Source organism: Synchytrium microbalum (assembly GCF_006535985.1).
Source record: "Synchytrium microbalum strain JEL517 chromosome Unknown SmJEL517_scf0038, whole genome shotgun sequence".
NCBI lineage: Eukaryota > Fungi > Chytridiomycota > Chytridiomycetes > Synchytriales > Synchytriaceae > Synchytrium > Synchytrium microbalum.
The window spans coordinates 1-67,385 of NW_022158387.1; the positions used below are offsets into that span (position 1 = coordinate 1).

Here is a 67,385-nt window from a genome sequence, read left to right on the forward strand (position 1 = left end):
GTAGTTTTAATAATCGGAACCTCTACGAAAACTGAACATTTGGGAATGTACTACCACACACATTCCACATTTCCAATCCAGAGTCAACCCAAAAGCAAGCAGCTATGACGGTAATGACATCAAATGCGGTCACCACTACCAAATTAGGTGGCAAGGACGGTCCCGTCGTGAACAGGTATGTCTGTTTCCTCATTGAGATTTCCTGGTTTTGACGCAAACCATGGACAAAGCGTTTACCAACACGCATCTCACCTTTAATCAGACTAGGATTCGGAGCTATGGGCATGTACGTTACTGGATCGTTGGCTTTTGCTGTCACAATTCCTTGATGCACGGTTATACTGTTGCAACATTTGAACGGGGCAAGCTGACTGAATGTCTCTGGTTGCTCGTGCAGGTCTGACTTCTACGGTTCCTTCGATGACAAGGAGAATCTCGACGTCCTCCATCGAGTAGTGGAAACGGGCTGTACCTTCATCGATACTGGTACGTGTTGAGATTCTTGTGTGCCATTTGTTGCCACGTCGCTTACCGCATACAACTTATCAGCTCAATGATCTCTTCATTTCCTCCTATAGCTGACATGTACGGTATGTGAAGAAGCACCCTGAGGCCACCATATAAACCCAGTTGTTTTGAAACTCGCTGGTTGTTAATAGGTGCGGGAGAGAACGAGAAGCTCTTGGCCAAGCTCCTCAAAGAACCTGGAATGCGTCAAAAGATTTTCCTCTGCACCAAATTCGCCATCGTTCGCAATGACGATGGTACTCGTTCCATTTCTGGCAAGCCGGAATACGTCAAGTCTGCATGTGCTGCTAGTTTACAGCGTCTTGGTGTTGACTATATTGAGTGAGTAAACCTTGCTGTAGTGTTGCTACTGCTTCGTTTTTTTCGCTTAACTCCATCCGCTCGTATAGCCTTTACTACCAACATCGTGTCGATCAAGAAACGTATGTCATCTCAGCAACCGTTTCTAAACTTAAACAACACGTCGCTAAGTTTCATCGAATCTAGACCGATCGAAGACACCATGAAAGCACTAAAGTCCCTCGTCGAAGAGGGTAAGATCAAATACATTGGATTATCTGAATGCTCAGGAAACACTCTCCGAAAAGCATATGCCATTCACCCTGTTGCAGGTATGTAAAAGTAGTATCTAGTGGCAATTGGTTGTCATGCTGATACTGAGTAACGATTTTTGTCCTTTAGCTGTCCAAGTCGAGTACTCGCCATGGACACTCGATATCGAAACAAACGGGCTCTTGGACGCATGCCGAGAACTCGGAGTTAGTATTGTTGCCTACAGTCCACTTGGGCGTGGATTCTTGACTGGAAGATTCAAAACTCTTGTAAGTGCTTGCCAAGTCTGTTTTTTTTTCTCGTTCGTATGTTTAGTATAGACTCACGTCAACTCTTGTACAGGACGATTTCGAACCAACCGATTTCCGTCGGTACTCTCCAGATTCCAAGGCGAGAACTTCCAAAAGGTCTGTTTCACGCACTCAACTCCCTCCTACACAAAACACTGACACATTTCCAAATCCAGAACTTGGAAATCGTTAAAAAAATCGAAGAGCTAGCTGAAAAGAAGAAATGTACTCCATCAGCACTTGTTTTGGCATGGGTTCTCGCTCAAGGAGAAGACTTTATCGTTATTCCCGGTACCAAGCGCATGAAGTACCTCGAAGAGAACGTCAAGGCTTTGGATGTTAGTATTACGAGTGAAGATGACAAGGCTGTGAGTATCGTTAGATGTAATGGCGGAAATGTGAAACCTTTGTTTTGTATCTTCTAATGTTGCTTCTCCCCCGAAATTATTGTAGATTCGAGATATCATTGACAGTATCGGGGTTGCAGGATTGAGATACCCAGAAGGTGAGTTAACGCCATGACAAACACTTTGAGGTATTGGCAACTCACACTCACCTCATAACAGCAATGATGGGAACGGTTAACGTATGAGACCTTTTCTCTATACCTTTTTTTGCTCAAATAAAGCCTTCCTCAACGCCACTCTATGCAAAAGCAAATAAAAATCCCACATTTGACATTGTATTTACAGTGAAAAACTCAAATACTTTTTGTTGTTAACTACAACTAACTACTTAATTACTACAAATCCTGCGACTCCCACTCATGCCCCATATTCTTGACATACGGTGGCGTCACATTCCCACCACTACTGATTGCACTGACTTCACTAGGCGGTGAAGGAGAATCCAGATTCAATACAAGTGGTGGTAATGTACTTGGTATCTCTTTAGGCTGCAACATCTCCTCTAGTCCTTCCGGTGCGACATCCAGCGGTTCAGTCGATGACGACGACGATGTAATGATAGGTGATGATGATATCGGTGAGGCATCAGCAGACGTCGCATTCTTATTATTACTAATATTATTGGTTGGGACAGCACGTGGCCGCGACAAGGAAAACCAGCTTCCAGATGATACAGCTCGAGGTGTATCCTGGCTCGTGGGACTACTGCTGCCATCAGAAGAAACAGCACCACCTACTACTGGAGCGGCTCTAGAAGACATCCATCCACTTGCTTCTCCAGGCCCTCTCTTCCCCCTATTTAAAGAGTCTGTCGACGCCTGTGGCGGAGGTTGTTTAGAGAATCCAAACATGTCTGAAAAGGACGATTTCTTCGATAATCGTTCCTTTTCTCGTCTGGCACGTTCTTCTTCCTTCTTTTTAGCTATATCCGTTCTGGCTTTTAGAGCTTCTTCTCGCTTACGGGCTTTCTCTTCTTCTTCTCGTTGTCGTTCATCCTTTTCTTCCTCATCTTCCTCTTCAAATTTGTTGCCTGTGACATGGAACCCGACATGCCTCAACACGTCTGGTAGTTTGACACGATATTCTAGATGGGATGCCACTATATCGTCTAATGGGACGGATTCGACATTGTGGAGATGCGTTGGTGCTGGTCCTAGACCTGCAACGTCCTTCCACGCTGCGGTGGAAGCGCGATACAAGACTCCGAGGACCCAATCCTTTTGCAAATATCCGTTTACTATACGTCCAGAGACGACACTGGCAGCTGCATCCCATTCCTTTGTTGTGGCCATCAAAGGAGCCTTATGCGAGATGGGTAGATAAAATGTGAGCAAGAGACCACAAACAAAAACAGATCGTAGATGCTTACCCCAAATATATAGGCTTCTTCAACAAGTCCATGGGCACCACGTTCTGCCAATTCTAGCAAGCACTCAAATATCAGACGTGCACCAAGTGAGAATCCGACCAAAGTAACTGGTCGATTCTCTTGTACTTGAAGAATCAGAGTGTCGGCCAAGACCTGAGAAAGTAATTCTTTAGAAACAAAAAAGGCACTTGCGATACGTCGAATGACAATAACCTTTCCAGCCTTCGACGCTTTGGACATTGCAATGCCCCATGGACTACGAATACAAATGATGTTAAAAAAAACCAGAACGTAACGGCGAACCATACAGTGGCTTACTTGTCCATGAGATACGTCAATTTCAGCAGCCACAAAGGACCAGTCAAACCCGCCATCAACACTGGCAGCAAAGTAGCCTGCAGAGTCTGCTGGAGAATGAAACCAGCAGTCTCTGACACAAACAGCGACAATGCACTATGTAAAGCCAACAACTCTTTTGACTCCCATATTAAAGCATACTGATCACCATGAATACCCTGCTCTATAGACAAGAATGGCAAAGCATGATCATCCTTGCCTCGAGCAATCCAACCAGAAATGGTAATAAGCACATTCGTTTGCTTTGGTCGATTATCTTGTTTGGCATGCGAAAAGGTTATTTGCGGCTGCTGTTCGACATCTAGAGTGGATTCTGCTACTGTAGTGGTATCCCAGTTGTCATCGTCTACTTCGGCTCCAGATGGTAGAGATTCGACTGATCCAGATTGTGGTATTGGTGAGTTTACAGCAGTGGCACCAGTCTCGATAGATTTTCCATCATTTGATGCTGTTGATGCATTTGGATTTATAATGTTGGAGGAAGAGGCATTGTTGGTTGTAGTGGGTGACGTGGCGTCAGCAGGTTTACGTTTCTGTCTCTTTTGACGTCGTTTCTCTCGTTCTGATTCATACATTGTACAAGAGTCATCGTAGTTTTGGAATTCGAACTCAGCTACACCTCTGGTTCTCTGCAAATACGAAAAAACGTTAGTTGCAATCTATCGCATGAGTTTTATCAACTTACTTTGAGCATTTTCATTCCTGCCATGCCACCTCCAGTCAATACACCCGAAGTTGCAATGAGTGCTATACCAGTTGTGCTGGCAAGAAATCCACCAACAGCTGTACCTCCCGCTACACCAACACCAGAGAGTGCCAGCCCAATACCAGCACCAATCAATGGAGCAGCCAGACCAGCCGTAAGACCAATAATAGTGGAGCCAGCCACCGTAGCGAGTCCCATAAGCATCCACCTTCTACCCTGCCCTCTATTATTATGTTCATTTTTAATCGATGAAGACTCGACGACATCACTCATACCCTCTGACAGCCTTAACTCTTCAGATATAGCAAACTCTAGTTTACCAACAGTGGTATCATCAATATTTAAATACTTGGCAACGGTTTTCAGGAGATGGCGAGATCGCGAGTCGTAGATTCCATCTGAGATGCTGATTACATACAGATGCGATAGGATGGTGAATCTGATATCTACAGGATGTTCTATATCCGAAGACGAGTCTGTGCCATCAGCGAGGTTGGGTGGAGCTATACCTTCATCAAGCGCAGCCTGCTCAAGAGCCTGTTTTTGGAGTGCGTTTCGCTCGGCAGTTTCAGCAGCAGTTTCTGCATCGAGCAGTAACGGCGATGCGATATCAGTTGGTAGACGTTCATCTTCATCACGGTCATATATAGTCCTCATTAATTTCTCTTCTTCAGGCGGCATGCCCAGGTAGAGAAACAACCTCGTTACAAGTCGTTCACTCCATTGATCGTAGCTTGCAGCAGCTCTCTGTAGCGGCTTTCGGACAGTAGTTTCAGCTTCATACAGACTATTCTTGGTATTCTTTATCGTGAAGAGTGTCAACATTACATAGGCGAGCCTCTGGTCATCTGTAAATATGGAATGCAGGGCAGACAATTTTGATGATTTCGATATACCAGCAGGTCTGTACGATGGTTGATTTGAAGACGATGAAGACGATAGTGCTGGGCCATGCTCGGAAAGGACTGATCCTTGAGCCTCCTCGATGTGTTGATCTTGTTCCTCGTGCTTGTGTGTGTCGTTATCTACATCAGCAGCAGAATGGCCATTATCCGTATCTTCCAGTGGTTTGGGAGCTTCCATGTGGCTGCCTCTCAACCTAAAACATTGCTTCAATCCACTTTGATCTGATTCGTTTGGGGTTTTGTCTCCGGACTTTAAAACTAAAAGGAAACGTGAATGTTTTTGACTTCGTGACAAGATAACCCCTATCGTCGAGATCGTAGCACAATACGAATCATTCTGAAATTCAAGTTGACGCGCTTTCCTGTTTCCACGTCCCGAAAGAACATCCTTCATAAAACACTCAACCTACAACAACTGTCGATTCTTTACCAAATTTCATGTAATATTATAATTGGGAGCATTATTATGCTACTATTTACAAGCTCCAATAAAAACGTGCCCTCGAAGTCTCCTATTTCTTTGAAGCGATAGCGTTCTTGATAGTGGACTGCCACTTTGAGTACTTGAGTCTCGTTTGTGCTATTTCTAGTTCCATACTAGATTGCAATGCTACAAGCATGTCTTCCAGTTCGGGTAGCGTCTTGGTTGCCGGATTGATTTCATCGGGGTTGAAGGCAGGAGCTACAACCTTACGAGGATCTGGAGGTGGTGGCCTAGTCGGTTTCATGGTCGTCGAATATGAATCAGGAGCAGCTGGTTCGGATGCTGCCTTTTGCGCTGCCATGTATTGCATGAATGCTGGTTGATACGCGTCCTTTGGTTCTTTCGAATCTAACATCAAGAATTTGACATGTCAGTTTCACCGTCTTGTAGACAGGCCTTGCCTTCAACAACGGTCAAACCTTTGGAGGAGGAAGGATTCTTGATGATAGTTCCGTCAAGCACCATAGTCTTGTTCTGAACCATTGTTCCACTGGCCAACATGGTACCCATAGACAGCATGGTACCGTTCTGTATCATGGTACCCATCTCAAGCATAGTTCCCGATTGATTTGATGCCTTTTTCGGTGCGGCCATCTTGATTGTTCCATCAAACTCGCCCAACTTGGCCGTCTGCACCGTTTGCTACAAGAATTTGGGATGTCAGACAATCTAGAGTAGGAAACGACCAGGAGAGCCAAAACCAAAACAAAACGTTTCTTTACATATATAGACTCGTCGTCTCTCCCTTCCTCTTCCACTTCATTAAGGGCGCCATTGGCGATTAGCTCTATTGTCGTAGCAACCATCTCACTCAATACCGACAGTCCAGGGGCTGCTTTTATGAATGGATCTTCTAGCAGGGCGTCTGCAGTTGGTCGATCCGCGGGGTTTTTGGTGAGACATCTCGACACAAACGATCTGAATTTCGGAGAGTATTTAGCAGCGTCTAATTGCGGTGGTGGTTTTGTAGGTATCATGAATATCGCCTATGAAAGTTGAACAGATGTTTTTTAGCATTGTTCTTTGGCCCAGCTGTAATCGTTCAAGACACGGTACCCTCATAGGATGAATGTCGTGGTAGGGCGGTCTTCCCTCTGCCATTTCTATACAAGTGATGCCTAATGACCACACGTCCGCGTTCACACCGTATCCAATCTCCTGAATGACTTCAGGTGCCATCCAAAACGGTGTTCCGATTACAGTTTTGCGTTTAGTCATTTCATTCGTGAGCTGCCCCGCGACTCCAAAGTCGGCCAACTTTGCTTCCCCTTGTGTGTTTAATAGTATGTTTCTAGGCATGCAGACGCATTAGTACAGAGTTGCAAGTGATTAACTCAAAACCGAATTCAAAACTCACCCCGCTTTAATGTCTCGATGTATCTTACGCCGGGCGTGAAGATATGCCAGGCCTCTCAAGGCATGCAAGCATATAGTCGCGATTTGATCCTCGTTCAATGTCTTTTTACATAGACGCATGATATCAGACACGCTCCCGGCCGCCATGCACTCCATCACGATCTATAGAAGACAGAATTGAAGATCAGAATACATGTTAGTTAAAGGTAATAAGGTTAAACTCTCTGAGATTTGTCTTGGACCACGTCGAGTGCCAATACATACCCATAAATGTGCTCCTCTCAGAAACGAGCCATAAAATTGGACAATGTAGGGCGAATCGCAGCCCGTCATTATGGATATTTCCTTGATAGAATCATCCAAGTCGTTCTCGATGGGGATCAATTTTATCGCGACTAATGCTCCCGTTCTCTTGTGAATTGCCTTGTGCACAGATCCATATGATCTATAAGGACAAAAACAGTCAGGCTAGCTTCATAATCACATCTAGATGGCTATTGATACGATTGTCCAGAGTCTAGGAGTCTAAACTCCCATGGATTCGCCAAAGTGTACACAACCAGATCAACGTTTACCCCTCTCCAAGTTTGCCTAGTATGGTAAAGAGGTCTATTGGATCCTTATTGAGTTCATCTTCAGTCAGGACCAGCCTCGTCGTCATTTTCTATATGCCAAACGAGTGGGTTTGTTCTGTGCGCGAAATGCGCGAAAGACGAGTGGAAAGGACGTGTTTATGATGTTGAACGTTAGTCAAACCCCGCTTATTCGCGCAATGCATGCAAATACACAGCAGTTCTCTACGGCACGTGACTCTCTCTGTTTGTTCAGATTTTACTTGTTGAATTCGTTACGTTCGTTCGTTACTACAAGACATAATTGTGAGGCGATCGCCGTAGGAAACCAACAAAATTGAAGTATGCTGATACCGAAGTCTTGAACTGGTTCTGGTGGTTCGTATCGGTCAGTCGCCTGGTAGGTAGGTTCCAATCATTGCACGACTGCGCTGGATTAAATTAAAACTAACTTACTCTTAATTTTGGCCAGAAGCTAGGATTCCTGTCATGGAAGACCGGAGCAGGAAGCGTGGATGGCTCTCACCTTTTGCATCATCAGATGAGCTCCGGCGCGACCCAGCAAAGGCCATTTCGACGAATACTGCGCCTCCCAACAACGTAACAAACATCACAAACGTGGCCAGCCCAACTGGAAACAGTCCACCATCACCGAAAACACCATCTCTATTGTTTGCTGGCATCTCTAGTCTCTCTGACGATCAACCGGGCCTACCCAGCAATAGTAGTCCACCCTCGAAACTAATACCACAATCTTATGCTCAAGGAAACCGACCTCTGAGCGATCCGTCTCCCATGGCCTCACCCTCCGGTAGTCACGAACACATATCAATATCACGGCAGTCCTCTGGCCTTCAAACTCCCACAAATGGTAAAAGTGCCAGTCCAAAAACAGCAACACCTACGCACGAGTTGTTGAGTCGCAGTGCTGCTGCCAGTCAAGTCAGTCTACCACATAGCCCTCTCATAAGCGATGAAATGATGATTATTGATCCAAGATGGGCTGGACCAAAGAGTGGGGAAATCACACCATCTGAAAAGACCAGCTCACCGGGTCGTAGCTCAATAGTGGACCTATTTAGATGGAAAACACCTCCGAGCAGTGTCCCACATTCCAGACGAGCGTCTCGTACCGAATCTAGATCTAGAAGAGGATCCTTGTTTAATCCAAGAGGCTCGATATTCTCACTAGCTTCGAGAGCATCACGAGAGAGTCTGAATACGCCGACTCGCACTACACCAACTCTCCTTACCGCAAAATCGGAGGAAGGCCTGATTCGACATAACTCTCAGCTATTTGGAAGTGGTAAAAAACTCAAAAAGGGCAAATCCATCACAAACGTGTATCCAACCAATATGCAACGACGAGCACTGAAGAAAACGAGTACCATGACATCTCTCACAAAGCTATCAGGGAACGACTTTGACTTTATTCTACCACCAGAACAGCAAGCCAACGCACCTAGACCATCCTTAACGAGAGGACCATCGATGGCTTTGAGAGATATGGTTGGAGCCTTCTTCTCGACGTCAACACCTAATGTATACGCATCCCGACATAATGCAGATGATGCTCAACCAACAAGCTTTGCATTTGACGAAACATCCGTTGAACATGCTCGAGCAGCTTCAAGTGATCAGGCCAGACCTCATAATAATAGTAGCAAAGGTCGGCCTTCATCAACTATCGAAGAGAAACAGCGTCCAAGGACATTTTATGCTCTTGAACATGTATCCAGCTCGCTTCGTAACATGGTTGGATTGAGTGTACATACCGACGTAAAGCAGAACCTGTCTCCTCCTCGACCACAATCACACGGCAAGAAGAGCGGAGACACCTCACCAACGTCACCACTATCACCCTTATCCGAAAAATCGTATACGTCGGTTGTGCCCTCACTCATACCAAACAATAGAGTATCGTCACACTTTGAATCCAGTACCATAGCACCTTCACTACCCAGTGCTGGAGTAACAGAGACTCCAAGTGCCGCATCAGCTTCTACAGAACACACAAGGTCGTGGTGGCTAGTGACAAGTACTCATAGAACAGAACGAGTCAGTATGAGCGCCGACACTGTATCATCGCCCCAGACTCCAAGTATGACGCCACGTACTGGACACTCTGCCGTATCCGTATCATCAATCAAACGCAATACCATGGACATACCGCCTACTAGTCGTGAAGAATATGCAAAGATACTAGGACGAGATTCAAAGGATTACAAGGGTGGTTTGACTCCAGATGGATTTGATGAACCCAACAAGCTCAAACAGTCATGGCTTGGACGAGTTGGAGCTGTATGGAGACGTAGCGCTACTTCAATCGACGACTTACAAGGAGTTGCAGATTCGTCAGTGAGTATCACACACTTTTGACTCGGATTTGTTTTTTGCTTCCTGACCAACGTTTGAAACTTGTATTCATGTATTTCTAGGATCTTGCCAACAGCCCAGATGCATTAACAATCATGGTCTGCGGACCCAATGATGTCTCCCATGTTGTCAATGTTAGCGCTACAGACAATGCTCAAGCCATACGAACACGGATATTTAGAGCCTTTGAAAAAGTTATACCTCTTGAAGAGCGTGGTACCTTTTATCTTGCAAAGAACACAAAAGATGTCTGGCTCAGTCATAGCAGTGAGTGTTTTGTGGTCATCCAAATAATTTGAAAGAAGAAGTAGTAACTCTTGTTTTGGTTGTTCTTAGGATCATTTTCCGAAGGAAACGGACAGCCCGTCTTATTAGATAACGACATGCTACTTCAATATGTTAAAGAGCCACCAAACGCACAGAGCCCATTCCCGTCATTAGCATTGATACGAGCCAAAATACCGATACAGACAAGAGCACCACCACGAGTAGCTCAATCGACGTCACCGACCACTGCCGCACCATCTGTAGGTCTGATAGAAAGAGCTCGTCGTAGATTCCATGACTTTTTTGTCGGTGAACGTCCTCCAATGGAGTTACTAGCAGATCAACTGCTGGAATACTTTCCAAATATTGAGGTTGCTCTGAACGATAATGAGGAAGAAGAGCAAAGGCAAGACAATGGACAAGAACCTGATGGCCGCTCTGGTGACGCAACATCAGATCATGCAGTATCACCCACAAATGATATAACAGATAGCTCAAACGCGGTGGTGGATGTATATAGACAAGCCACGTCATCACTACCACGATCAATGGATCGCCTGATATTCTCTGCTACGCCACCTCGAACTGCCATGACGGCACTATTATCAGAGTCACCACCACGTAGTGTAATATCAACATCATCTGCAGCCCAGGAAGCGCTCGATCTCGCCAATGGCAAGGCTCATAGATATTCATTCACAGGACCATCGCCAGCAGTGTCAGTACGATCGGCTCCATCTGAAGGCCATCCATCTCCATTATCGCCCAATGAACCTGCAGGATTCGATGATACCAATCCGTATGTATATGCCGCTAGAAATGATAAGGAGACTGCTCACAGATCAGACGATGGCGGATCAGTCAGAACTCATGATTCATTCACTCGAGGTGGTACTCTGACGGCAAAAGTAGCCTCCACTCGAGCTCTCTCAAATGTCGGGAATGCCAGTCAAAATATACCAGAGGGTACAGAAGTCGACGCCGTATCATATATCCGCAATTTGGTCAAGCAGTCAACTGAGGTGCAAGCTATACATCGAGAAGCTACCCGTCGTAAATCGCAAGCCATGTTGCTATCACGACGGAACAGTCAAATGCCAAGGTCGGAGAGTCTCATCAATCATTTCTCTGTTGCAACTGCACCCAGAAAGATTGAACATGTTGAGCCCGAGACTCTAATATATGCGCAATCTGCTCCTGGCAATTCATTCTTGTCACGGACGGCCAGTTTGCCATACAGACCCGACACTGAATCTCCACGTATTGATATCCGCCGCACTCAAAAGCCAGAAACGGCACCGAGAACTTACAACCACCGATACAGTACAATTAGTATTGCTTCAGATGACAATATCGAGTACAGGAAGAAGAGTGTTGGAGCTTCAGACCCAGCCTTATTTGGCTCCACGCCTCGATCCTACCGCAACCGATTTGCGATAACTGATGCTGCCTCAGAAGAAGACGACATTGCTTCACTCGGAGGCAGATCCGTTTCAGATAATCAAATAATATCTACATCATCTTCTGTTGGGCAAATTGCTCGATCAACCAGTACCAGCATCATCGGCTCATCATCCCCTCTACCGGCCTCCATCGCCCAAGCTATCGAAGACGCCGCCATCGCAAACGGCTTGACAGAAACCAAGGGAGCCAAGGCGCCCTTCAAATGGGTTAAAGGAAAACTCATTGGGGAAGGATCATACGGAAGAGTATATCACGGTCTCAAACTCTCACTCCAACGCTCCAACGGCCAACCAAACGCCACCGAATTCATTGCTATAAAACAAGTCGATTTGGCACCACCAAAGGGACGAGAAACCAATGCTAATCGTGTCGCATTCCGCAAAAAGATGGTGGAAGCCCTACAACGTGAAATGGAGTTTTTGAAAATCTTGGATCATGGCAATATTGTTCGATATTATGGATTTGAATTGACTGAAAACACTATGAATGTGTTTTTGGAATATGTTGATGGTGGTACCATCTCATCCATTATATCGAGACTTGGTGTGCTACCTATTGAAATGATTCAGAGCTTTACGTGTCAAGTGTTGTTGGGATTAGAGTACCTTCATAACTTGTAAGTGTACTTGTGGTTGTTTGACTGAAGTCAAATTCAATTATCAAAACGCGACACCGACTAACTATTTTGCTTTCCAATTAGGGATATCATACATCGAGACATCAAAGGCGCAAACGGTATGAACTTCCTGATGAGAGATCTGTGCTAAGCTCGGACCTCACGCTAACTTGCTTCTTAATTATCTAGTTTTGGTCGACAGTAAAGGAGTTGTCAAGATATCCGACTTTGGTATCTCCAAACGGACAGGATACAGTGAAGCATATCGTCGAGCATCACGAATGTCTGTTCAAGGAAGTGTGTTTTGGATGGCACCTGAGGTTGTCCGAAGCCAAGGGTATTCTGCCAAGATTGATATATGGTAATGGTCTTGTGAAAAAGGGTTTCATTCCAAAGAGACTTTAGTGGCTAAATTTTTTTGTTACAAAATGAATAGGAGCACTGGCTGTGTTGTCGTTGAAATGATATCCGGTCATCGGCCATGGAGGGACTATGAAGAAGCTGCAGCCTTTTGGCAGATTGGACAATACCGTACACCACCGTCACCAGATACCGTTCAATCTGATGTTCGTGCCTTTTTGGATTTGGCTTTTACTATGTATGTATTGCTTGAACAGGCGTTGTGTACATCTGGTTGCAAACTGCAGTCGTGCATCACACCAATACTGACAACTTTTTCTTGCAGTGATCCCGAAAAAAGGCCAAAAGCAGCTGAATTGCTGCAACACCCATTTTTGGATGTCGATCCATATGATGTTGATTTCGAAGGGTTGTACCATCAAGCTGAATTGAGGAGACGCGAAGAAGGCTCCAACAACTCTGAGCTTTCTTCCCTGGCCAGTATGGACTCTGACCAATCTGTACGACAAAACAACTCACTACCACGAGCACTCCGAAAGAGTTCGATCGAAACCGAGTCTTTGGACGAATCCTCAACTAGGAAGGTGACTCTCGAGAGGAACAAACGTGACTCCATCCCCGCACTTTAAAATGGATGCCCGCAATGTAACATATAATAATTTATAATTTACTGGGGTTCACATTAATATATGGAAGTTGTGTTCGGCAAAAAAATCGTCTTGCGTCCCTTTTCTCCCCGTGCAGACAGTCTCTCCGAACGAGCCTCAACGAACGAGAACCTTGTTTGTCCAAAAGTCACAGCCAGATAACAGCGCATTTTTCTGTTTTTCCTCTCTTGCAAAAACTTGTCACGCCAAAATTTCGACGCACAAGTCCGTGAGTGACTGGTAAGAAACAACGAGAGAAGATTGATGCACACAATATTCTAACATATATCCGATCTAACTAACGACCGTCTTACTAGGATCCGGTTTATTTGATTTTATTCGTGTCTGTCAGCACCCCCTAAATAATTGGGCGCGAGACGAATTACCAGCATGTCTCTACTACAAAAGCTAAGGAGCTCGACTAAATCTGGCTTCAGCTCATCGAATTCAGTGTCGCCAACCGCTGCAGCCAAACCAACAACAGCAGAAGCAGTGCCGTCGTCAAAAGATTCCAAAAATGCTGAATCAAGCAATTGGTCGGTCGACACGCCAAACAGCAAGAACCATGCCGCATCAGTAGCGTCCTCACACGGCCACGCAGATCCGAATTCGTCGTCCAAAGACACGAGAATCTCAAGAACGGATGCACCCGCCAGTCCCACGAAAAACAATGATTCCCTATCTTCATCATCACACAAGCCAGCCACCGCGCCACTACAAGATGCCACCAATACAGTCGTATCCCCCACCGCATCATCACCCACTAGAATCGTACGAGCACACAAATATGCATTGCCGGAATTCCATGTAGATCGAACGTTGGGAACTGGATCATTTGGGCGTGTGCATATGGTCAAGTTGAAGAATACCGGGAAATATTACGCAATGAAAGTATTGAGGAAATCTGAAGTCGTGCGTATGAAACAAGTCGAGCATACTGTCAATGAAAAGGCTATTTTGGAACAGCTGGATTTCCCATTCTTGGTCAGCTTGCTCGGTACCTTCCAGGATAGTCATAATGTGTATTTCGTTATGGAGTATGTGCAGGGTGGTGAGCTCTTCTCGTACTTGCGCCGCTGTGGTGTAAGTGATTTTGGTCAATTTATCTGCAACACATGATTTCGGATTTCTATCGGATAGTTTTTGCCTGTTTCTAATTCTTATGTTTGTAGCGCTTCCCTAACAACGTGGCTCGATTCTATGCCGCTGAAGTCATATGTGCATTTGAGTACCTTCATGCCAAGGATATCATTTACCGTGATTTGAAGCCAGAGGTACCATATTGAGATCTACAAGCCTTTATTTCATATGCCCGATTTTTTGCATATGCCAACCCTTAATTAATTCACCGTAGAACTTGTTAATTGACTCTCAAGGACACATCAAGATCACCGATTTCGGATTTGCCAAAAACGTACCAGATGTCACTTGGACGCTTTGTGGAACTCCAGACTATCTCGCTCCAGAGATCATCCAATCTAAAGGTTACGGACGAGCGGTCGACTGGTGGGCATTAGGTGTATTGATTTACGAGGTAAATATTCGCCGCCAGTATCCTTCTTCCGTTTTTTTTTTGGCCAACCATTGACATTTCTCCACCCTCCAGATGCTAGCCGGCCACCCACCCTTCTACGACGAAGACCACTTCAAGCTCTACGAAAAGATTCTGGCCTGCAAGCCCCGGTTCCCCACCCACTTTGACCCTAACGCCAAAGACCTGGTCAAGAGGCTGCTCACCACAGACTTGACGAAACGTTTTGGTAATTTGAGAGGTGGGTCTGGTGATATCAAGCGCCACAAGTGGTTTTTGGGATTAGAATGGCAGAAACTGGTCAAGCTGCAGATTCCTGCTCCGTACATCCCGCCATTGAAGAGTGATGGCGATACGTCCAACTTTGAGGCGTACCCTGAAGATCATGAGCAGTATGGGTTGCCTGGTCCAGACCCACATCGAGACAAGTTCAAAGTGAGTGCTTGGTTGGGTACATTAAACAAAGTATCGGGATCCTTTTTTTTGGCTGTGCTAATTACAATCATTTTACTTTAGGATTTCTAAAGTCTTTGATTCAAAATGGGAAGCAGACGTGCAAATCTACATACATTACACGTCAACCTATCTATTTTTACCTTGAATTCTGAACTGTACACACAAGCCAAAAGTAAATCTCTTCATTTTGAAATCATATTTTATTTTGAAATGAGAACCTGACAAGCTAAATAATACAAATGACTTTGCCAACTCAAAATAATTCTGCGTGTAACTACCTTTTCAAATATTTTGAAGCGTTTTGACTGCTTTTGCTCCAGGAATCACCAACAGAGTTCTCGTCAAGCTCGACGTCAAATATTCGATGAGTTCAGTGTCTGCAGAAAAAAATAATCAATGTGTTAGATACAAGAATGATGCTCAAGAGAACTCAGTACCTACACAGGATTCCTCGTTGGACGACACTCAACTGCATCGCCCCGTCTTGATCAATCCCAGGTACATTCATGATAACTAAAGCCGTTTCGTGCTTCGAAGATCGAGCGTCTATCTCCATTTTCAATGAGGCAGCTGCTACACCGCGAAGAAACAAGTCTCGTCTGTGTTGAGAGTTTGAAAGATGGCGTTGCACATGAGGAGACCAAGTTTTGGCAAAGCTAAATAGACAGAAGCGGCACCTTGGTCAGCTGCTGTGTTTTCCGGCTCAGTATAAACACGATACGTCACGTGTAGTATGATGGAGAATGAGATTGCTTTGGAGATAGCAAGTACACCTCTTCATCATCAGTACCATCAGCTTCTGCCGTTGAATGTCGTTTCGAATCAATTGTCTATGATTAAAATTTTCAGTGTAATTGTCAGATATACACTTGCTGTCGAATGTCTTACGATGGGAAGTTGATGTGCATGATACGGCAACTGAATCGCAACAACCTCGACACTCTCCACTGGTATTCTCAACAAGGTCAAGTTCAATCTGATGGTAGCTTCCAACGTATTATGGTTTTCAGTGGTATGTGCTGCGACGAAGATTCGTATACAGCATGCGGCCCATACTCGATGTTGTTGGAGTATGTAGGCAATCAGTAACGGTAGAGTTTGACTGCTTTGTGTGTCATTCGTCCACCAGACATCGATAGTGCCGTGAAGTCGTTGTCGATTTGATGGGAAGAAGCCAATTCCTACAAAGTGGGAAAGCAGTTTAGATTCGGTGAACAAAAACAAACCAATCGTAGAAGCCAGTCATACCTTTGACAATCATAAAAGTATTCCCTCTGCGAAGTGTCAAATCCATTAGATACTGGAAGCCTTCGTGAAGATTCTCGTCGCCTGTATGATGATGGTGATGGCCATGATGGTGGTGGTTGTGATGTTGTGGCCAGATAGCGACGACAGTGTTGGGCTGTAATTCTCCTAGTCTAAGAGAAAAAAACCCCTAGTTTAAAGCCCTGTCATTTGTATCAAATCAATAAAAATGTACTCTACCCAAGACCATCCATTGTAAGATTCTGAATATCCTGCAAACTCTCTCCAAAAAGACTCTTTGAAAACCCCCTTAACCGTTCATCACGCATAGCACGTTGAAGCTGCACCCGGCGCTGCAACAAGACCGAATCAATACGATCTTGTCGAGCCCTCCACGCTACAGGATCAGACACGAGTGGTGTTGGCAGTTGCGTATCGATATCTTTCGGAGTCGTGGAAGCAATCATGAATGCTAGCCCACTTCGAGACTTTAGTTGAGCCACGAGACTCAATAGTCTCTGGTGGCCGACACTGAATCCGAGATGCGAGTGATCTACGAAACACAAGATTTTGGGTCTCCAGAGTTTGCCTGTGCCTTGCTCTAGGACTGAAGGTAGATTGCATTCTTCGGGTGCGGTTGGAGGCTGGTGGCTAGTCAATCTGAATACGTTCTCGTGGTATTCTTCGGTTTCTCCAGATAAGAGATGACCTGCAAACAAAATAAAAACAAAGAGTGAGTGAATGTTGCTAGATACCACCAGTTACGGTTCACTCCTTACAACGTACCCAGAGACAGATGGAAGAGAAGGGATCGTAATCCCTCTCCAAAGGTGACACGTTCACTTGACACAAAGATCACATATCCTGAGACAACGGAAATCACTAGAGCCTAAGACGAGGAATGATAACATATGAGTAGCGTTTTTTGTCGTTAGATTTTGAAATTGGTAATTTACCAAAAGACTTCCTAACAAGCTAATATATATCATGACGCCAAAGCACGCAAATAGACCAATAAGAGACACAATCCAATGATGCAATTCGAAGAGTGGTCTCCTGAAACTCCCAAGATGATGGCTTGTTAGAAAGCTCTACCACAAAACCTCCATTGCATGAATTGCTGACATTTACCAGTTGGGAGCTTTGAAAACCGACAGCAGAAATGCTGCAAAGTTGGTAACTCCGTAGCACAACAAGAACGACGTTGTAACTATCACAGCCAATTCCTCCAATTTCGAGATAAACAAAAACGGTAATGCCAAGCACATCGTTATAAGTATCGACTTGTTCAGGCCGAGCACAGCCAATCCAGGTAGCACATCCATTAGTGAAAGTGTCTGCAATACCGATGAACTAATCACCAAACATTGCAGCGCACTTCCAATACCAACTAGTAGGACACCAGCAATAGCAGCGTGTCGTACTGGATATGCTACTTCGGCGAGTATCATGGTTTTGGTGAGTAGAGCCTCGCGTTTAATGGTGGCGGCAATGAGTAATAGCATGGCTGAATATAGGGACGTGGAGATTGCGATTGCGGTGAATCCACCTTGTGGAATGGATACGAATGGGTTCTTCAATTGTGAGGCGTGGTTTACTCCTGCGCAAAAGAGGTGAGAAGCATGTAACAGCATCCCGAATGCAACGAGTTGCTTACCAGTATAAATGCCAACAAAGCACGGAAACAGCAAACTCAACATCTCACGCGCATCAAAGTGTCTGGACGGCCAGAAATTAGACGCCAGAGTCTTGAACGACAGTCCCGTGACCATCTCACCCATGTTTCTCACAAAAGGCGAAACAACCAATCCAGTCAAGACAGAAAGAAACGATATTATCAACACCGCCATGAAAAACAACGATACTGGATGTACCACTCTATCACCACACATCACGACGCATGAGATTGCAATCATGCATAGCATGGCGAGCAGCACTTGAGTCCAGTATAGAGATGGTAGCGGCCTGAAAGCCGTAGCTTCAAACAGCCCTTCTACACTACCGACGATTTCGATAGACGTGAAGGATGCTACTGCGACATAGTAGAGGAGCACGATGCCGGCTCCGATCGGTTTACCAAGACTTCGTGTAAGGACGCTGAGAATACCAGCTCTTGGGACTCCCTATTGTGACATAAATTTTCAGTATGCTGAAACTCGTTGATAAAGTGCAAGACTTACATTGGTCGCAATAGCAGACACACTTGACATTGTAAAACTTACGACTATCGCACACAAGACAACGAGCAGCAAGGAATACAAGACTCCTGCTAGAGCTGTAATCAATCCAAAACGAATAAATATAAGCACACTCCACATGAACTCCAACTACAATGCCTTGGTTAGTATCGCTGCCCAAAATACATACAAAACATGTAATCTTACATTTGGAACAATCACACCACGAAACGTCCCCAGTCCCTCGTCGCGAGCGAGCCCCGACAGCACAATCCCACCTCTGTCCTCTACAATCTCAGACAGCGTCCTCTGCATCGGTACTCCATACTCTGTAGCAGCAGACAGCGATATCTGCGCTTGATTCGATGGCAGTTTCACAGCTTCACGATACAAGTCGTCAATATATGTCTTGTGAGGAGAGGACGATGAAGGTGGTGTTGCATCTGATGGAGGCGATATGATGATGTTGATGCCGTAGGCGGATGAGGGTGGTTGGGATATGGGTCGAGGTAGGGAGGGACTTCCAGATTCGAAATGTGTGTGTGCTGTTGTGTCGTGTTGGTCTCTTGAGCGTAGTAGAGATGGTGAGGGAGACGGATTTGGTTTTGGAAGACTCATTATGTTTTAATTAAGATCTATGTCAAATATAGTGGGTATTGCGTTTGTTCCGAGAGTTAGTTAAAAGTCAAATGCATTAAACATGTCAAAGTAAAAATCGAGCGATCGGTCTAACAAAACCGTCGTTTAAAGACTCATCATATACGTCAATGGACAGTTACATGGAACATACAGATAATTTATGCTTTTGCAGCCTTGGAACTCTTGAAGAGGTATGGTGCGACTGACACTGACTTGATTCTTGAAGCTTTGAGCGACGTGCGAACGCACAACCTTCGAAGTGCGCAACGGATACCTTTACATACGTGATGTATATATATTCTTTATACTTTTAATTTTACACGTGAATATTCGGCCTTATAGCAGCAATGACACATTTTGCCCACTTTGAAGATCAAAAGCCCGATCACGGAGCTGTTGCAGGCAAAGTGAGCACATTGCATCAACATCCCAATATCAACAACATCTAATGACTCTAATGAGCTTAAAACGTTGAAACTACATAGGCCCACTACTAGTTGCCAAGAATGAGCAAGTTCCAGTTCCATCTCAAGAGTTCAGACACCCGCTGGCGGATAAAAAGGATTTTCTGAGGAAGATCTTTTAGATTTTGGTGGAGTTTTTCTCAAACTAGTCACACTATTGTCACGCGGTGTTTGAGTAACGTAGGCTGGGGTTCGTGCACTTTTCGTCAACTTTCCAACTCCTACATTCATTCACACCCAAACTCTCAAGAAAAACACCTTCCAACACCCTCACAAGGTATGTAAAGTACTATGCACCACATCTATTGTCTTGCAGTACGAGATGCATCAAGCTTGTCCAGTGTTTTTGGTGTTTCATGTCGCCCACGATTCACATTCACCGCCACATGTTTCGTCGGTGGAAGTCAAATCAAAACGAGTCATTACCTCTTACATCAACATACTAACCCATACTTCCCTCGCATCACTCTAGTCCACCCCATCCTAACTCAAAAATGGTCAACTACGAAATCGCACAAAAGGAAGCTGAAGCCGCATACGCTGCCTTCAAGTAAGCCTCGTCGTTCACAACACACCATTGTACCAAGCTGCACCTCTCGCTTGGCATCGGAACGTTTTCCTGGACCGAATATTCCAACTGAGCCTATTTCCTCACACCTCTCTCACGCTTTTATAGCAAGGGTGATGCCGCAACCATCATGTCCTTCTTCGTCGGCCCCGACATCCCATGCCACACCAACGTCGCCGGCCTCGTGTTCCCACAAGAGACCACTTTCGGTGACTTTTTGGCCAAGGTCGGAGCTGCTGCTGCTGCCACCCAAGTAAGCAAACCTTCTGCCCCCGTTTATGCTTGCACATTGTACTAACAAACGTCGCTTTGCGTAGAACTTCATCGTAACAGTCAACAAGTACGAACGTGGATCCATTGAACACTCTATCTTGGTTACTCTACACGTCGAGTTCACCAAGGATGGCAAGAAATACGTTTCTGACGTAGACCAACAGGAACTTGCTTACGATATCAACGCCAAGTTCAAGGACTTCAAGAACATTTACAAGAACATGGATGTTGTCAACGTGAGTTATACCCGAAAAGGTGTGACTGGGAGACAATCTTGCTAATGACAATACTTTGGTTGATAGGCTTACCTCAAGGCTTAAGTGCAAAAGTAGGAACACGGGCGGTTTGCCTCAACCTCATAAAAAAACCCATTCAAATACTATTGTTTTCTACCCTGTTGAAAATAGAACAATTTAGTACTATGATACCGTTGTGTACTGCGATTGTCGAATCTATAAGCGACAAGCAAGCGACTGAACTCAAGTTGCGTCGCTCTTTGAGGAAAAAGGAATGGCGGCACAAATTCCCAAGTTCTGTTTTGCAAACCTCATGTATTGCGCTATTGATATACACATGCATGTTTCTATAACCACCACACCACTACTCGGCACCCTGTGGGTTCATACCATACAAAGGCATAAACAAATCATCAAGTATCGAATCACCATAAAACGCATCAAACTCCTGCTGCTGCTGGCCTCCCATAGGCAATGGCGCATTGGCAGCCGCCCATCCCTGAATAGTATTCATGGTATTGAGTGGCAGTTGAGGCGGCAGAACCTGTTGTGGCTGAGAGCTGGCATTTGATGGCATGGAAGGGATTGGCCAGCCGCCTGGGATTGTAATGCCTATGAGACGAATATGGGTTAGAAACTTGCTATACTTCCAATGCGTTTCAGTACTCAAAACACAAGAAAAAGCACGTTACCCTTTTGCATAAGAATGACTCCAACGACACTCAACAGCCTTTCAGCACTGGACGACACACGAGACAAGCGCAAGAAGATTTCCTGTACTTTGCGTAGTGGGACAAGGGCGCTGAGGTCGCCATTCAGTGCGTCAGAGACTAGGGAGCCAACTGCAATCATTACGAGATCTAAGTGTTGTTAAATCCATAAGCTTAATTTGATGTATTGAGGGATCTTGTCTCGAGACTGAATGAGCGTCATAAGGTGACAGAAAACACTCACATGGTAGAAGCGGAAAGACTGGATCATACTCTTGCTCATTCAGCGGAGCGGGTTTGAATTTCGACACTACTTGCACAATACATTCCGAACTGGCACGAGTCGTGGCATCAAATCTTCCAATCGAGAAGCGATGATCAAGTATGCAAAGCTGAATGGATTTCGTAGATGTTAGTATGGAATCGCTGATGACCTTCATCGCATATTTTTACATACACAGTGATATGTTGCGACAAGACCAATTTCAGTGGGAGTGCCGGGGATAGCAGATCCATTCTCATCATACCAATGAGTGAGTTTTTGCTTGATGTTTTCAAGCTCAAGAGCTCGTTCACTTTGGGAAGAGCGTACAGCGTTACCGGCTGAACAAACTTCACCGATGAGAACGCATAGTTCTGCTTGGCTTTTCAGGAGACGCAGTCCTTCTGTAGCTTGTGGGAATGGAGTGTCTGGAGTTGAGAATGAGTGTAAGAATGTGGTTCTCCGTGTGAATTTAGCTTATTAATTTCGTTCCAAAGTGAACTGACCCCAATCTCGATCAGGAAGAGCAATGGGCCTTCCAGACGACAATGAAGAATATCTGTCCACCACATAGCAGCAAAAGAAGGTATCGACCATCGATTTAGCAGTAGCGTCATCAAAACTGAAGCGTACTTGATGTCGTTCAGTATTTCTATGCAATCCCAGTTCTGACAAAACAAGACCAAAAGTCAGCAAAGACGTAGATTAAGGAAACAATCTGCAGCAGCTTAGTTACCAAGCGCAACTCTCATTGCCATCCCACTATACACCCACGCATTAGCACGTTCCGGCGAAATAATTCCCACCAACGCGATAAACAACAGCCCCTGACATATATGGAGATTGCTCTTATCCAGATTCTCAAACAGATAGCCACGTGCGCGGGTAAAGCAGGCAGCTTGGAAGGCCGCAACGTCGCTAATGCCAAATGCTGCAAGTGAGGATATGTTGTTGACTGCATGGCCCATGATGCATTCTAGGAGGAAGCTGAAGGTAGATGATCTTCGCTTTTCTTTCGATTGTGTTTCGAAATCTTTGACGTTGATGCAAGGAAAGACGGGATGTCTAGTAGAAAAAAAATAGAGGAAAAGGTACAAATGCTCCAAGTCGTTGCAAGGGGAGGCGATTTCACATACACATGTTTGAAATGCACATCAATCAAGTACTGTACAAGTTCTGCAGATGGTTGTGGGTGAGTTGAAGGAGCTGGTGTAGGTGGGATGCTTGCCCATTTCAGTACACCCTTGTTGAATGTTGGTAGCAATGGAAAGAGGTTGCTAGCTCCTGACGATGTGGATCCAAAGTAGCGGACAAACTGAGATGCATGTGCTACATACTAGTGGTTGAGAAAAAGCAGTGTGTCAGCATCTCAACAACAAAATATTCAAGAGGAACGACAAGACCTGTAACATACAAGCGATTCAGTAGCAGCAGGATGCGGAGACTTGGGCTCGTTCTTAATAATATTGTTCACGACAGTCGGTGTACTAGGCTGCGTTGCGTGATTTGCTGGAGTTCCTTGCGACATGGCAGCGACTTGGGCTTCCAATTGGTGAAGCCTTTGTTTGATTTGAGTGATTTCATTTGCAAACGCAGTTGGGCCTAAAAACTCGCTTTCGTTAATGAAGCTGCCACTAGAATTCAGGAAAGAAATGAATAAGTTACCACGTCTCCTTTCACTAGGACTGTAATTGCACTCTATGCCTAGAGCGAGACATGAGATACAAGTGGGTTCAGATCCTGAGCATTTCGTACGACGTTTTCGACACCTGAATTCAATTGAGCACGTTAGTGTTGCTGTAAAGATGTACAAAACAATGGTTGCAGTTAAAGGTTGGAACGCTGCACTTACTGGTCACTAAAACCAGAATGAAACGATAGATTAGCTTCAAAAACCAACGACAAAACGTTTGAAACAGGAAAACAAGTTGTTCTCGTACCAGGCCTTTGATGCCCTCACACGTTTTCGCTTACTACCCTTCTTAGCATCCATGTCACCATTATCATCGTCAGAGTATCCTTGCGAGTCATCGTCTTCCATCCTTGACTAGAACGAGATGCGATTCTTGTAAAACGGGATGTGGTTTCTATGTTGAGAGGATGCGAGGCTGAACATTAGTTGATTGTCAAAAATGGTGGGATGGCACAGGAATATAAAAGGCGTGGAAAGCGCGAGGACAAGGCCTGCATGTTCTGCGGCATAGAATGCACTTACATTGCTTACAGAACGACCTCGCGACAAACAAAGATTCTGTGTCAAAAATCTCGCTAGTTGTTGGCAACCACTAGGAGAGATTAAGCGAAGACACAGAGGCGTCCAAAGTGTGGCGTAACGAGACCTGTCTCACGTGAATTGCCTGATAACTTGAATCGTCCTTCTTTAACTGACGCGGGCCGGTCGAACTCTGCTCCACTTGAAACACACCACCAGATTTATTCACGAGGTTGCAGATTTTACTTGATGAATACAGGTTTATCCCAAAGCTTCGCGTATTTTGTATCCGTGCTGACTCTTGGCTACGTGGCAAAGCACGGCTTTACGACCTGCAAATTTAGAAACCATTTGTTTGCAACGCAACGGAGGAACGTCGCTTAATTTTCATAGTTAAGTCAAGATAATTTCATCAATTTCAATTGATTTGCACGTTCGCATCTATTAAAACTCCCTCCGCGACTACAATTCAACACTCTTGTTCAAAAAATTCGTCATTTCTCCAATTTCTTTGACGACAAGATGAAATTCAATGATGCGACGTTGCTATACACATGTACCAGATTGCATTTTAATATCTGGAACTCCAACTCCAGCCAGAAATACCTCTTGGACTCAACAACAACATGACAAACTTGGTTTGAAAGGACGCAATTTTTGTCGAATGGTACATCCATCATCTTGTCGTCAAAGCAAGATAGCAGTTTAACAAAGGTTCACTGAGATCCAATAGACGCTGTTTCCGTCTCATCGTCTGGCTCCCAGGTAACAAACAGAACAAGACTCCCACCATGCCTGCCGCAAAAGTCTTGACTTCATTTCACACCTTACGATTTATAACAGGACAACCAGAATCTACATCAATGAGTGCTTTTACTATCGTTACTTGCTCTTACTCTTACTCAAAGCTCTCCTTCCCCACGATGCGCACGACAACGAGAAAGAGGAAAACATCGAACAGCAAGACATATACAGCTATTTAGGAGGATCAAAACGCGACCATCTTTTTTTCAAGAGGCGTAACAGGCAGATTGGGAACTCTGCGAAAGGTTTCCATCGGCAACAAAGCAAAACAGCAAGGTATGCACCTCGAGAGCTTAAACTCTGCATCATACTCACAAACATGTTTCGTAGCTCTTTAAACTCTCCAAATAGCAAGACAAATCCTCAACACCCACACCATCCCATCGCATAACATCAAAGTAGCCAAAAAAAGCTCAAAGACACCAACCAACACTCGCGAGCTTCGAATTCTCAACAAGTGTCCGACGCTACCAGCAACGCTTTACATTGATAAGCGAATACGATTTTATTCTGCACCATATCATCATAAATTGGGGGGTTTTAAAGCTTGGTGGGCTTAGGGTCTTCGGCAAGTTGGACTGATAGCTTGCCAATGTTGGAGCCTAGGGAATCGAGGTTTAGCATATCGTAATACCTCATAATAAAATATAGATGGAAGCCATGTAAAGAATTCGGTCCCATTGTATTTTACCTTCAAAGAGTTTCATCAAACCCTGTGGAGCGTTCTCAAGACCCTTGATGACCGTCTCACCACTCTTGAGTTTTCCCTCTTTCATCCATGCTAGCATTGTTTTTCGTGCCTTTTGGGAAAAAAAGGAACGATTAGTTACCGTGAATTATTTACAAACTGTTAACGACAGACACACCTCAACAAACTGCGATTCATAATCAAACACAATGAAACCTTCCATATGTCCACGCTGGCCAATCAAGACCAGATAGTTGTTGGGTCCTTGCATTGCAGTGGATGCATTGTATTGGGAGATTCCTATCCTCAGGAAACATAGTGAGACACAGCAACGAACGACCAAAAGAACCACTTCATTACCACCACATAAAGCTATACGACCCTTGAAAGCAAGACGTGCTAAGCAGGCGTCCAGACTAGTAGAAACAAGTCATGGAATCTGTCGTTTTGAACTTTTTTTTGGTTGTCATTTCTTACATGTCACCGCCAGTATTGTCGAAATAGCAATTGATAAAGTTGGGAGTTGCCTTTTGTAACTGCTGTCGGAAATCAGCAGCTAAATTGATGTGATGCTTTAGCATTTGACAATGATGAGCATCAACAAAAAACATCGTGTCAACTCTAGCTTATACCTTTGTAATCGACGGCAACATCACAACCAAGCTCCTTAGTGAGCCATTCGCACTTTTCTATAAACGAAACGGGCCCCATTGGGTCAAGCTGCCAACAAAAACAGCTTGCAAACCCGACTCATACCTTTTCCACCGGCTACACCAACGACTCTACCACCAAGTGCCTTTGCAACTTGGCATGCGACAGAGCCCTAATTATTTCAAAAAAACGGACGCTTAGATTCTGTACAATGCTCAAATAGTGCAATGCATACTCACAGTAGCTCCTGCTGCTCCTGAGACAACTACAGTGTCTCCAGGCTTGACCTATCCTTGTACTGTGTTGGAACTGGCTCGATTTGGATCGTGTAATTGTAAACATGTACCTTGCAAATATCAATGATTCCGAAATATGCCGTGAGTCCAGTGATTCCCTATCAAACGACACACCAATAAGTTTCAAGTCGTACAGAACGAGCAATAACCCGTTGAACGATTACCAATGGGCCAAGTTGAGCCTTGAATGGAATCGACGAACTATAAAACAACAGGTCGATTCAATGCATTTGAGCGAGTCAAGACAGTAGGCAAACGTACTCGAACGTAGAGAACCCCTTCCCATCACTGAGCGTGTACTCTTGCCACATACCATCACCATCGACGTGTGCGCCGACAGGGAACTTTGGGTTTTTGGATTTAACGACGATGCCAACAGTCCAGCCCCTATTATACCGATGATTCAATTATCTTGTCGTAATATTTAGCACATCCTAATATGTACCTCATGATATCTCCTTCGTTTAAGGGAGCAATGTATGAGCGACCAGGTCTCATCCACGATCTAAGAACAGACGAGTTGTCAGTATCACAGGAGTTTCGACACGGCGACACGTACGTAGATGCTCACGAGCATATTCTGAAGCAAAAAGACTAAAAATGCAGCGACAGTTCAAACCTCATTGCTGGATCCAAACTGAGATAGATGTTCTTGACCAAGAATTGGCCATCTTTGAGAGTCTCTGGTACTGGCGATGTTTTGAATGCAAATTGTTCTTTAGGATTAATCTAAACGTATAGGAGATAAGGAAAGGGTGTTGGTTGGATGTAATGGAACCAAGTGTTTTGGCCAAATGTTCAAGTTTGGCAAAAGCATATAGCGACACGCCACAGTTCCAAATATGACGTGGCCAGCCGATAAATTTTAAGGTAGATACGTGTACTAACTCTACATCTTCATCGTTCAACCTCAAAGCTTTGGCCCATTTGACTCACCTCTCCCAATGGACGCTTGACAAAAAGGACTTGAAGATTCTGTGTTGAAAGAAACGAGTTAGTCGATAGCAAAGCAAGATGATGGCTGAGAGTGCTCACCTTTTGCATTTTGGCTACTTTTGAAGTTTGTTTTGCCTGTATTTCTGTTTGCGTATTACAATAAAACCAGCACGAATGCAACACAAGAAGGCCATATCAGCCGAAATCACAAAAGCAAGTCGTATTATTCGGTCTGCAGAGCTTTAACGCGAAATAAGATGGGCGATCGCTATTACTCTTGGGGCGGAATGGTTTGAGTGCAGCGATGCAGTCATGACTATATTGCTCAGAACTTATTACAATCGAGCAGCTTTAGCTGGCTCATCGTTGATTTGGACCATCAATTTACCAGTGTTTCCTCCTGAGAAAGGACCCAATTGTCAATTCTTGTTGAGCAAAAACGTGAATATGACCAATCACAACATACCTTCGAACAGCTTCAATAAAGCATCAGGTGCGTTCTGTAAACCCTTGATGACCGTTTCAGTACTCTTCAGCTTTCCTTCTCTCATCCACTGCAGCATCTTGGTTCTAGCTTCCCCATATCGACTTGCGTAATCAAACACAATGAATCCCGTCATTGAGCCTCTCTGTCCGATGAGAGTGAGATAGTTGCCTGGACCCTTGGGTTTCACTTCATTGTACTGACTGATACCACCGCATAGCACAATTCTTCCTTTGAAGGCGATTCTGGCGAGACAAAAGTCCAAGATTTCACCACCGACGTTGTCAAAGTAGCAGTTGATGAATTTGGGAGTTGCTTTGCCGAGTTGGGCTCGGAAATCTAAGCAGTGTTTCGATGTTTGAGAGATTGAGCGTTCACGGTTGTTGTATGAAAGACAGCCCAATACCTTTGGCCTTGTAGTCCAAACAGACATCAGCACCCAACTCTTCTTTTACCCAACGACACTTTTCTGATAAAAGCAGTAGGTCAAAACAAGGCCCGACAGCGGGCAGAATCCAAAATTGAAGGAAGTTACCTGCTCCACCAGCGATACCAATGACGTGACAACCCACAGCCTTTGCAATCTGTACTGCTGCTGATCCTGTAGCTCCAGCTGCTCCGGAAACTACAACAACTTCGCCAGCTTTGATCTAAAATGGATAGAGTGTCAGGAAATAACAACGGCAATAGCGGCAAACATTGCATTTCGTACCTTGCCGACTTCAAGCATTCCGAAATAGGCAGTAAGACCAGTTCCACCCAAGGATCCCAAAGCCTCTTTCATGGATACAGACGATTCGACAACCATCCATCCTTTACCATCAGTAACGGCATACTCTTGCCAGTTTCCATTTCCGAACACAGTGGCTCCAACAGCAAACTTGCTGTTTTTTGATTTGATGACTGTGCCAACTGTGGATCCTCTCATAACCTCGCTACGAGAAAGGTAGGAGACGTTATACGATGTGATGCCAACAAGCCACCAAACGGAGATTTCTACCCAGGTTGTAAAGGTGCAACATATGATCTGACGTCGTTCATCATTCCTATTGCGCATCATCAGTTTAGATCTTGCATTCCTGTTGCAAGTAATACAAGATAACGTACCTCTCATAGCTACAAAATGGAAAATCGTTAGTACTTGCTCACATAGCAAATATGGTCGTTTTTTGCAAACTTACCTGGGTCCAGAGACAAGTACACATTCTTAACAAGGATTTCACCATCTTTGATATCTGATGGTGCTACACCAGTCTTGAATGTGAATTGTTCCTTGGGTTTGATCTTGAAGCAAATGACGTGTTAATGATGCAGCCATTTGACAGAAATCCAGGGACGGAAAGCGAGCATACCATGCCCAAAGGCCTTTTAGCAAATATAACTAAAACTATGTGTTAGTACCCGTGTTGCATTTGATGCTTTAATGTTTGCTCAAGAGCTTCAGGAATGGTTCATGTCACGCAAAAAAATGTTGTATTTGAAGGGCAAAGAAGCTTGGAGATTCGTAGCGTACCTTGAAAGTTTTGCATGATTATAGAGTCGTGCTGGTCTTTTTGATCTTGGCTAGCCTTGTTTTTGGGTATTTGCGTGTTTGTCAAAGATGTTCGCACCTGTGGAGTTGGGATTCTAAATAGACGTGTTAACACGTATATATCTCCTCAAAACACTATATATTATTCATTAATCCGCTATTTTGATAGTGCCACTGCAACCTGAACGCAGAATGCTCCTTAAACCAGAGTAACATTAATCCACGCTTCCAATATGAGTTTAGGCACCAAATTACAAGATCGCGTCGCGATCATCACGGGAGCCTCTGCTGAGAATGGTTTAGTACCATCATGAGCTCCAAAACGACCAACAATGGACTTTGTACTCACTCACGTTCCTTGACTAGGAATTGGCTACTCAACTGCACATCTATTCGCCACTGAAGGGTACCTTTTGATCAAAGCTCTCCCTCTTGTAGCATATTTAACTGAAGCTAGCCCTTCCTCCTCATCACAGAGCTTCGGTGGTGTTAGTTGACATTGATCTCGTGGAGGGTCAAAAAGCCCAGCAACGACTGGAGCGTGAATTCGGGACTGGAAGAGCGCTTTTCAATCGATGCGACATCACCTCTGACGATGGACTTCCAAATGTGTTTGCTGAGACTGTGAAACGCTATGGACGAATCGATGTTGTGATATGCAATGCAGGCATTGATGGATTCTTTTCTATTGATGCTGACTTTTCGTAAGTTTCTTGAAGGGGGCTTTATTGCTGTCACGTTATTCCGGTTTTGTTGTGGATGTGATAATTGGTCGACTCTCCCAAGACGCTGTAAGGGAATCTGATACCAATTTTGCCGTCAATTAGATCAATTAAACGTGTCATTGACATAAATACAACCGCTGTGCTACGAGGACACCATCTTGCTGTACAGTACGCGAGAAAACTGGGGAAACCGGCAAGCGTCAACGTCACATTGAATCTCAGAATCCGTCTGAATTCCCTTATTCTAGATTGTGGTGGCATCAACAGCATCACAAGCTGGCCTATATGGCATAAACAAACCAGACTATGCCGCATCCAAATGGGGTGTTTTAGGCATCGCAGCATCAATGATGCTGTGGGTTGAAGAGCAACGTGGGCTGGGCATACAGCTGCCTGAGGGTATGCGGTTTAACTGTGTATGTCCAGGAGCGACTCCTACGAATATCGTCAAAAATTACGTGGTGCCGCCTGGTGCTGATCCGAAAAAGGTTGAGGATCAACAAAGGAGGCAGTATGCGAACTTGGAGAAGATGGTGAGATTGATAGTTTGAAGACTCTTGAGCATTAGTCTGACCTTGTATTGTGAAATAGGGCTGGATGACACCTCGACAGATGGCGGATTGTTTTCTACTAGCTGTTACGGATGAAAGATTAAACGGAGCTGCGATTGAGATGGGGGACCCTGTGTCTGGCAAACCAACGATCCATCAGCACTATCTTCATGTTCGTGGTGGAAAAGAAGGTGCTAGATTTGTTTCGCGCAGGCTTCAACAGAAGCTTGAACAAAAGTTGTAACCAATGTAGTAGCTTAAGAGACCGAGATTCGCTTGCAGCACGCTTCAAGACATGTTTTCTATGTGTACGGTTCGGCGATCGCATACCGTCAAAGCACCAAAAATCTTGAAACCTTTAAAGAAAGCTGTAGATCACGAAGCACGATACGTGTGGCTTGTAAGGCAGCCACGATGAGGGAGCTAGAGGACTGGGCAAAGCTGCAAGGAGCAAGTCTCGTCTGCAACATAAAGGAAATCAGCCAGGATCACAGGATATTGGCAGCTTCTGACAATGTGAAAAAAGACGAAACAGTCATGTCCATCCCCAATAGCATGCTTCTCAGCATCCGCAACTGTACAGATAGTGGAAGAAAAGTATTACAACTGGTATTCGACGCTGAGGACTTGAACAAGTATGGGCTTGACACGACATCAAATAATCAACCATTAGTGTCGGAATTTGACGAACAGCTGGGCCTCATACTGTTACTATTACACTACAAGTCACAGCCTGAGAACAAATGGACTTTATATATAGAATCGCTGCCGAAAACGTACATGACACCGCTCTCCTACACCCATCAGCAAACAGCTTTGTTGTCTGGATCACCCCTGTGCAGTATGATTGACCTGATACAGAGCAATCTCCAAGCTGCATTCGATCTCGTAATTCCGCAACTGATGCATATAATGGGATCATCATTCTCGAGCCATTGTGAATTCTCAGACTTCATATGGGCTCATAGCGCAATAGAGTCAAGAGCCTTTCGAATAGCCACAGGACCAGATACAATCGAAACCGTAATGGTGCCAATGGCCGACTCGGCTGACCACGCTCTGGTTGCCAATCTATGCATGAATGTGACGGAAAAGAGCTTGGATTTTAGAGCTTCGAGAGATATAGGTGTTGGCGAAGAACTTCACCATACGTATAACAGACTCGCTAACTGGCAACTGCTACTGTATTATGGCTTCGCACTCGCAGATAATCCGAATGACACTGTTAGTATAGAGCTTGAAGAGGAAGGGTATGACGAGGATGATATGCTGACGTTGAAGAAACAGCTGTTGCTTGGGCTCGACTCGGATGTAGTTGGTACTAGCCACTCTATCTCGGTGGAACATCTCATGCCAGCTGCGCTGATATCGACACTGAGACTCTTGACCGCAAATGAGAGTGAATTGCAGTCCGTGACTATAAACAACATGTCTGTCCTAGAATCGCCGCTTAGCTTAGAGTCTGAGCTTAGGTCGGTCACGGTACTAGAAGAGATACTGAATAGTCTGGAATGCGAGTATTCGACCACACTCGAAGAGGATGCAGCCGAGCTGAATAGCTGTCGGCCAGACACAGTAGAACGCTACATATATATATACCTCATCGGACAAAAGCAGATCCTTCAAGCCGCAAAGGCACAACTACTCTCATATACAAAGACCCTCATAGGAACATAGCCTGTACAGTATATTTATATAGAACAATGCTCTTATGCGACAAAACGATGTACTATATATTTAAAATGCAACTCTTCAATCATCATAGTCCTCTTCATCTTCCAGTATCCTGTTTATAGCCATCACGGCCTGTGGTGCTTCATACGGAAGCGTCCCAGCAGGCTTTGGAGCATTCAGCGGAGGAGGAGGCAAAGTAAGAGCAACGTCCTCTTCACCTTGTGAATCCGAAGTTGGTACCGCAGCTTTTGACTTTCTCGGTTTCGTTGGTTTGCTTGGCTCTCCGCCTTCCTGTTTGGGTTTCTTTGCAGATGCCTTCTTCTTCTTCTTCTTTGGGTCTCCATCTTCTTGTGCTGGCAGTTCGGTGCCTGGTGTGTCGGCCAGATTCTGAACCTTCTCGCGTAGGAAGTCGAATCTTTCTTGGGCCATGATTGTTTGTTTTCTGTAGACAAAGCAGTCGATGTGTGAGTATTCGTTCGACAGAGAGGAAATCCCTTCTTGTTTGAAGCGATCATTGTTTACGAGGTGTTTTGGTGGCAAACGATGATGACACAGATAGAAAGGCGACTTACAGATGAGCAGGAGTAACTCGTTTGGCATTTTTGGATTGAGTGACTTTACACATTTCCTCGACGACTGTTTCCAGAAACATTTCCACGGCTTTTGCTAATAAACACGGGTTGTTTGGTAAGAAAATCAAAGTCTTGTTTCGGCGATTATCAACAACCTACATATTAGGATGGGAGTTGCTTGAGCTACTTTGCCCACCTCCTCATCGATACGCATTATTCGTTTGATGCGAGCCTGGTTTCGAGAATTGTGTTTGGATTAGTACAGGTTTGGACAAGTACAGGGATCAATGCAGGTAAGATTCACAGATGAGCTGTAGCAGATCGTTTCATACCTGTGGAAATCGGGTCTTGTTACCTCCTTTCTTGGGCGGCATGATTCCTAATGTGAATGGTTGTTGTCAGAAAGCTGATATTGGGAATTTCAACACATAAAACAATCAAGCTTGCAGGAATAGAGCGTGCTATATACTACGTGGTGAGCTACTGCTTACCTTTTATCGTTTGATTCCAAGTTGACGAGCTTTTCGATTGTGAAGTGGTTATGTTGAAAGTGAAAGATGGGCATTTAGACTAACACGACTTGATGCATTAGGAAACGCCAAACGGCACGTTCATATATGGACCTCACATTTTGTGACGTTTCTTATACCGTCGATACTCAAAGGAGCAACCGGTGGATTCGAAAATCTGCAACATCTGTCACTCCCGAACGCAATCGCATCCTACAACATGTCAGCGGCTCGTTTTCTAAAGGAGAACTGGTTGCTATAATGGTATGGATTTGTCTGATCGTTAACGGCTCGCATCCGACGCAACGGTAGCCAACCTACATGCAACCCATAGGGTGCGTCAGGATCTGGCAAGACCTCTATAATGGACATACTCGCTAATAGAGCGAAAAGTGGCACTATGAGTGGAGAGATCTACTATGTACGTGCGACGCGTGTGATTCTCCTGGTAGTTTCTTTGAACCAACCTTAACACTATAGATTCGTTGACAATAGGATGGAAGTCCGGCGTCGCTCTCAAAAGCAGACACCGTTGGTTACGTTCAACAGGATGACGTGTTTCTGAGTAAGGTTGTCTTTTTGGTAGATCTCAACTGTTGGCTAACATGGTCAGTGTAGGTCAACTCACTGTACGAGAAACACTCATGTACGCACTAAGACTACGAGTCTCAGACTCACTCCAACACCACGCCGAACGAGTCGCGAACGTAGAGAGCATCATTCGCAAACTCAACCTGACCAAAGTAGCCGACACTAGAATCGGTTCGCTTGGCAAACGAGGAATATCGGGTGGTGAACGACGCAGGCTCTCAATAGGAGTCGAGTTAGTGACATCGCCCTCCATCCTTTTCATTGACGAAATCACAACGGGGCTTGATAGTGGAAACGCTCTCCGGACAATGTCTGTTGTGAAGGACTTAGCTGCCAAGCATGGACAAACCGTAATATGTACAATACATCAACCACGATCGTCTATATTCTTTCTCTTTGATCAAATCATGCTGCTCGATGACGGTCGTGTAGCTTATATTGGACCTGGAGGACTAGATATAGTTGGGTACTTCTCATCGTTGGGTCTTGAGTGTCCGAAATTTAGCAATCCAGCGGACTTCTTGATTGATTTGCTAGAGGATGCTAGTGCCGTGCCTCCTGCTAGTGAGAGCTTGGACTCTGCATCGCCTGCAATACAGCTGGATAGAGACCTACCAGCTGAATTCGAGACCTCCGAAGTTAAAAAGAATCTAGACGTGAAAATCGGAGGTATAAGAGGTTCAGCTGGTATGCCTCTTCGTAGCGGGAAACCCAAACAGCATTCTCTTCGTGTGTCGTGGTGGCAACAATTATTAGCTTTGACTACACGGATATTCACACAGACCATTCGCGACCCTGCAGTGATATACACCAGGACCCTCGCGGCTTTGATGATTGCATTGCTGGTTGGTGGTGTGTTCTGGCAACAACCTGATACAGTAGACAGTATAGGCAACAGAGTCAATGCTCTCTTGTTCCTTATGTGTGTCTTCTCATTGGTATGTATTCGTACACTAGATCAGCCTCAAACTTCTCGCTAATGGATTGTCCATCGCCAGTTCTGTTTACCGGCAATCAGTCAAATAGTAAACGACAGAATACTGTTTGAACGTGAACGTGCTGCAGGATACGTATCGTCTGGTGTATACTCAATAGCAACTCTGATTGTTGAGCTGCCGACACTTGGTGCTGTTGTGATTCTTTATGGAGTTGTTGTTTATTGGATGTGTGGGCTATACCCGAGCATTGGTCATTTTTTGGTACTTATTTCGGTATCCTTTTGCAATTGCCACTACTGAAATTACTGACACTTTTGCTAAATCTAGTTCTTTATGCTGACCATATTCTTGGTCATTATCGTTGGGTAAAAAGTTTTGCCTGCTGGCCTTGTGCTAATGTATCGACGGTGTCTGAATTGTTCTTTGCATCTAATAGTTTCTCAGCTGCTCAGGTATCTGCCACCGCAGTAAAAACCAATAGCCATGCAATTGCCATGTACATGATTATCTTAGTATACTGTAAGTATTTCATAGGTCAATTCTACTCGCCATCTTTGTTTTTCGCCAACAACCACTCTCTCTTTTAAATAGCGCTACTGATGGGTGGCTTCATATTCCCTCAATCGTCTCTACCGAGTGGAGCTCAATTTCTTGTCTACACGTCCTGGTTTTACTTTGGATTCCAAAGCCTGCAGATCAACGAGTTTCAAGATCGGTCGTACGGACCGTCTGAGGTTACCAACGTAGATCCGTTTACGAAATGGAGGGACTTACTGGCGCTCCTGGGAATCTTCTTGCTCTTCCGACTCGTGTCATATGTCCTCTTAACAACGCTTCACCGAGAACGAAAGTAGAAAGGAGGAAATGACTGCATTTTTACTGCAGATGACTAATTGCCATATGCATTCTAAGATAATCTTATATACCTTAATTAGTGTCAGAAATATATACGTGGATGTCCTATACACTGTCTTATACTCGACGATTTATCACTACTGGAGCCCATTACCCAATTACTAAAGTTCAGCTTCAGCGCACCACCGCACCACGTCCCTGTAAAGCCCCGCATGAGCCTCCCTCCTTCCAGCCTTCCCTTTCGCCTTTCCATTCTTACACCTCAATCCCTCCGCAACACCCATAGCCTTCAAATGCTGTCTCTTATTCTGAAACCATATCTGCACAGCCCGTGGATTCATATCCAGTCTCTCCGCCAACAGCTTGCGTATTCTCGTGTCTGGGTAAGGAGTCACTGCGAAGACTTGAGTGAATACTTTAACGGATGATTTCGTGAGTCGGCCTGAGTGGTAGGGAGTAGTGGTGTTTGCTGGGCGACGACGTGGTTTTGTTGATTGTCGTTTAGGTGGATCTACGACGTATTCTTCATCGTCTGAATCTTCCACGGTGTATTCGTCATCATCCGCATCGTCTCGTCGTTCATCTTCATGAGGAGAGTCCGTTCGGGATCGTACTTCAATAGCAGAGTCCAAATTACATTCTTGTCCAGGACTAGATGAAGACCCACGGCAACGTGTGGTACATCCAACCGTGGCAGTAGCCAAACTATTCGAAGCACTTAGTAGCGTCAACGACGTTTCCAAGTTGCTGCTACCAGAAGTCGAAAGTTCCACTATAGGAGTCAACGCAGGCCTTCCAATGTCCACTTCATACGGCGCCTCTTCATTTTTACTACTGCTGGTCCGAGTCAGCGACGACAAATTACTAAAAAGGCCATTGGAATAATCGAAATCCGATTCCAACAATAGCGATGGCAGGTTAATCAGATGAGAGTCCAACACGAAGTAGCTATCTTCGTTCTACTTTCAAATTAAAGAAACATATTAGCCCTGTAGATCTCCTTCACTTCCAAAGACTGAAACACCAAATAACACCAAGCGATTTAATTAATGAAGCACGCAAACTGAACAACACTCACCAAGTCACTTGAACAAGGCGTATCTTCCCAAGAAGTCTTCATAATTGGTGTCATTAAAGCATCTTTCAACAATAAGTCTTGCTCCAGAGGCTCCAGCAATGTCGAATCAATCGACTTGCCATGTATCAGCCACGATTTAATCTCGACTGCATTTTCAAGCGGTTGGAGCAGTGGCGTATAGTAGTAATTGGTCTGCATTTGCTGATAGAGGTTATTTTTGTATTTTTGACAGATCTTGATACCAGAGCTTTTTTTTCTCTTTTGTATTCGTGTGTTTGTGTGTTTTTTGATGAATGAAAAATAGGGGACATGTGCTTGCTTTGACAAATGGACCTTGCTCCTTTCAAGCTTTCGCAAGCAAGTAGAGGACTATGGATTGCGTGCCGATTTATTACCAATTAAGCTTGATAAGCTTGGATGACAGTCAAGTAATGGACGAAGCAAATGCCCATTACTTGACGGGAATACGAATCAAGGTAAAGATTTCTTGTAATTAAAATAATTCTTTGATTTCCAATGTCTCCAAATCCCATGGAATTCCATCCTTATATCTATCTAATCGATTGATTGGGCTTGTCAAGCATTTTCAAAATCGACCGAGATTCACAGTTTCGCAGGAAGAAAGACTTGAAGAAAGGTTTCTGTGGTCTTCATACAGTGTTATAAGTGCGTTAAGAGTCTGCTCCTTGCTCTTTTGCGGTCTTCTTTGGTTTGTAGTCTCGATTGCGTACTTATTCTGTTATACTCATGTTCATGAACTCAACGTCAACATCAAAGACAATCGCCACAAAGTCAAATATGAACAGGAGAGATCCAAAGGGCAGTACTATTCTCTCTTCGCTGTCTCTACTACTGCCCGTCTCCGTCTCAGGTCTCATAATCTGGCGACAAATGTCAACGTCAAAACCTCACGAGGTGTCAAAGTCAAGGTCAAAGTATCTAGAGGCTTCAATGTCAATGAAGAAATGATAAGCAATGGTGGCTGGGATCAGGACTCACTTAACAGAAGAATTTTCGGAATTTTCGTTCAATCATCTCCACAAATTCAACCAACAAGCTAAAACTCTAATTCAAGGTAAGAAGAAAGGAGAAATCATTCATTTTATCACATACCACATCTATTAATAAGCCAACTCTGATTTCAAGTTGTGACATTTAAGAGTTTAAACCATCATCAATCATCCAAGTCTTGACGAGCAAGTCTAACGAGGAAACCGTCACAGGAAATGGAAGCTACCAGACAGCTCACCAGAGCATGTGCCGCTGATTTATTCCTTTCAGATCCCAACTGTCGCAGCAGGCTCTTCATGTTTGACAACGGCCAGACTCAACAAGAAATCAGCATTGTTCCCTACATTCTCAAACTGTACAACACTCTCGACAGACATCAGTCTCAAGTCGATCGCTTTAGATAAAACAAGAGCAAATATACTGATAACAAGATACAGCTCTGTACCGTCTGATGCGTGTATAGCAATCCCTCAATATAAACAATCGTGAAGTATGTTTTCATATCAACGCACATCTAATGTACCAATCAATTTCCTAATACATATAATAGAAGATTAAAGTAACACTCAAAATATACTATTCTTTAGCCCCTTCGCCACAACAGCCAGCACCTCGTCCACCTTCAGCTTGTAATTCCTCCGATCCTTGCTAACAGCAGTCCACAATTCCCCATGATGTGGTTCAGCAGCAACACATTTGGCTATAACATCATGTCGTTGCTCTTCACTTCCATACTCTGTTTCAAATGCATACCACCAACCCCACGTGTCTCCCAAATCTGGATCAATCTTGGTAGCTCGTTGAAACCATGATCGGGCTTTATCCAGTTTCCTTTCACTCCAAAACAACCTAGCTATAGTCACTAGTACGAGAGCATCGTTCTCGCACTTTTTCAGCGCATCGGTGGATTTTGATTTACGGGTTGGACGTGGCTCTGATATGATTGCTTCAGACCATAATAAACCTGATGTTGGACATTCTTGTAATGCTTTTGCTGTTAATGCTTTAGCCATGGCTGCATTACCACCTCTATGTTCTACTCTTATTGACTCGGTCCATAGTTCAGGATTGGCTTGGTTTAATAGACGTCCCCGTTCCAAGATGGCTCGTGATTTTGTCAACATGTCGGCTTTTTCTTCTAGTCTAGATGCTAATATCCATAGCGGTATACTCTTTGGACACTGTTTGAGTCCCTTGGCGTAGAATTCTCGTGCAGCAGCTAAATTACCCTTTTCATCTTCTTCTACTTGACCCCTCATCATCCATAGTTTTGGCGAATGAGGAAACTTTACAAGGGCATCAGTCAATAAAGCAATAGCTGCATCTGCTTGTCCTAGCTGACGTTCAAATACTACAGATTTTATCCATACACGCTCGGTATTGGCATCTTTCCGAGCACGTTCCAGTTGGACTCGTGCACGACGATACTCTCCATTCTCAGCTTCTAGTTTCACAGCGGCCAGCCATATCTGTTCAGAGTTGGGATTGGCAACAAAGGCTCTTTCGAGAATCGTTCGAGCACCATCTACATCTCCTAAGAGCCACTTTTGCTTGGCACCCATAAGCCATAATACTTCAGCATTCGGTACATATCCAACAGCTTGCAGCAAAAGAGCTTCGAGTGATTCGTCGGTGCCGTGTTCCTTTTCCAAGAAGGCAGCCTTTTGCCATATCGTGTTATCTTTGGGAAGTTTTTGGGCAGCAATGGCATAGATGGCCCGAGCTGTGGCAATGGATCCGTGGGCTGTACATGATTCCGCATCTTCAACAAACGTTACTTTATAATCTTCAGGCTCAATACCCTGGTCTACAGTATGTTTGATGATGGCCTGACATACAGCGACAGCATTATCCCTTTCACATTGTTCAGCTTCTTTAATCCATGTTTCTCGATCAATGTCCGATCCTTTTCGAGCCAAGACACCTACAGCACTACGTATGATGGCATCTACATTGGCAGTGTTGCCCTGATGTTCTTCAAGTCTGGCGGCAGTGATCCAAATCTCGTGAGACGTTGGATTCTGAATACGAGCTTGATTGAGTACCTTTTTGGCATTATCATACGATTCTAGTTTAGCTAATGCGAGCCACAATTCAACTGCTAGTGGCACGTCTTTGACGGCTTGAGAGAGCAGAATACGAGCATCTTCTGGATCTTCTTCCAGTGACACTGTGGCCTTCCACAGAGATACCGAGTTGGGAATAAACTCTAATGCTCGTCGTAATACACGTTTCTTTCCTTTAACTTCATTTTCCAATGATGCAGCTCTCATCCATATCTTTACAGATTGAGGCAGTGATCTTACAGCATTGGCAAGAATAACTTTGGCATTATCGGTGGTATTAAGACGAGCAGCCTCCAGCCATACATCTTCTGACTTGCTACATTCTTCACATCCCTTTGCCATGATTTCTCGAGCTAGGGCTAATTTACCAGCGACTTCTTCTAATCGTGCGGCAGCAATCCATCCCGGACTATGTTTAGGGTTGGTTGTGGTAACAGATCGTAACAGAGTTCTAGCCTTTTTGATATCTGATATTTCGGCATCAGATTTCACTTGAACAGAGCTCAAGTCCGTCAAGTATCCTTTCGGGTCAATCGTGGTTTGTCCAGACACCGAATCAGATGCCTGATCTAGTTTAAGACCCAGCACTTTATCACGAGCCTGACCAAACTGTACAAAGTCAGTCTTGGTGCCATCTACAGGAGTTGCGACTCCGCCCATAGCCTGGTCTCTGGCGTTTATCACATTACTAAACCCACTCGACGCAGCAGCGCCAAGCAACACCGAGTCAGGAACAGGCATATATCGTTCCTGGACCTTCAAATTGGCGTTTTTACCACGCTTCCTAACTAAATCCCCAACTTCAGGTATCGCTGCCCACTGATCATCTGTAATTACAGCCAGACCACGTTTCAAATCAGCAAATTGCTGCTGAATTTTTGGTCGCTCTTTACGATATCGTTCTTGTTCTTCTCGTTCACGAGCTTCACGTCTACTTCTACGTCGTTCATCCATTTTCTTATCGATCGCTTCGTATATACGATCTGCTTCTTCATCATCCATTTCATATGGCGCTGATGCAAAGAGACCGGATTCATTGTCGGGATCTTGGAAGCGTCCATCATCGTCACGATCATCGTTTCCTCCTGCTCCACTACCACTTCCAGAAGGAGCTCCTGAACCACTTGGACCACCGCCTGGAGGGACTTCTCCGGGAGCTGCTTCTCTGGCTGGACCGATATCTGACCGCGTAGTACTAGTAGAGGGAAAGCGCGATGTGTTAGCTTTCGTTGGAATGTCTTCGATGTTGATTTTAAAAGTGCATCGCAGCAAGAACTTACAATCCAGCGGCACCTCTACCTAGACCGGCGACATAATTTGGAGGAGCTGGCCTGCTCATAAAGTCGGGCTGTATGGGGATGATCACGATTTTAGACAGTGATTGTGAAAAAGGAGCTAGATATTGCAATATTCACTTACCACTGCCATCACTTTCAAGCTGTTAAAGGTAGCCATCGCGACCTTTTATACGTTTAAAGCGATTAAATATCTTCTTTCGTCCTTCGCCTTGTGCCTTTTCGAAAGGATTGTTGCTTTTGCGAAACTTGAACATCAAAAATCCAAACGTACTTTGTACACAACAGACGCGTGATTGAATGCTATTATGCAAATTCTATAATATATTCCTAGTTTACACGTTCTGAAACAGATTTCTACAAAAAACCGACGCGTTTTCTAAGTTTCTGATTCGCCACTGCTTCCCCCCGTACCACCACCACTCTCCTCGAACAACCTCTTCTTCATATCCCGATGTCCATCACTTATCTTTGCAAATGCAGAAGGCTGAATCAAAAGCGGCTTGTCTTTACCCATCAGATTGATCTTGTTGACAAAATCCTTGATACCGTTCGGGCGTGTTTCAATCACTGTATGGTGCAATTGTTGGTGGGCGAATACACATCCAGTCATATATGCATCAAAAGCTGCCGAGTGATATACTTCGAATACGGCGGTGGTGGCTGGGAGATTGACTACTATAGGTGGTGCTGTTAACGGGGATGAAGTTGATGCTGGTGGTATAGACGATGAAAGGACTGGTAGAGCGGGTTGCATCAATACATCAGGCTCGTTATGTATGGGTGTTTGCTTGTTAGCGTCTGTTATGGCGTCAGTCTTGACGATATCTGTGGTGTCCTCAGTAGTTGCTACTGTACCATTGCTATCAGTCTTATGATTATTCCTCTTCCTCTTCTTTGACTTTCTGGCAAGACCCTTCTCTTCACAGTCTAGAATCACGTCCAGATCATGAGAGTAGAAACATTGTCTTCCATTCTTGCAATATCCAAAAGACTAGTGTGGTTGGTTGATTGTCAGTCGTTCACCAAAAAGGCAACAAACCATATTCATTTACCGCGTAGTGTTCACAAAACAACCGATCAGCTCCTCTCTTGCCAGATAGCAGTGGTGGTGGCTGAATCTTTACATGTAGCGGTGGATTGGCTTCAAATGTAAGAAAGTGTTCAGTTCCTTTGAGCTTCCTAGCCACCTGTTCCCGCTCACTAAAACAAAAAGCATCAGCTACCAATTCATACTCAATAAACATGAACAAACAACTCACTATTTGCGATACAGGTAGGATAAAAAACTAGCCCCCTCCCGATCAACATAATCTGCAATATACTTGGTGTCATACAAGCCTCCAGCAAACAACTCGTACAGATCTACTATAAACGAGTCTAGCGTATCTGGCAGCTCTGTATAGAAGGCTTCATACAGGAAGCACAAGTCGAGCAAACCGTTGTGGATGATGAAGGGGACTTTACGGCTCAACGTATGGGTCAGGATGCTACGAAGACACCATTCAGGATTGGTTACAGCGTCTGCCGGTGCCATAGTATTCTAGAGTGAAATCGACGTCAGAAAGCTAGCTGCGGAAACGCGTCTCTGATAAAAACACAAAGTACCTTGTGGGTGCCAGGCATATACGGTATCCCATCCCTCATAACACGAGACAAGTCTAATCCAGTATCAGCCAAGAAGGATAAGCTAGCTGATGAGACTTGATAGTCTTTTTGGCACTTGAGTAAGAACGCGAAATTGTTGACTGTGTATCGATGCTCCAAGTCGTTGCCCTTTGATGGAGCAAGCTCAAAAGTAGTCAAGCCCATCGTGAGCAGGGCATACCTCTGAGCTACATTGGCTAAAGCCTTGTATCGTACAGCCAAATCGCTAAAGGAGAAAGGCGTTGAGTAAAAAAAAAAACTCGAAATTGTTGGTAGAGATCATTCTGTTTCGAGGCATTTACGAGGATTGAGAGACGATCAGTCCTCCAATTAAACTACAAGCTCGAACTTACTCTGATCGGGTTTGCTGTTTGCGATCTCCTAGTCCAGAAAATTCAAAGTCGACGGAAATGTAGACTGCTCGGTTGATTGCCATCTGAATACCAAACTGCATGCTGGCAATGTTATGGACGGTAACCTCTGTATACTTGGGCACCATCACGCGGGGTCGTCCCTTCTCGCTGGCCATGATGAATGAGCTCAAGATGATGTTTCAAATGTTAGAAACTGGTGCATTCGAGCTTTCATGGTATCCCCACACGGTTATCACGTCCGTTTATATATATTTTGGTTCACTTTGGTATGTTAAATGTACGATTTTCTACACTAAACCACGTCACAAACGTGGACAGTCTGTTCCATTCGCTGTCCTCTACATTGAAGCCATGCCGCAGACGAGCAAAACAGCCATCACTGCGGTGGCGATCGCTTCATGCTCATTCCTTGTATAGCCATCACTTGCCACCTGGAGAAGCCCAGCTACAGCTTGTGTCGCTGCAGCTTGAGTTGTACCAGGAGACGCACCTGGACTAGCTTGATGTCCAGAGTATCTAAGTAGTGAATGAATGAATGAACAAATATGTTTTGTCGTCAACGAGCTTCAGAAGCACAATAATCTCGTGTTGGTTGACAAACAAACCACTCTCTGCTCTCGATCAAACACAACTTACCCAAGAGGAGGTGGACAACTCGATTGTGTACAGGTATTGTACCAAGTGGTGACGGGTTTTCCATAATACCATAAGGTGTCGTCCAAGCATTGAGCAACGGGCATGATCTGATTGGAAATACCTCCCATCGCAACAATATCCTTCAAGGCTTGTATTGCAATACCAGCTGTAAAGCCACTTAAGGTATGTTGCAGACTGATGATTGGCTGGTCAATTCCAAACCACGAATGAATCCTCGCCAACGCTACGTCATAAGCTACGTTTTAAAATATGAATCAGTCTTGAGTTTCTTCCTTTTTTGGCCATATTCAACACAAAGGGCGCAAACTCACTGACTCCATCTGAGTCCAGAGAATCATAGTTTCCGTCCCAAACCACAATACTAAGGATGTAGAAAACAGTCAAATTCGAAAAATTCAAGATTCAAAGGAATTGGCAAAAGTCAAAGTTGAAGATTCAAGATTCGAAGGAATTGGAAAACAGTCAATTTCGAAAGATTCAAGATTCAAACTGGGATGAATAAAAAGCCTTACCGGAATCCAAGTGCGTTGATGATTGCGCGAGCTCTATCATCGATATCACCGTAAGGTGGTCTGAAATAGCGAGGTAACAACCCAGTAGTTTTATAGATCTGGTTTACACAAACAATGAAAATGAGCATCTCGTCAAATTGGACCCAATGGCACACTTACGAAAGCTTGAGTACTATCAAAAAAACGGAGTGTCAGCCCCTTTTCAGCGACAATTACGGCACAGCATACAACGAACTTACTACATCACTTCCGCAACAATCTAAGGAAGGAGAAAATTGGGTTGAATTTATTAGTCCAAATGTGAAGATTGGGCAGTTGCGCTTACTTGAGCATTGGTCAAGCTTGTTGTTGGCTAACGACGGAGGTATAAGAGTGAGTACAGCCAATTCGAACAACGCAGATACAGACGAACTCTAAACTTACATGGTGTGTCCACGAGTGCCCAGCAATCTGCATTCCACTACTGGCCAAAGCTTGAAGTTCAGCTGGCCAATATGTAACATATCCACCAATGATGAAAAATGTGGCTAATGATTCATGCTGGTGTTAGATTGTCTCGGCAGTACAACCAAATTTATTTCACACCTTTGATGTTCATAGAATTCAACTGGTTCAACAAGACTCGAGAATCATTGTAGTGGCTTCCGTTAACAATGTTGTAGGACGGGCCATCATCACTATTGGGAGTATTGTGTAAGACTGAGATCTCCCACTTGAGATGAATGATTCAAGCGTCTCACAAGGTCAGTCCCCATTGACCCGGTTTATCGCAGTAGACGATATCAGGTGGTCCCCAGTTTCCTGCACTGCTACGAGTGCACCCATTACTTGGCTATGTGACATGCAAAGTAATTGTAAGCAATTAGGTGCCAGGTCTGGCGTCGAGCGTCAAGTTTTCTCAAGGAAATGTACATACCCAATAACATGTTTGAGAAGGATCAGCCGAATAATTCACTTTGGCTCCCTGAAAAGGAGAAGGGACATGACAAGTGAGGAAAAGGTCCAAGAATAAAAAGGTCGGGCACATTGTCACATACATTGATATATGTGGATGGCGGAATAGCGAGAGTGGCAGGATCGGCGACCGATTGTACGTAACTAGGAAGGAGTGACAAATACATTCGTTAGAAGAGATACGAAAGATGAATAAAAACAACAAACGTAGGAAATTGGGTGGAAGTTGTATGGAATAAAGACCGCTCCCAAACACAATTTTCCATCTCCGAATTCGCATCAAATTAAATAATACACCGCATCTCCACTTACGCTAAAGCATTCTGGACGATGGGATCGTTCAAATAAACACCATTAATGGGATTTTTTTGATCTGCAGACGGCCAAGCAGATGGTTGAGCAGTACTAGCAGCAGGTACATTTGTAGGCAGTGCTCTACGTCCCACATCAATGGGAGAACGAGCAAATCTGGGTCCCAATATTTCTCCTGATTGCCCGATGGCCAAAGCAATTACAGCAATTATGCCAGATGCGATCATGGCAACACGGATCCATGGGACTCCGGACTGAGTGGGCTGAACGACCTTTTGTTGGCTCTTCTTTTCCCTGGCCATGGTGGTTGTATGTTGTCAAGAATTGGTGGAGCAGAATAATGACGTTGCGAGACGAACGAGCCTACTCGATGCGGTCAATATCCCATTAAAGACCAGAATATAATGTGTATATGACGTAAACACTCGTTTACTCGTGAGAAACGCGTGAAATGTCGAAACTTTGCTTGAAAACGGGCCTCCCCATGTTCGGTCGTCGCATGTGGACTATTCCAAGCTGATCCGCGCCGTTCCGATACGTCACCACGTGTATTTCAATGATTTTTCATTGATCTGATACGAAATCGATCTGATCCTTGACGTGTTTGGCTGCCATCATACAGCAAATCGTGTTTCATTCCAACCGGCGACACGAGCTCGAGAAACCGAGAAAAGAACAAGACCAAGGTTTTGATATTTGATATCCCCATACTCAAAAACACTTCTTTATTAGAAAATGATTGAAACCAAGAATCCACCCAGCAACAAAACCGATGACGATGCCAATGAACTAGCTCCACTAGCACTAGCAGCTGGAACTATAGCAGCTGGTGCTGCAGTAGCAGCAGCGGCATCTCCAGGACAGCCAGCTCCAGTACATGCTTGAGTAGCGTTTGTAGGTGTATCAGTTGGGACTAGACTGTTCTGGTACCATTGTTTATCTGAAAGGCACTGTTTGGAGGAGTGAGGAGCGTCTTAGTTCTCTGAGTCAATCATATTTAACGAATGAAGGTGCTCACTTCAGGTACAGACATCATCTTGTTTGTGATTCCTTGGACACGGATTTGGTTGAGTGCTGTCATGGCGATTCCGGTTGTAAATGTATCAATATTGTGTTCCAATGTCAGTCTTGGAGTTGATTTGTTGAACCTAGGGTGAACAGGTGTTAGTTCATGCGTATTGTGTTCATGTTTGTACGCTTCTGTTACCATGATTGAATTGTTGCAAGGACAGGTCCAAAGTCTGCAGCGTTGGCTACGGTTGAACAAAGGAGCTTCGTTAGCCTTGGATCTTCGTTTTTTTTTATCTTGATGAGCTTACCAACGACGTCAGCGTCCATACTGTCATTGTCCCATATAACAACTCTGAAACCGAGAGCATGTACAATAGCTCGCACTCTGTCATCGATGTCACCATAAGGTGGTCTGAAATACTTGAGTACGAGTCCAGTGTTGTTGTAAACAAGGGCTTGAGTGCTATGTATAAACAATTTATTAGCCAGCCTGTCAACAACAACAATGTCAGCCTTGACACTTACTACATCATTTCGGCAACGATTTGCTCATTGGTTAGAGCAGTTAGAGGATGGTGCGACCACTAATCTCAACTTTCGTTATTGTGTTTCCCGTTCAAACAAATATCATACACAACACCACATACCGTATGAGCACCAATATGGTGACCATTTTGAATCAAAAGCTGTAACGTAGAATTCGCAGAATAAGTGACCTGCGACCCAGTGACAAAATTTGTGGCAGTGACATTAATAGCTTTAAGTGACGCAACAAGAGTGGTGGTGTCATTAACATGGTTTCCATTCGAGTCCAAATTGTCGAATGGTCCATCGTCGTAAGTGACTCCCCAGGAATTCGGGACGGTACAAGTGGAAATATCGGCGAGACCCCAGTTTCCGGTAGTGTTTCTGAAAAAGATACGAGACGATATTAGCACCGTCACTCCAATCATTGCACAAAACACCAAAAACACCCAACATACCTGACACAGAGGTTACTAGGCCAGTAACAATTTGCAGTGGCATCGCCCTTGTAAGTGACTGTGTACTGATCAGAAGCCAGTCCCGATGGAGGAATTGCCAGCACCGATGCAGGGACAACTGATGTAACATATGCCAATGCGTTCACGACAATAGGATCCTGCAAGTACGTTCCGGTAATCTGAACAGTCTCATCTGGATTAGGATATGCAGCAGGTTGCTGAGGAATCATTGAAAATGTGGGCGTCGTGCCATTGTTGTTTAGGGCGGTGCCGTTTGTGACGGGAGCACGAGGGATCTACGCAAACAAAATTCAAATTACTTTGAAGAATATAAAGGAGATGGTAGTCATCGAGTCGTCCTGTAATATAAACAACAGACTTGTTTCGGATGCTTACTCGGGTAGCTGGATTTGAAAACCAAAAAATCTGGCCAGCGAGAACGACCACGACAGCTCCCAAAACTTGCTTACTGCTTAAAGTACTACTCATTGTTTGGCAGTGCAGGGAGTAATAAGTTGAGTTCCTTGGTTATGTCAAACAACAAACCTTGTTTTCAAAACGTACCCCAATCCTACTGCCGCAAACCCAAATGCTGGTTTGGATTAGTATGTCCAGTCCGACAGCTACTCCTGAAATCGAATTTAAAGCTCTCTATACAAAAGCAGTAACGTCGCCTAGTTCAACGGGTTGAGGATTTATGTCTGAAAAACATGCATCTTGTCTCATTCAACGTATGGCACATTTTGAACGTTTTATTAAACGAGAAACCGCAGAGCGCTTGTTTTGTACATAATTTATGTTTTTGATTGTTTGAACTATTCTTCGCTTAAAAGACATTATTGTTCAAAAGTACTAGCCGTTTTCCTCGTTAAAACCACCTTCCTACTGCACTTTTCAGCAACCACGACCCAACATCTCTTTTAAACACATTTTCCTGCATAAGAAAAGGCAGCTTGACATCCAGATCCACAGAACGTAGTATCACTTCCACACCTAGTTTATGTTTTCTTGGTCAGGCACTAAAAAAATGCGCTGGACCCAAGCAAAGCGTGTCAAACGTACCATCCATACTGTGAGCAACAATGAGCAGTACTACCACACACACTAGCCCCACACGTCCCATCCGTACTTGTCGGAAGATTACTTGAAACAGGTCCTGAACCACAATTTTTGTTGAATGAGTATGCTGCTTGGCATCCTGTTGAACAAAATGTGGTTCCGGCACCACAATATCCATATTGAGAGCAGCTAGTGGCAGCAGAAATATTAGAGTTTTGATGCATCCAAACGTCGAACAATTGTATACTCACCAGGGTGCGTTTGCAGCGGAGCATGATCCAACACCTGCACCACATCCGCCAGTGCTTGTGGAAGAGGGAGATGCAGCTGCAGCAGACACTTTGGCTGATGCAGCAGCAGAAGCTTTTCCTGACGCTTTGCCTGATGCTGCAGCAGATGCTTTTGCCGATGCAGGAACAGTAGGAGATACTGGCGGTTTCCCATCACACCCACCGGGAATTGTACAAGAATTGTAGATGGTAGTGACTTGCGTGTTCTTATACCACTGAGTATCCCCGAGACATTGAGGAACCTTAACAACAAAGGAATTTTAGCACGCTAAACGCTTTCTTTGCTGTCCTTCACTCACAGTCATCAACTGATTCTGAATTCCACCCATCGCTTGAATCTTCTTGAGAGCTGCTACAGCCGTTCCTGAGCTGAATGTGTTGATGGTATGTTGGAGGGCGATGAAGGGAGTTGGTGTGTTGAACCTGTGAACAAAATCGTTGAGTTACAGAATTTACAAGCAATGCGTCAAGAGCAATTAAACCCACCATGAAGTCATTCTTGTAATGACGGTTTGATAGCCTGCAGCGTTAGCAGTTACGTCCGAATCGAAACTGTCGTATGTAGGGTCCCATAGCACAATCCTAATGCGAATGAGTGAGTATCAAAGGCCTATCTCATATTGAAAGAAAAAATCCACACATACCTGAACCCCAACGCGTTAACAATTGCTCTCACACGATCATCTATATCTCCATACGGAGGCCTGAAAAACCTCATCGACAGCCCCGTCAGCTTGTACACGATTGCTTGTGTGTACATTAATTCAGCAACGATCTGTAAGAAACCTGTTAAAATCAGACTTGCACTTTCAGCACCACACGTTTGAAACTCACCTGAACGTTCGTCAAACTCGTAAAAGGATGATGAGTCCACGAGTGGTGCGCAACATGATGCCCGGCGTTGGCGACGGCAACTAGTGCAGTAGGGTAATAAGTAGCCTGGCTTCCAGTAACAAAGAACGTGGCTTTTAGATTCATTTTTGTGAGTTGGTCCATGATTGAGTATGTGTCGTTGACGTGTGTGGATCCAACGAGATTCACAGATGGAGCGTCACTAATAAAAAGGCAATAATTAGTTTAGGTTTAACCACAATATTTATACAGATCTCTACTCACTCGTATGTTAACCCCCATTGATAACTGCTCGGACAATACACGATATCAGGATTTCCCCATTTGCCAGCGGTCGTCCGTGTGCAATGCGGAGATGCATACGGCCAATAGCATGTAGTTGTTGGATTGTCATTGTACGTAACGGTGGAAAACGATATGTACTTGGATGTCTTGTATGCCAAAACAGTTGGATCAACAACCGAGTTCACGTATGCTAACGCGCTGGTGACGATCGAGTCGTTCAAGTATGATCCAGCTATGAAAAGCGTTTCATCTGCAGATGGGTACGCCTAGTACGATAAATGTGTTCAAAGAAATGCAAAACTCCCAAAAGTTGGACGAGATGTTTGAGCGCGACTCTACATTCACAACGATGGCATATCAAACCGATCAAAATTCTTCTTACAATATTAATTTCGAATGCAGTCAAGTCGAACTTACTTTGGGCTGTACTGGTATAATCGGCGGTGCAGCAACTACAGAACGTGCTTCCTTGTTTTTACCTCTGACATTGTCGCCCATCAGCCATTCAGACCGGGTTCCAAATAGCCATGCACAGACTGCTACCGTCACGGCGACGTGAACCGGTTTGTAGCCCATCCTACGATTTTATTGATTTTCTTAAAATGTCAAAGTGGACGCACTTAGCATTTTCACAGCACACAATCCCCAATCCATGGCACGAAATCGCCAAATTGATAAGAAAATATTTATTATTATTTGTCTCACGCATAAAATATCACACCCATAGTCTTTCTTTTTGTAAAATCATCAAACACCCAACACTTTCGTTTTGTTTTTGTATACAACTCAGGATATAAACCACCTTATCAAGCACACTTTCCATTGAAAGAGAAAGCGGGTTGGCATCCAGCACCACAGAAAGGACCGTTGACGTCCTGGCCACAGTATCCATATTGAGAACAACAGTTTGCGCCTGATGGACATGACCCTGCGGTGGCTGAGCAAGCACCAGTGGAAGATACGGGGTAGAGAGGAGCTGGATTGGGAGAAGCTTGGGTTTGGGGAGCTTGAACTATTGACCGAAAAGGCCTGTCAGTTTTGGGGCAAAGGATAATTATATGCTGAAGGGAGAAACGTACCAACTCCAGAACAACCAGCAGGCTTGGTACAAGTGTTCCAGACCGTGGTGATTTGCTTGTTCTTGTACCTGTGAAACCGAGAAGAAGGTGTGAGCGTGAAGAACGACACTATTAGAACTCATGTTTGCATTACCAGTTGACGTCACCCAAGCATTGAGGGACAGGCATCATTTGGTTATTGATACCACCCATAGCCTTGATGTTTCGGAGAGTATCGGCAGATGTACCGGATGTGAAGGTAGAAATGGTGTGCTAAATGCCAAGCAACGTCAGCTGCATTTTTGAAAATTTTAAAGCACCAGCCAAACGCCCTTACTTGCAAAGAAATAAATCCTTGAGGTACGTTGAACCAGCTCTTGATAATATTCATGACAGTGGTGTAGGAAGCGGCATTGGCAGTGACATCTGCGTCAGTAGAGTCATAAATTCCGTCCCAGATAACAATGCGGTATCCCAAGGCGTTCACGATAGCACGGACACGGTCGTCAATGTCACCGTAAGGAGGACGGAAGTAGCGCATGGTTAGACCAGTGACCTTGTAGATGGCGGCGGTAGTGTACTCCATTTCGGCAACGATCTGGTTTGAAAAATAAGCAAGGAGGTTAGAAAAGAGGCTAGAAGAGATATGGAAATAAAGAGATGTGCCGTTTGATTTGGTTACCTGAGCGTTAGTCAAACTCGTCATTGGATGGTGAGACCACGAGTGGTGAGCAACGTGGTGCTGAGCGCTGGCGACTGCAGCGAGAGCGTCAGGGTAGTAAATGGTTCTAGGATGCATAAAAAAGGTTTTAGAAGCCATAGCTTTTACAACTCTGAAGTTTACATTGAGTACACTGCAAACCACTTACTGTGACCCGGTAACAAAGAACGTTGCTTTAAGGTTCAAAGCAGACAATCCGTCCATGATGGTGTAAGTGTCATTGACGTGGGTGGTACCGACCAAGTTGACAGATGGCGCATCGTCGTAAGTGAGACCCCATTGGTTTTGGCTGTTACAGTATACAATGTCCGCAGCTCCCCAGGTGCCACTAGTTGTGCGGGTGCATTGGGCATCGGGCTGTATAAGGAGGTTAGAAAACTGTGAGTGATGGCAGCAAGTATTGAGAATCGCTCGAAATGTAACATTACCCAGTAGCAGGTTGTGGTTGGGTTGGCAGTATAAGTCACGGTCGAGTACTGGATGTACTTGCTCGGTGCATAGTTCAAAATTGCAGCAGGTACGACAGCATTGACGTAGGCTAATGCGTTGGTGACAATTGCTATTGAAACACGAAAAATCATCCAGTTAGAACAAGTAAAAATTTTGAGACAAGTTTTTAAAAGTATGAAACAAACTGCCACAACGATTTCCTCATGACTTACGATCGTTCAAATAAGACCCAGTAATCATCAAAGTCTCATCAGCACTTGGGTATGCCTATCAAACACGGTGCTGTTAGTAAACCTCGTTTCCGCGGGTTTCAACACGCACACCCAAAAACACGTTCCAGAGCAGATCCACCTAGATCGGAACATGATCCGACACAATCCAACACATTAAAACACAATAAGACACTTACAGCGGGTTGAGGGGGCACAGTGTTTGTCGGACTGAATGGACCAGATGGGACGACCGATGCAACAGGCGATGCTACAACACCACTCTTGACGGGAGCAGGAGTAGCACTCTTGACAGGTGTAGTTGTAGTGGTCTTCTTAGTCGTTGCACCGAAACCAGCACCCCGAGCAATACGGACTTTGGAAATGTCTCCATTGTAGTTGTAGAATAGGATTCCAACAACCGCGACTAGCAGCGCCAATAAGAGATTCTTATTGAGAGCCATGGTTTCTCTTGTCCTGATGCAGGTAGTAACGTACTGGTCTACTACGACTAAAGGTCAATGACGTTTGGGCCAACAAGGATGAAAATGAAAACCCAAGTTCTTCGATCTTGATGGTTGACGCGCGCCGAAAAAAGTCGTAAAAGGTTTACCAATGAACGGAGGGAGCGATGCGATGCACATCTACGAAGCAATTATAAGCGTGTGTTCGTAGCATCCTTGTACGCGTTTATCCACATAAATCCAAAATCCATCATCCGAACTTCCGATTTCTCATCCCCACACAACAAAACTCCCAAAACATGTTCCCCCATCTACGCACCCTCTACCAAACACTAGCCACACTCCCATCGAGCTTCACATCGCTCCTCCACGCTCGCCAAGCTCTACTATCTCGCATCCCAACACAGACTCAAATCCGAGGTTCAAAGTACCCTTCATACGATGGCGACGCTCTGCCTGGATACATCTTGCCACGCACGAGGAGGAAGGGGTCTTGGTATGGCCACAAGCTAAGGGTATGTAATGGTTCTAGTTTTGTTCGCAAAACCATTGGGGACGTTTTCGCAAAAAAAGCGTTGGGCTTGCAAAGCAATGACAAGGTGTTGAAAGAGGACATCAAGCTAATCCATCCATGAATATTCCTGCTTCTCTAGGCGAAATTCTTCCGTATGCGGTTTGGCAAGACGGGCCAACGGGGTAGACGGCCTGGATATGGAAGTCACGATCATATCTTGAGCAAGGCAAACATATAGTAATAGTAGTAGTAAAAGATATCTTTCCACGTATATATATACAAACTAGCATTATCCAAAACCATCACACCACGGGCCACGTATCACTCAAGTTACAAGTGCTGCACCATCATACCCAGCGCACCAAGTCCTTTTTCTATCATATCAGACACGGCTCTATCAAATCTCTATCTCATCGAGCAACACCACCCTTAACCTGCAACCCACTCAACAATGGCTGGAACCCACTCGCAATACGCTGCAACCGACTCTCCAACCTTGCTCTCGTATCCCGTTCACTCAGCACCTCCTCCTTAACCTTCCTCATATCCTCTCTCAGTCTCACAACCTCATCACCCCTCGACGACGCTTCTTTAGCAAGCTCGGCCATACGGCGTCCGTGCAACTCAGACTCTTTACTCAGCTCTCCTACACGTGCGGTAGCGCGTTCCAGTGAATGTGCGGCGGACGCGTATTGTTGATGCAGACGAGCGAATTTAGGGTGGAAGGAGCGTGGATGTGGGTGTATTATTGACGTGTTGTTGTGTTGGGGTGATGAGCATCCAGCTGCTTCGACGAGGATGGATGGATCGGTGACAGAGCAGAGGCCAATGATTGCTTGGTACTGTCGCTCATAGTCTTGGAGGGCGGTGACGAGTTCGATTTGATTGTGTTCTAGTTCTTTGGCTTCCTTTTCTAAGCGGCCAAACATCTTTTGCTTGTCTTTGGCACGTTTAAGGTTTTCGCGTAGGGAATTGTTTTCTTCCTTGAGTTGGCGTGCTTGTTCGACATGTTCTGCCAAAAGTTCATTCAGAGTTAAGACCACTATTTTTTTGTCATGGCATCACTAAAACAGATTTGACTCACCTTCAAGCACAGTATTAAGCTGCCCCAATTTAGCCTGCGTCTCATCATTCTCTCTCAGCAGCATGGCCATATCCGAGGAATTACCACCACCATTGGCAGCCGCAACACCTTGCCCACCATTCTTGTATCTCGCAATCTCATCCTTCAAAGTCCTGACAAGCTCAGCAGCCTTCTTATTCTTGAGCCTCTCATCCTCCACTTTGGACTCAGCATCATCTCTAGCCCGTCGTGCAGCCAACACAGCTTCAGATCCAACACCACCAGAAGCTTCAGCCAATGCAAGCGCGTTCTTGAGTCGAGAATTATCAGCTCTCCAGTCCTCCAATTCTTGTTTCAGGGTTGCGATATAATCTCCCTTTGTGGTATCGTCAAATACAGCTGTATCAGTAGTCTCATCTTGCTGGTCTTGGTTGCTATTGCTGCCGTTACGACGACTACGTTTCAACCTCAAGATTTCAGCTCTCGCACCCTCCAGCTCCACACAAATACGTTCCACATGCATCCGTTTCTCATCCTCTATGGCTCTCAGCGTCAAATCCGTCTCCTCTCTCAACATGAGACTCTCAGTCTTGATGCGTCGGATTCGATCGCTGATACATTTCGATTCATCGTTGAGTGCTGCACATGCGGTGATTACTGTTGCGATTGCGGATGTCACGTCAGAGAGGACCGACACGACTGGTGTGTTATTCGATGTGGTTGCGAGTCGTCTCATGGTGGTTAGCGGCGACAGCAGAGATACGAGTGGGGGACCGAGATCTGACAGCGGGAAGGCTGAATCAGCGGGTGGGAGACTTGCAGTGATAGTTTTGATGCGTGCCATCTCGGTATCGATTGAATGGACGAGTATCCCACTATCTTCATTGCTGTTACTATTATTGGGAACACCACCAGACACGACCTTCCTAGTCAGCTCCCGTTCAACTTCCAGCAACCGCCGATTCTCCTTTCGCAGAATCTCGTTCTGTTCCATCATAGCCGCCATCTCTTTAGCCTGTCGCGAGCTCTTCATGGAAAGTTCATGGTAGCTCCTTTGTAGAATGTCGTATGCGTTGGCTTCAATCATAGCGTTCGTTACATTTGCATTGGCTGATACTGCTTGTGCTTGTTTGGCTGTTGATGCGGCAGATGCAACGGATGCCGCCAGTTGTTCTCGTAGGGTATCACAATCTGATTCTAGTTGGGCGACTCGTGCCTTTAGGAATCCGTCTGAGCGTTGCGTCAAATCAGTACCTGGCTGTATCGAGTTGCTCTGCTTACTGCCTGTGGTATTACTCGTAACATTACTGGTGGTTGATTTCTGTCTCGGGACCGGTATGACTATACTACGAGCTTTAGCCCTCCGTTGCTCCCCCTCTAAAGCTTTAACTCGATCCACCAACGCAAACACCACCCCTTCAGATGCAGCAGGAACCTCACCGACCTGCTGCCTCAAATGTATATTCTCCTTTTCCAGCTCGACCTGCATTCTCAGCTGCTTGTTTTCACGATCTAGATGATGGAGCTGCCGTTTCATAATCTCGGGATCTTCGTCTATTGGTGGTGGTGGTACTGCATACGGAGACGTGGATCGTGATATTGGGAGTACGGTTTCACCATCTGTGCGTCGAGGAGGTGATGTAAATATAGCAGATGGATTGGGCCGGGATGGTGAAGGTGGTCTGCTGGCAGTCTGAAGGGTTTGTGGTGTGATAGATCGTAACGGCACATCCATACTAATATTATTCGGCCGAGTCAGCATCTGCGTATGTATCGGCACCAAAAGCGGTTCAGTACTATGTATCTTGAATTTAATAGGCACAGGAACTCCTTCCTCGTCGTGTTTAATATCACTTTCAATCTCAGTCAATGTACTGCTAATGTGCTGGGCGGCTTCGACCAATTGTTCTGCCAGCCTTTTCTGGGATTCCAGAGTCGATGCAGACTTTACAATGTGGTTTGACGTGGCAGATGGAGTAGGTATGGTGGTTGTATGGTGTTCCCTCTTTGCGGATGAGGTTGAAAAAGATGGTTTTAGACTTGATGCTTTTGTGCTAGTTCTGGACTTTGATGCAGCCGGTTTCGATAGATCTTGCGTCAGTGCGGATGCCGAGACACTTGATTTGGTTGCCTCTCTCATCGCCACGTCAAAGAAAGGTGTGCTGGTTGAGGGAATAGCTTTCTGAAAAAATGTTGAGAATTGTCGCAGAGTGAAACAGCGGTGAAGAACACGTTCAACACGGATTACGTGGTGCTGCCAGCATTGCAATCGCATTGTATCGCGTGAAAATTTTACAAAGACGCTGTGTGGGTATACAAAAGGCAGGCCAAAAAACGGGATCGACAGTATGAACATCTACGACAGTAGTAATCTAGATTCAAATGCTATAATATTATATGCAGAAGTACAAAAATGCAGATTGTACAAAGTAGTCACTGATTGGTAGCAGATCTATGCTGATGGTCGACGTCCAGTAGCAACTACAAATCTCAGAATATCCTTCCCATAAACAAACGCCAGGAATCCAGATAATGATTCATAGCGCCTCCACCTATACGGAATACTAACGACGTTTTCCATATACCCTTTGTGCCTCATCAGGAATTTTGACATTCCTGGAAGGACTTGATCAGAGATATTTACAACCTGTACTTCAACAAACCCAACATCTTCTAAATTCCTCTTATATACATCCTCACTAATCAGATTGTCCATAGGTACACCAGCCAAGATACAGAATAGATTCACGACACAGCGATTCCAGAATGACGATTGTGCACCTGGCCCGATAATGATATCCCCAATAGCTAGCCTACCACCTTTACGTAACATTCCATATGTAATGGCGAGCCATGCTTTACGGGTATTGTAGTGGTATGCCGAGTCTAGTGACAGTGCAGCATCAAACTGCTCTGGCTTTACAGGTACGGCGGATTTATATTCATCGCGCCATGTAGATGGATCAGCAGCGTCTCCGATGAGGAAGCTTAGGTTTGGACTCCTGAAACGTGATCGTGCTGCAGAAACATGAGAGGGTTCGAGAGTAACACCTGTTATTGAGAGGTTTGGGTAATTGGTGGATAGCCAGTTGTCTTGGTCGCCACATCCATATCCAAAGTCTAAAACAGAAGGATTATTGTTCATGGGAGGCGAAAAAAACACTTCTTCTAGAACCATACCAACAAGAGTATGAGCTTTCTTCAAGTTGAGCGATTCCACTACTTTTCGCAAGAGACCTAACACCATAAATTGTCAGCTTGATTGCCATTGACTTGTAAGTGATAGCAGCCCTACCTTGGGTAGCTTCCTGGAAAGACATCTCATCACTAGTCCACAATCCCATATTCAACCATAGCGAATCAACCCTCGCATTCAAAACGGCATGATCCAGACCATAGTTGTAGGTTGAAGGCGTGAAAAGATACTCGATTATGCCTCTGAGCACATCAAAGAAGGCTGATTCGACGACAAGGGCGGCAAAGACGATACCACAGCCAAATGTAACGACGTGAGAGTAGTCCAGGTGGTAGTAGATAGCAATGAGGACGAGTCCGAGCGAAATTACAGCCAGTTTAAATGCGTACTGCATGACTTGCATAGTTGAATGACGGTGATTGTTAGCGTTGATCGTGTTTTGATTTTAGCACCCTTTCCAACGGAGATTCTCGAGATAGTTGCCATAAACTCAAAGAAGGTAGCTCTAAATAGCATCGTCGGGGTATAGCTCTTACCTAATAATGGAGGATCCCAGCCGGAAGAGAAAACGGGCGACTAAATCTGAAGCTCCCAAAAAGGTAACTCTTTTTTTGGTTGCCAGAAATGTGTTGAAGCAAAAAAAGTGACGTGCGAACGATGCTTGAATGTTTATTTTATTGATCTTTTTCATATTTAGAACGCCAAACAGATACATGATGACGAGGATCTTGGTGAAGTGCTTGACTCATCAGACATCATTGCTCAAATCACCAACAAAAAACACGAACTCGATCAACCTCATAACCAATCGCTGATCTCTTATGATGTCGAGTCCATTATACCGACTACAGAAACAAGATCACCCAGTGCATTGAGCTCAGAGCCGGTTCAAAAGACTACCAACACGAAAAAGAAGAAACAGACTGTTGTAGTGTCGAGTTTACAAGCTCAACGTGAAGCTCTTCCTGTCTATCAAGGTACTTTAGAGCAAATACAAAAAATTACATGTAGTTGCATGCAAACAATCTAACCCTGCTACGCATCTTCGTCACATTTCAGCAAAGAAACAACTTATGGATGTGGTTGCAGCAAACAAGACCTTGATTGTAATCAGTGAGACTGGATCTGGCAAGACGACTCGTGAGTACACGAAAGAGCTGGGTTTAGGCATTCTTCGTGGGTACCAACCAGGTGTTTTTCCCCACCAGAAATACCACAATTCCTACACGAATCAGGCCTCACCAAACGCGGCATAATAGCAATAACCCAACCTCGTCGAGTAGCAGCAATCTCAATATCCAAACGAGTAGCAGAAGAAACAAACACTACACTGGGTGGTCTCGTCGGATACTCGATACGTTTCGAAGAAGTGTGCTCCCCACAGACCAAAATCAAGTATATGACTGATGGAATGCTGCTACGAGAACTGTTGTCGGACACGCTGTTTAAAAAGTATTCTGCTATTGTCTTGGATGAAGCGCATGAACGGACGCTGAGAACTGATGTGCTGTTTGGGATGGTGAAGAGTATTAGAGAGGTTAGGAAGGATTTGAGAATTATTGTTATGAGTGCGACGCTGGATGCGCAGAAGATGGCGGACTACTTTGAGGAGTACGTATGAGAGGCTTCAATATGGATCCTGTTCACGGTTGATAAGTTTTCCTTTTTTTGTCTCACTCGCATTTTTGCTGTCTTTTATTAGTGCGGTAGTCGTAAACATCCCAGGCCGTCAATACCCAGTCGAAATCTTCCACACAGACGAAAAGCAAGAAGACTATCTAGACGCAGCAGTATCAACAACCCTCCAAACACACGCAAAGTACCCACCAAACGGTGACATTCTCGTATTCCTAACAGGTCAAGAAGAAATTGAATCCGTAACCAACATATTAAATGAAGCATCTCGAGAACTACCGCCTACAGCACTGAAACTGCTCGTCGCACCTATATTTGCTAATTTGCCGACCTGGCAGCAGTCGCAAGTTTTTGAGCCTACTCCGGAGGGACATCGGAAGGTTGTGCTGTCTACTAATATATGCGAAACGAGTATCACATTGTCGGGAGTGAAGTATGTGATTGATACTGGGATGGCCAAGTCTCGTGGATTCAATCCAAAGACAGGTAAACAAGCTTGTTCCTGTTTCATGTTTTTTTTGGTTGGAGTCACTTGCAATAGTGCGCAAAAAGCGTCACGTTCTATCAAAAAATACCTAATATGTTCCTTTTTCACACAGGCTTCGAAGTGCTACGAGTCGAACCAATATCACGCGCATCAGCAAAGCAACGATCAGGTCGTGCAGGTCGTGATTCTCCCGGAATGTGTTTTCGTCTATACACCAAATCAGATTATAGTCTGCTGCCTGAAACAACACCTCCTGAAATCTTGCGAAAGAATCTATCAAGTGTGATATTACTCTTGATGGCTTCTGGAGTATCTAATTTACTCGAATTCAAGTTTTTGGATGCACCGCCGAGAGAAGCTTTGGAGAGGGGGTTGGAGACTTTGTATGCGCTGGGTGCTATTGGTGATGATGGGAAGCTTACTGAATTAGGTAGGCATACTGGGTTGCTTGACAGGCCTTGTTTTTGTTGGCATCATGTCTTATGAGCGCAAAGAAGCAACTGACACGATACTTACATTCTTTGTTTGACTCAAACCCTCTCGTTGTAATAGGAAAATCAATGGCAGAGTTCCCAGTTGACCCTCCATATGCTCGCGTCTTGCTTAAATCCAAAGCAATGAACTGCGTACCTGAAATTATCTCTATTGTCTCCATGCTCAGTGTGGATTCAGTCTTTTTCACACCCCATGATAAACGTGAAGAAGCAACTGCAGCGAGGAAGAAGTTTACTAGCTTTGATGGTATTGTTTGAATACTGTGTTTTGGTTTCTTTTTGCGTCAGTTTCAACTTGATTGAAGGTATTCAACTAAAAGTCTGCTTTTATAATTTAGGTGATCATATAAGTCTCTTGAACGTACTACGAGCATACGACGACGTGAAGAAGAACAAGCAGTGGTGCCTTGATAATTTCGTTAATAGTCGTGCAATGCATCAAGTCACGGTATGTATCATCCTATTATAGACAGACCGTGTTGATCTCTCTTTTGGTTGCTTCCTCATCCTTCAAATGCCTCCTACAAATCAGGATATTCGAACCCAATTGGCCCAATTCTGCCACCGCGCACGTCTCCTCCCAAGCAAAGAAATCACACTACCACAGACAATCAATTCCGAAAACATTCTGAAATGTTTCTTGTCTGGATTCTTTATGAATGCTGCTGTCGCGCATCCGGATGGTAGTTTCAAGACGTTGGTTGGTGGACGTGGTGTTCATGTGCATCCGAGCTCGGTTGTGTTTGGGAAGAAGGTTGGGGGTGTGTTTTATAATGAGTTGGTGAGTTCGGTGATGTTTTGTGGTTTAAGGGATTGCGGTGGGCCGTCCAGGACTTGACTGATTCTCGTTTTGCTTGTCGTTTTTTTTCGTCAAAGGTGCACACGTCAAGACAATATATGAGGAATGTGTCTGTAGTGAATCCAGCATGGTTTGCTGAGGCTGCTCCTCATTACTATGGTCGAAGTTGAGAGATTGGTGGTGTCTCCTTCTAAGGCAATGTTGGAGCTGTACAAAGAGCAGAGCACTGCATCAAATTTCAATATAATAGTTTCAAACCCTCAAAGCCCATCAATTTCATGTTACAGTGCCTCAATGAAAGTAAGTGTCTGAAGAGGAAACGGAAGAGTAAAGAATGAGAAGAATGGAATCATTAGTGAAACAGTTATCATATGTCAGTGTCTCTCTTCTTTCTTACGCTGCAACCAACCGTCGTCAACAGCACCACCAGCATCTAAACGAATTGTAACGTACAAGAGCCTGATCTGACATTCATAATTGGAAAATTGAAGTGTCTTGGAGACGCCTTCCATGACTTTGATTGGTTCAATGTGCTTGATTTTTGGACTAGGAACTGGATTGAAAGGCAAGAAGTTGAAACTCACAAAGGTCTCAGTGAAGGTGTGAGACGAATCACGGATATCCTGCTAGCAAATCAGGTCATGAACATCTATTACCTGCTGCTAATATTCGCTACGACCTAACGACGATTGACTGACCATGCTGATTCACATTAGAGCTTTGAAATAGTATGTGGTTGGCCGCGATACATAGCATTTAAGCCGCGGCGGATTGGCACTTGTGTAAAGTGTGTTCTCTCGCCTTGTGACTGCTATGTGAAGTACATTGTGTTTACTGTTTCTTGGCATAGGTGATTCCTCTTGAAAGCGTTTTAAGCTAAACGATGGGAATCTGATGCTAGTTTCAATGTTTCTCAGTACAATGCAATTGATGTTTTCGATAATGAGTTGCTGAGCCTGTTGAACAGACCACCTTTCAAACACATTCCCAACAGGACAAGAGTGGATAAGGATTGAGGAATGGCACTGACTCCCTCTAATGTGACTTGAGGAAATCAATCTTTTGTGGAAAGACTTACACGGACGACTCCAAAGAGCAAGGACGAGGTCCAATATTTGCCCCGGGTCTCCAGACTCTGCCGATGTCTTCCAGAATAGTCGGCACAGCAGACTGCATCGAAAAGAAGCTTTCTCCAACATCAACTTGGGGGGGGGGGGGGGGTTTGACGTTCTTCGACTACCAAACAAACACCAACTGTTGATGGTAATTGGCAATTTACGGTGTAGATTTTTTGCCCTTGTTTGAGCAAAAGGAAGAGTAAGAAGCCTCAAGACACGACAGTGTAAACCGAACTCTTCTTATTTTCACTATGATCTTGTCCTGTGTAGTGCTCATATTCTCACAAACCACTCCTCTTTCATTGCAACTGTACAGACCCTCGATAATAATCCAGCCGGGCTCTGTCCCACGAACGCCTTCTACCAAGAATTGAACGTTTGAAATGCTTTCTGTTTGGATTCTTCACGGATGCTAATATAACACATCCGGATGGCAATTTCAGGAATTGGTTGGTGGATCTGGTGTACATGTGCATCCGAATCTGTGGTGCTTGGGAAGCAGGTTAGAACCGAGGAGAAGCTGAGATGTGTGAGTGTGTGCATTGGAACCATTACATAAGAGACATCTACTTTTTTTCTCCCTTCTTTGGTCAATTCGTCAACAGACTACATGAGGTAGGTATATGCAGTGAAATTCGGCGGGCGTGGTGAGGCTACTCTCTGCTAGTATGGCGAAAGTTGATCTCAGGTTGCTCCCTTTCTTGGATTGCGGCACGCACTGTCATTGTCAACCAAGCACTTTTACATCATATTAATACAATATGACGCGTAATTGCACAGAACTGTATAATCTCTAGTCGTGAACGCCTGAGCACGCTCAGAACTGTTTTGTAATCGGAACTCCGACTTCTGCGAAACTTGACGTTTCAAACTATCGAGCGTAGCAATAGTCTAAGATGGCCACAGATTCCTACGAGATTGTTTACTTTGAATCACGGGTATGTCATTGACTGTCTTGCCCTCCTACGTTCAAAGTTTGATTGATCAACATCAAACATTCTTAAATGCTCGTTTTATAATAGGCAAGAGCCGAACTATCCCGCTTCATCCTCGCAGTAGCAGGTGCGAAATGGAAGGATACGTACCTAACTCGTGACCAATGGAATCTACAAAAGGATGACAGTCCATGGGGCCAAATGCCATTACTCAAAGAATTTGATGCAAACGGTGCACTCCTTCACACGTTGAGCCAATCACATGCAATTGAGAGATATCTTGCGAGAGAGTTTGGAATGAATGGATCAAGGTTTGTCGTGGCGGTGGTGCTGGATTGATGGTGTTTGGTTGACCTGAAATTGCTTTTGGTAGTTCACGCGAAGCTGCACTCCTTGACTCGATATTCGAGCAGATACTTGATATGAGGTACGTTATATCGAAATAAGTGGGGACTTAGATTATTCTCTTACACTATCAACCAGGGACGCATTTCGTACTTTCCGCATCGCTAAAGCCCAAGGCAAAGGACAGGAAGCTCGAGCCAAATATGACGCCGCTCTATCTTCTGGATTTGCAAAGCATGAAGTGCTGCTGGCGAAGAATGGCGATACGGGGCATTACATTGGCGAAAAGGTCAAGCACGCAAAAAAAAAATGATCGAACTGTGTTAACCTCTCAACCAAATTAGATGTCATATGCAGACCTAGCTGCATATCAGTGTATGGAGCTCATGTCTATGGATGAACCAGAGTTCTTACCAGGGCTTCCACCTGCTGTGAAGAAATTGTTTGATACAGTCCACAGTGGTAAGTTCGCACTTGACAAGAAGCAACCATCTCAAACTTTGATGAATGCTGACAAATTCCATGACCATGTTAGATGAGAGACTCCATGCGTATGTGACGAGTGATATGAGGCCGACAAGCTGGTACATCCAAAACTAGATGTTCTCTTGGTCTGGTATATTCAGTTTGGTCAAATAGTACATTTTACAGATTGTGCATGTGGCAGAGAGCAAATGCAAATGCAAACTAGTCCTTGTTGTCTTATATGAGGCGGTTGCGGTTCTACTAGTCAGCAAGACGTGTTTTAAAAATCTACGGCCCAACCGTTATTTTTAAGAAAGTCTTCGATAGCTTCCTTGACGGCAAGATTTGGAATCAAGTCTGCCTCCCGGAGGGTCTGCCTAGTGAATGGGTCAAACGGACCTAGTTTTCGGATTGTTGATACGATCTCGGTTCTATCATATGTAATGCCAGAGGGCGATATGACAGGATCTGTCATTACTTCAAAAGATATCTTGCCTAGCGCAAAATCGGGGACGACACGTTCCTTGCCGTTTTCATTCGCTGTGGTAAAGACATCAGGTCAGTTCTGCAGCTTTTGCGTAAGCTTCCAATTGACTCTACCTTGAGCAAAGAGACTTGCGATTTGAGATTGTCGTTCATTGTGTATAGTGTTGATCTCCTCTCTTGCCGCTTCTGCACCTTCATCTATATCGTCCTTTGATAATTCTAGCATTCGTTGTCTATCTCGTTCTACGAGGTTTGTCAAGTATTTCAAGAGGTCTGATTCTTCTAGTCTGCGTTTCGAGTCAGCGACTTCCCACGCTTGCTTTTTGGCTTTTCGGTAGGCTGTCGAGATTTCCTAACAGTATCAAGATCAGAAAGGGATCACCAAGTGGAAAGGAACAATATGACTGTTGCTCACTTCAAGATAGGCAACTTTCTGATCAAGGCCCAGTTCCATTGCTCTCCTGAGATGACCGGTAGCTTCAGGGCGTTTTAGTTCCGTCAGAGCCTGTCCCATCAGATAATGGCCCTTGACAGACTTCGGATCAATCTCCAGCGCCTTTTCACAATCAGTGGATACTCTATCGTATACGGCCATTTTCAAATAGCAGAGCGCACGGTTTGTATAGTATGTTGCGATGCCTGGATTCTTGATCTGCCGTCACAATAAGAAGTGTGATGATGTTGGTTGAATGTTGCAACCACAATGACGATCATGATGCTTACAATAGCAGTAGAATACTCTCGTATCGCTTCATCATAGAGCTGGCTGGAGAAGAAGGCTAGGTACTGAATGTGTTGGGAACATGTTTGCAACATTTGAAATGTCATTGTTTGCGATTGTTACCATTGCCAGCCTTCTTGTGCTCATCTGAGGTGGACGTCATTGGACCTCTACGATACAATACAAATAGATTCAACGAGCTCTCAAGCTTCCTCTCTCCCTCACGGCACAACTTTGAAAGTCCTTCGAACGCAGCTGCAAGAAACAGACCCGCACACCACGACCAACCAGACAGGATTACAGACTTGGCGGGACAAAAAATGATTTGATGGATGAAGCTGGCAGCAGCTGGCGGATTGACTGACGTGTTTAGCCCCTTTATAAAAATGGCGGCCTGGATGGCCAAATTGATGAAATTTGCTGACGAATACGTGTTTTCTTGCAATGAATAGCACGGATTCTCGTGTTTTCAACGTTTCATAAGCTGTTGACGCGTTGGAACTACTAACTTTCCCTGCGGCATAGCCGTCAAATTCGACAATGGAACAAAAAGCTTCAATGCTCAACCGGAGTCAAAAATCTGTATTTAACCTAGCCCTTCCACGTGCTTCCTTGTTCTTTCTGGTCGTCGCAAGCTCTATTTTTCTTTCTAATACGTTTCCTCGAGCTTATTGCCTTTGGCAGCTTGTTTACTACTCCAAAAACGAGGAAAGTGACCTAAGGAGGTTAATCTGGACCAGAAAATTGACTGACATCAAGCCTATAGCGTATTAGTAGTAATCCGACGGCACCTTAAGCTGTCCCGAGAATCGCTATTCCAGCCCAACAACGCGTCGGATGTCGACGTTGATGGCCGTTTTTTGGTAAGAAAACGCGAAGAAAGACGCTGTGTGAGCCCAAGGGCAAGTCCTCTGACCCTCTGACGATCAGTTGGTATACTCAATTTGTTGCCTTCCGCCACCGGCGGAACGAACGAAGTTTGGGTGTGATCCTGTCTAGACGACCAATCTGAAAGCTGTCACTGCTCAGACCACGCGTTTTGACGCGTATATTTTAAATTGGGGATCTCGACTTTGCACCGCAATCGCACCATTGGACTGCAAAATGATGTTTGATCAATTGTTTGCCATTTGCCATGTTGAAGAACGTCGAATCATTTGATTTGGTAAGAACGTAGGACGTGCTGTATACGCTAACTACACGAGAAAAACCGCTGCTTCTCTCCTCCAACACCCTGCCAAGGGCGCGTTGCCCCTGTGTTCCAACTTCTAAATTTTCTCACACCAAAACTCTCAACTTGGACAGCTGCATTTGTAGAATCTGACTACGAAAACGACGGACAAGACATGCGTTTCCAGCAAACTCTACTACGTAAGTCATATCTGCACCTCGCTCGTTCAGTTTTGGGATGTTTTGGTGTAGAACTGACTGACTTTTAAAATTACATCTAGTGCAAAAGCAACACACGGTACAAAGCAGAGCGATTCCAGCAACTTATCTTACTCGCCAAGATCTGAGTTTAACGCTTCGGCTTGTAGGAGGAACTGGATAGGAAGGAGAAGGTTGAAAATTCTTATCTGCCAATACGAGACATTGTTGCATCATCGTACATGTCGACAAAAGGTATGCAAACAGATCTGACATGGTTGGAAACTGTGGATTCAACGAGGATCTCGGCTTGCTGCAGTCCAAGTGTTGGAGCGCTTGTTGGTGGCAACACTCAAAAGAAACGCCTTATCACTGTTTTCCACACTCGCTCCAACTAACTTGGATGCGTGCCCCTTTACCACTCCCACATAACACCTCTCCCCTCTTAAGCATGGTTTGATCCGTTAAGTCGCAGCCTCGAGCGACTCCAGAAACGCCAAAACGAAAACGGAACACTACGCGAGTCGTCAGCCATGCAACCCGTCGCACCCCAACAATCAAACAGCAACCAATCGAACGACCACAAGACTCTATCCACATCTATATCGTCATCGCCTGGACTGATTCTTGGATCGCA

The 67,385-nt window shown here is 44.7% G+C and overlaps 20 protein-coding genes across 20 annotated transcripts; 5 read left to right on the top strand and 15 right to left on the bottom strand.

Annotated features, from left to right (window-relative positions):
• Positions 1-81: 81 nt before the first annotated feature.
• Positions 82-1,962, top strand: SmJEL517_g04882 (uncharacterized protein; the record flags this gene model as incomplete). Its single annotated transcript, XM_031170810.1, has 12 exons — positions 82-175; positions 263-286; positions 398-486; positions 579-590; positions 660-849; positions 918-950; positions 1,015-1,139; positions 1,210-1,349; positions 1,423-1,491; positions 1,547-1,738; positions 1,824-1,875; positions 1,937-1,962. Exons 1-12 carry the CDS (start codon positions 105-107, stop codon positions 1,960-1,962), a joined length of 1,023 nt encoding a protein of 340 aa, XP_031023198.1. The 5' UTR covers positions 82-104.
• A 150-nt stretch (positions 1,963-2,112) lies between these two features.
• On the bottom strand, positions 2,113-5,292 carry SmJEL517_g04883 (uncharacterized protein; the record flags this gene model as incomplete). The annotated part of the gene is made up of 5 exons (XM_031170811.1): positions 2,113-3,078; positions 3,147-3,299; positions 3,360-3,402; positions 3,465-4,132; positions 4,189-5,292. The coding sequence occupies 5 exons, from the start codon at positions 5,290-5,292 to the stop codon at positions 2,113-2,115; spliced, it is 2,934 nt and encodes a 977-aa protein (XP_031023197.1).
• Positions 5,293-5,626: 334 nt separating this feature from the next.
• SmJEL517_g04884 (uncharacterized protein) lies at positions 5,627-7,615 on the bottom strand (the record flags this gene model as incomplete). Its single annotated transcript, XM_031170812.1, has 7 exons — positions 5,627-5,946; positions 6,018-6,240; positions 6,321-6,584; positions 6,655-6,889; positions 6,956-7,116; positions 7,219-7,399; positions 7,530-7,615. The coding sequence occupies 7 exons, from the start codon at positions 7,613-7,615 to the stop codon at positions 5,627-5,629; spliced, it is 1,470 nt and encodes a 489-aa protein (XP_031023202.1).
• Positions 7,616-8,015: 400 nt separating this feature from the next.
• SmJEL517_g04885 (uncharacterized protein) lies at positions 8,016-13,238 on the top strand (the record flags this gene model as incomplete). Its single annotated transcript, XM_031170813.1, has 7 exons — positions 8,016-9,884; positions 9,965-10,169; positions 10,239-12,249; positions 12,334-12,368; positions 12,439-12,610; positions 12,686-12,847; positions 12,935-13,238. The coding sequence occupies 7 exons, from the start codon at positions 8,016-8,018 to the stop codon at positions 13,236-13,238; spliced, it is 4,758 nt and encodes a 1,585-aa protein (XP_031023201.1).
• A 408-nt stretch (positions 13,239-13,646) lies between these two features.
• Positions 13,647-15,312, top strand: SmJEL517_g04886 (uncharacterized protein; the record flags this gene model as incomplete). The annotated part of the gene is made up of 5 exons (XM_031170814.1): positions 13,647-14,339; positions 14,429-14,530; positions 14,611-14,790; positions 14,863-15,222; positions 15,304-15,312. The coding sequence occupies 5 exons, from the start codon at positions 13,647-13,649 to the stop codon at positions 15,310-15,312; spliced, it is 1,344 nt and encodes a 447-aa protein (XP_031023200.1).
• Positions 15,313-15,525: 213 nt separating this feature from the next.
• On the bottom strand, positions 15,526-19,283 carry SmJEL517_g04887 (uncharacterized protein; the record flags this gene model as incomplete). The annotated part of the gene is made up of 12 exons (XM_031170815.1): positions 15,526-15,620; positions 15,685-15,899; positions 15,970-16,073; positions 16,132-16,424; positions 16,492-16,661; positions 16,729-17,197; positions 17,275-17,377; positions 17,445-17,544; positions 17,620-18,088; positions 18,146-18,611; positions 18,669-18,815; positions 18,873-19,283. 12 exons carry the CDS (start codon positions 19,281-19,283, stop codon positions 15,526-15,528), a joined length of 3,042 nt encoding a protein of 1,013 aa, XP_031023199.1.
• Positions 19,284-21,209: 1,926 nt separating this feature from the next.
• On the bottom strand, positions 21,210-23,858 carry SmJEL517_g04888 (uncharacterized protein; the record flags this gene model as incomplete). Its single annotated transcript, XM_031170816.1, has 11 exons — positions 21,210-21,457; positions 21,538-21,705; positions 21,800-21,947; positions 22,013-22,245; positions 22,324-22,485; positions 22,554-22,882; positions 22,954-23,153; positions 23,232-23,419; positions 23,483-23,586; positions 23,670-23,675; positions 23,758-23,858. The coding sequence occupies 11 exons, from the start codon at positions 23,856-23,858 to the stop codon at positions 21,210-21,212; spliced, it is 1,887 nt and encodes a 628-aa protein (XP_031023204.1).
• An 8,589-nt stretch (positions 23,859-32,447) lies between these two features.
• On the bottom strand, positions 32,448-33,315 carry SmJEL517_g04889 (uncharacterized protein; the record flags this gene model as incomplete). Its single annotated transcript, XM_031170817.1, has 4 exons — positions 32,448-32,811; positions 32,942-33,035; positions 33,101-33,173; positions 33,274-33,315. The coding sequence occupies 4 exons, from the start codon at positions 33,313-33,315 to the stop codon at positions 32,448-32,450; spliced, it is 573 nt and encodes a 190-aa protein (XP_031023203.1).
• A 243-nt stretch (positions 33,316-33,558) lies between these two features.
• Positions 33,559-35,833, top strand: SmJEL517_g04890 (uncharacterized protein; the record flags this gene model as incomplete). The annotated part of the gene is made up of 8 exons (XM_031170818.1): positions 33,559-33,714; positions 33,785-33,871; positions 33,946-34,015; positions 34,069-34,979; positions 35,040-35,240; positions 35,307-35,344; positions 35,416-35,498; positions 35,571-35,833. 8 exons carry the CDS (start codon positions 33,559-33,561, stop codon positions 35,831-35,833), a joined length of 1,809 nt encoding a protein of 602 aa, XP_031023158.1.
• Positions 35,834-35,916: 83 nt separating this feature from the next.
• On the bottom strand, positions 35,917-37,110 carry SmJEL517_g04891 (uncharacterized protein; the record flags this gene model as incomplete). Its single annotated transcript, XM_031170819.1, has 3 exons — positions 35,917-36,032; positions 36,094-36,793; positions 36,913-37,110. 3 exons carry the CDS (start codon positions 37,108-37,110, stop codon positions 35,917-35,919), a joined length of 1,014 nt encoding a protein of 337 aa, XP_031023159.1.
• A 1,379-nt stretch (positions 37,111-38,489) lies between these two features.
• On the bottom strand, positions 38,490-41,444 carry SmJEL517_g04892 (uncharacterized protein; the record flags this gene model as incomplete). Its single annotated transcript, XM_031170820.1, has 3 exons — positions 38,490-41,184; positions 41,270-41,337; positions 41,409-41,444. The coding sequence occupies 3 exons, from the start codon at positions 41,442-41,444 to the stop codon at positions 38,490-38,492; spliced, it is 2,799 nt and encodes a 932-aa protein (XP_031023160.1).
• A 219-nt stretch (positions 41,445-41,663) lies between these two features.
• Positions 41,664-43,460, bottom strand: SmJEL517_g04893 (uncharacterized protein; the record flags this gene model as incomplete). The annotated part of the gene is made up of 5 exons (XM_031170821.1): positions 41,664-42,278; positions 42,340-42,487; positions 42,547-42,827; positions 42,893-43,157; positions 43,285-43,460. 5 exons carry the CDS (start codon positions 43,458-43,460, stop codon positions 41,664-41,666), a joined length of 1,485 nt encoding a protein of 494 aa, XP_031023161.1.
• Positions 43,461-43,643: 183 nt separating this feature from the next.
• On the bottom strand, positions 43,644-46,042 carry SmJEL517_g04894 (uncharacterized protein; the record flags this gene model as incomplete). Its single annotated transcript, XM_031170822.1, has 13 exons — positions 43,644-43,821; positions 43,942-44,197; positions 44,274-44,323; positions 44,475-44,572; positions 44,634-44,646; positions 44,714-44,733; positions 44,800-44,826; positions 44,898-45,001; positions 45,060-45,151; positions 45,215-45,306; positions 45,391-45,438; positions 45,512-45,572; positions 45,741-46,042. The coding sequence occupies 13 exons, from the start codon at positions 46,040-46,042 to the stop codon at positions 43,644-43,646; spliced, it is 1,341 nt and encodes a 446-aa protein (XP_031023162.1).
• A 426-nt stretch (positions 46,043-46,468) lies between these two features.
• SmJEL517_g04895 (uncharacterized protein) lies at positions 46,469-48,223 on the bottom strand (the record flags this gene model as incomplete). The annotated part of the gene is made up of 8 exons (XM_031170823.1): positions 46,469-46,690; positions 46,759-46,888; positions 46,948-46,993; positions 47,060-47,214; positions 47,277-47,335; positions 47,399-47,660; positions 47,735-48,030; positions 48,131-48,223. The coding sequence occupies 8 exons, from the start codon at positions 48,221-48,223 to the stop codon at positions 46,469-46,471; spliced, it is 1,263 nt and encodes a 420-aa protein (XP_031023163.1).
• Positions 48,224-49,040: 817 nt separating this feature from the next.
• Positions 49,041-50,796, bottom strand: SmJEL517_g04896 (uncharacterized protein; the record flags this gene model as incomplete). Its single annotated transcript, XM_031170824.1, has 7 exons — positions 49,041-49,325; positions 49,383-49,506; positions 49,570-49,665; positions 49,728-49,858; positions 49,918-50,137; positions 50,200-50,486; positions 50,638-50,796. 7 exons carry the CDS (start codon positions 50,794-50,796, stop codon positions 49,041-49,043), a joined length of 1,302 nt encoding a protein of 433 aa, XP_031023164.1.
• Positions 50,797-51,026: 230 nt separating this feature from the next.
• On the bottom strand, positions 51,027-53,122 carry SmJEL517_g04897 (uncharacterized protein; the record flags this gene model as incomplete). The annotated part of the gene is made up of 9 exons (XM_031170825.1): positions 51,027-51,232; positions 51,300-51,367; positions 51,433-51,551; positions 51,616-51,876; positions 51,961-52,066; positions 52,148-52,356; positions 52,428-52,558; positions 52,662-52,716; positions 52,859-53,122. 9 exons carry the CDS (start codon positions 53,120-53,122, stop codon positions 51,027-51,029), a joined length of 1,419 nt encoding a protein of 472 aa, XP_031023165.1.
• A 924-nt stretch (positions 53,123-54,046) lies between these two features.
• On the bottom strand, positions 54,047-56,839 carry SmJEL517_g04898 (uncharacterized protein; the record flags this gene model as incomplete). The annotated part of the gene is made up of 2 exons (XM_031170826.1): positions 54,047-54,648; positions 54,721-56,839. The coding sequence occupies 2 exons, from the start codon at positions 56,837-56,839 to the stop codon at positions 54,047-54,049; spliced, it is 2,721 nt and encodes a 906-aa protein (XP_031023166.1).
• A 312-nt stretch (positions 56,840-57,151) lies between these two features.
• Positions 57,152-58,298, bottom strand: SmJEL517_g04899 (uncharacterized protein; the record flags this gene model as incomplete). The annotated part of the gene is made up of 3 exons (XM_031170827.1): positions 57,152-57,819; positions 57,880-57,936; positions 57,995-58,298. 3 exons carry the CDS (start codon positions 58,296-58,298, stop codon positions 57,152-57,154), a joined length of 1,029 nt encoding a protein of 342 aa, XP_031023167.1.
• Positions 58,299-58,437: 139 nt separating this feature from the next.
• Positions 58,438-61,480, top strand: SmJEL517_g04900 (uncharacterized protein; the record flags this gene model as incomplete). The annotated part of the gene is made up of 10 exons (XM_031170828.1): positions 58,438-58,494; positions 58,593-58,872; positions 58,955-59,035; positions 59,104-59,506; positions 59,598-60,016; positions 60,130-60,447; positions 60,570-60,758; positions 60,850-60,959; positions 61,044-61,292; positions 61,388-61,480. The coding sequence occupies 10 exons, from the start codon at positions 58,438-58,440 to the stop codon at positions 61,478-61,480; spliced, it is 2,199 nt and encodes a 732-aa protein (XP_031023191.1).
• Positions 61,481-64,453: 2,973 nt separating this feature from the next.
• SmJEL517_g04901 (uncharacterized protein) lies at positions 64,454-65,543 on the bottom strand (the record flags this gene model as incomplete). Its single annotated transcript, XM_031170829.1, has 5 exons — positions 64,454-64,713; positions 64,774-65,011; positions 65,075-65,311; positions 65,383-65,438; positions 65,504-65,543. 5 exons carry the CDS (start codon positions 65,541-65,543, stop codon positions 64,454-64,456), a joined length of 831 nt encoding a protein of 276 aa, XP_031023192.1.
• Positions 65,544-67,385: the final 1,842 nt, after the last annotated feature.